Below are 65,209 nucleotides of genomic sequence, written 5' to 3'. Positions count from 1 at the left end.
TCGAAAAATCGAGAAAAAAGCATAGTACTTGGTTAAATTGGCGCAAGTCGAGGTAAGTGACTTGTCTAACCTTATGTGAAGGAAATTTCCCCTAGGATTGGTATTGATATAATTATTGAAATGTGTTGAAAGTCGTGTACATGAGGTGACGAGTGTGTACACGGGCTAAATGTGAAAGATTATTTTTTAAAATTGTGTAGATCACTGTTGCACATTTATTAAATTATTTTATCTTGTTATATTCTTCATCATTGATGTGAGATATATACTTTAAATTTTTTTGACCTTTTCCTGCTAATTGTTTTACCTGTTTAGTTTAAACATTGTTTCTTTTATTTTGTGCATTATTTGAAGGTAGATTTTTTTAAATTAAATATTATTAATATGAAGTATTTGACATTTTTAAACTTGATATTGAAGAATCGTATTAAAGATTTTGAAATATTATTTTCCTGAATTATTTATTCTTGAATACTTTTGTAAGATTTTCATACTCATTGTGATGTAGTCGTGAGCTCTTTATTATGGAAAAATATTATTGATGATTTATTTTGGCATGAGCCGTGAGCTCTTTATTGTGGAAAAATATTGTTGTTGAATTATTTTGGCAAGTTAAATTATTTGAGCACTTGAGGTGCAAATTGTGATATATTGTGATATTGATACGCATGCGGTGGTATAAGGTATGGGTATTGAAACGCATGCGGTGAGAAAAGGGTGTCTTGATATGCATGGCTAGTAGGGGGAACTAGTAGAAGTCATGCGGTATGATAAAGATGGCTAAAACGCGGGATGCTATTTCGGAAAAAATATTTTCTTTCAAATAAATTGTGAAGGCTCCCGCGGTGAGATAAGGAAATGAGATATTGTGAATTTATTTATGATTTGGGACTATGAGGCGGTACCTCGGGAGTGCCCTTGCTGATATTGATTTATGGACGCATTTGCCTTTGATTATTGTTGTGATTTTCTTAAAGTTGAAAAGAATTCTGTTTTGTTTCCGCGAGGTATTAATTGCCATTATTTGGTGTAATTAAATGGTGACATACTACTTGACTCATTTTCATTGTTATTTTATCTTATTATATTATTAAACATTTTACCATGCCATTATTTATTTTTCCAGTAGGGCCTGACCTGACCTCATCACTACTCTACCGAGGTTAGGCTTGGCACTTACTGGGTACCGCTGTGGTGTACTCATACTATGCTTCTGCGCATCTTTTTGTGCAGATCTAGGTACATCTTATCAGACCAAGCATCAGTAGACCAGCTGTAGGAGGAGACTTCGAGGTATATCTGCCAGCGTCCGCAGACTCCGGAGTCCCCTTCTATCTTACTATATTATCTTCCTTATTTGCTTTAGACTCTAATGTATAGAGACATAGAGAATAAATTCTTAGAAGCTTGTGACTTATTTCTACCGGGTTTTGGAAGTTTAAATTATTTGAATTGTAGTTTAATTATTTCAGATATTTATTATTATTCTGCATTGATAGGCTTACCTAGTCTCAGAGACTAGGTGCCATCACGGCATCCTACAGAGGGAATTTGGGGTCGTGACAAATTAATTCTAATTAAAGCAGGTAGAGGTGAAACTAGTAATTAAGAGATGTATTCATAACATAACAACTGCATAATCAGTGAATACAAGGACCTAAGAACCCTAAAAGGTCAATTTTCACAAATAAGTGCAAGCACGTACTCGTCACCTCGCGTACACGGACTACAAATAGCATAGAAAACTCAAATCCTAAGGGGTAGTTCCCCCACACGAAGTTAGGCAAGATACTTACCTCAAAGAAGACAAACTGATATTCTAAAATGAACTTCTCCGGTGAAATGACCTCTAGGCGGCTCAAATCTAACCAAAATAAAAATAAAACTCATAAGAAACTATTCCGGATCATAAAGCCTCAATTTTTATCAAAATCTAAAAATCGACCAAAAAGTCGACCCCCGGGCCCGCACCTCGGAACCCGACAAATTTTACAAACCCGAACACCCATTCCAATACGAGTTCAACCATACTAAATTTATCAAATTCCGATATCAATTCGTCCATCAAATCATGATTTTTCATTTTGAAACTTTTCTTCAAAAACCTCCATTTTCCTCAACTCAAAATACAAATTAAATGATAAAAATAAAGATAAAATCATTGAATATAATAAATTTTAGGTGAAGAACACTTACCCAATCGATTTGCTTGAGAAACCCACAAAGAATCGCTCAAAACCGAGCTCTAGAACTCCAAAAATATTTAAAATGGCTAACCCTCGGAATAGAGAACTTTATATTCTGCACAGGTATTAAAGCATCGTGAACGCGGAAGACGAATCGCGTTCGCGAAGAAGGAAAAATGAAGGCTGCCTAGATGTGCTTCGCTAACGCGACAGATGGCTCGTGAACGCGAAGAGGAAAATTTGATGGTCCAATGATTGGGCTACGCGAACGCGTGAAGTAGTACGCGAACGCGAAGAATGGGATGGCATACCTTCGCGAACACGGGAAGAAGGACGCGAACGCGAAGAGGCACTAGTCACCAGCATCCAGCTCCTAGTTTCTACTACGCGAACGTGAATGTGGAGTTGTGAACGCGAAGAAGGGAAGGACAGACTTACGCGATCGCGGATAAAAGCTCGCGAACGTGAAAAACAAATAATTCCTCCTCCAAAATAACAATACACGAACGCGGAGGTAGTGACGCGAACGCGATTAAGGAAACCAGATGACAGAAAACAACAGTCCAAAATAGAAGGAAATGGCCCGTAGTCCATCCGAAACACACCCAAGGCCCCCGAGACCCCATCTAAACATACCAACAAGTTCCATAACCTAACACTGACTTGCTCGTGGTCTCAAATCACATCAAACAACGTCGAAACTACGAATCACACCATGAATCAAACTTATGAACTTTCAAATCTTCCAACTTCTAAAACCCGTGTCGAAACCTATCAAATCAACCTGGAATGACGTCAAATTTTGCAGGCAAATCCCAAATAACATAACGGAGTTGTTCCAACTCTCGGAATCGCATTCCGATCCCGATATCAAAAAGTCCACTTTCGGTCAAAATCTCCGAAAATTCGACTTTCGCCATTTCAAGCCTAAATCAGCTACATACCTCAAATTCACCGTCCGAACACGATTCTAAGTCCAAAATTACCCAATGGAGCTAACGGAATCGCCAGAACTCCATTCCAGAGTCGTCTTCACACAGTTCCAACTATGGTAAAAATCCTAAGACTTAAGCTTCTGTTTTAGGTACTAAGTGTCCCGAATCATCCGGTAACTGAATTCAACCACACACGCAAGTCAATACATATAATACGAAGCTGTTCAGGGCCTTATGCTGTCGATCGGGACTTAAATTCTCAAAACGATCGGCCTGGTCGTTACAATCTTCCATATACACGACTTTCAACACATCAACATTTTCATATCAATACCAATCCTAAGGAAAATTTCCCCCACACAAGGTTAGACAAGTCACTTACCTCGACTTGTATAATTCTTTACTCTGCTATACCTTTGCCTCGCGAATTAGCCTCTGAAAGTCTCGTATCTAGTCATAATTAATTTGATTCAGTCAATACAATTTATTGGAATTTATTCTATATGAAAATATAAATTTTCCAATAAAATTAAAAATTTAACTCAAAAATCACTTGTGGGGCCCACGTCTCAGAATCTGACGAAACTCACAAAATTTCTCCAAAACTCACACTTAGAATCACTTACCCCGATGCTATTCCTTGAAAATATCTCAAACATCGCCTCTCCCCAAGCTATAATTTGTCAAAAACGGAAAATGGGACGAAGTCCCCTTTTTATAATTTGAAGTTTCTGTCCAGGCGTGCCCCCCGGTCGATGCCCCCGGTCGCTTCCCCCGATCATTGACCCTGATCGTTGCCCCCGATCGCTGCCCCCGGTCGTTGCCCCCGATACAGGCATTAGAAAAAATTCCAGTAGCTGTTTAAGTTCAAATTTTGATCCGTTAACCATCTGAAACTCACCCGAGGCCCTCGGGACCTCAACCAAATACAACAACAAGTCCTAAACATCATACAAACTTAGTCGAAACCTCAAATCATATCAAACAACGCTAAAACCATGAATCATACCCCAATTCAAGTTTAATGAAACTTAAGAATTTTCAACTTCTACATTCGATACCGAAACCAAACAAATCAATTCCGATTGACCTCAAATTTTGCACACAAGTCATAAATGACATAACGGAGCTATGAAAATTTTCAGAACTGGATTCCGGCCCTGATATCAAAAATTCAACACCCCGGTCAAACTTCCAAACTTAAATTCCTATTTTAGTCATTTCAAGCCTACTTTAACTACGGACTTCCAAATAAAATTCCGGACACGCTCCTAAGTCCAAAATCACCATACGGAGCTGTTGAAATCATCAAAATTTTATTTCGGGGTCGTTTACACATAAGTCAATATCTGGTCAACCTTTTCAATTTAAGTTTTCAATTTGGAGACTATGTGTCTCAATTCATTTCGAAATCACTCCGGACCTGAACCGACTACCCCGACAAGTCACATAACATCTATAAAGTACAAAATGAGCAGTAAATGGAGGAACGGGGCTACGACTCTCAAAACGACTGGCCGGGTTGTTACATCCTCCCCCTCTTAAATAAACGTTCATCCTCGAACGAGTTTAGAATTATACCTGGAGTTTTGAAAAGATGAGGATAACAGTTATGCATATCATACTCGGTCTCCCAAGTCGCCTCCTCAACCGGATGACCCCTCCATTGTACTTTTACTGAAGCAATGCTCTTTGATCTTAACTTTCTAACATGTCTGTCCAAAATGGCCACTAGCTCTTCAACATAAGATAGATCCTTATCCAACTGGACTGAGTTGAAGTCTAACACATGAGACGGATCGCCGTGACACTTTCGGAGCATGGAAACATGGAACACTGGATGAACTGCTGAGAGATTAGGTGGTAGTGCAAGTCTATAAGCCGCCTCTCCAATTCTTTCAAGAATCTCAAAAGGCCCAATATACCTATGGCTTAACTTGCCCTTCTTCCCAAATCTCATAACACATTTCATGGGTGAAACCCGGAGCAAGACTCGCTCACCTACAATGAATGTAACATCACGAACCTTCCGATCTGCATAACTCTTTTGTCTAAATTGGGCTGTACGAAGCCTATCCTGAATCAATTTAACCTTTTCCAAAGCATCTTGAACCAAGTCCGTACCCAATAGTCTAGCTTTACCCGGCTCAAACCAACCTACTAGAGACCGGCACCTCCTACCATATAAGACCTCATATGGCGCCATCTGAATGCTCGACTGATAACTATTATTGTAAGCAAACTCCGCAAGTGGCAAGAACTGATCCCAAGCACCCCTAAAATCTATCACACATGCACAAAGCATATCCTCCAGTATCTGAACAGTGCGCTCGGACTACCCGTCCGTCTGAGGGTGAAATATTGTACTCAACTCTACCCGAGTACCCAACGCTCGTTGTACAGCTCTCCAGAACCGTGATGTAAACTGCGTACCCTGGTCATAGATGATAGATATCGGTACGCCATGAAGCCTAACAATCTCGCGAATGTAAACCTGAGCCAGCTACTCCGAAGAGTAAGTAGTAACCACAAGAATGAAATGAGCTGACTTGGTCAATCTATCCACAATCACCCAAACAACATCGAACTTCCTCTGAGTCCGTGGGAGCCCAACAACGAAATCCATAGTGATTCGCTCCCATTTCCATTCTGGAATCTCTAACCTCTGAAGCAATCCACCCAGTCGTTGATGCTCATATTTCACCTGTTGATAATTTAGGCACCGGGAGACATACTCCACTATGTCTTTCTTCATCCGCCTCCACCAATAGTGCTGCCTCAAATCCTGATACATCTTCGCGGGGCCTGGATGAATGGAGTACCGCGAACTGTGTGCCTCCTGGAGAAACGACTCATGCAAATCATTTGCATTAGGCACACATAGCCTGCCCTGTATCTGTAATACACTGTCATCTCCAATAGTGACTTCTTTGACATCACCGTGCTGAACTGTGTCCTTAAGGACAAGCAGATGGGGGTCATCATACTGACGCTCCCTGATACGATCATACAGAGAAGACTGAGAAACCACACAAGACAAAACTCGGCTCGGCTCGGAAACATCCAATCTAACAAATTGGTTGGCCAAGGCCTGAACATCCAAGGCTAAAGGCCTCTCTGTTACCGGTAAATATGCTAAGCTGCCCAAACTATCCGCCTTACGACTCAAGGTATCGGCCACTACATTGGCCTTTCCGGGATGATAGAGAATGGTGATATCATAATCCTTAAGCAACTCCAACCATCTTCGCTGTCACAAATTAAGATCCTTCTGTTTAAACAGATGTTGTAGACTCCGGTGATCGGTGTAGACCTCACAATGGACACCGTACAAATAATGCCGCCAAATCTTCAAGGCATGAACAATAGCTGCTAACTCAAGGTCATAGACCGGATAATTCTTCTCATGTACCTTTAATTGTCTGGACGCAGAGGCAATCACCATACTATCTTGTATCAACATTGCACCGAGACCAATGCGTGACGCATCACAATACACAGTATAAGACCCTGAACCTGTAGGCAATACCAATACTGGGGTTGTGGTCAAAGTTGTCTTGAGCTTTTGAAAGCTCTCGTCACATTCCTCGGTCCACTTGAACGGAGCACCCTTCTGGGTCAATTTGGTCATAGGTGCAACAATAGAAGAGAAACCTTCTACAAATCGGCGATAATACCCTGCCAAGCCAAGAAAACTCCAGATCTCAGTAGCTGATGACAGTTTGGGCCAACTCTACACTGCTTTAATTTTCTTTGAATCTACCTGGATCCCCTTGTTCGTTACCACATGACCCAAAAATCCTACTGAATCAAGCCAGAATTCACACTTTGAAAATTTTGCGTATAACTTATTTCCTCTCAAAGTCTGAAGCACAGTCCTCAGGTGCTACTCATGATCATCCCGACTCTGGGAATACAGCAGAATGTCGTCAATAAACACAATGACGAAAGAATCAAGATAGGGCTGAAATACACTATTCATTAAGTGCATAAATATTGTCGGGGCGTTGGTCAGCCCAAATAATATTACAAGGAACTCATAATGACCATACCGAGTCCTAAAAGCAGTCTTCGGGATATCTGGCTCCCGAATCTTCAAGCGATGATAGCCTGAACGCAAGTCAATCTTAGAGAACACTTTGGCACCCTGAAGTTGATCAAATAGGTCATCAATACGTGGCAATGGATACATGTTCTTCACTGTAATCTTGTTCAATTGGCGGTAATCAATACACATCCGCATAGAACCATCCTTCTTCTTCACAAATAAGACAGGAGCAACCTAAGGCGATACAATGAGCCGAACAAAACCCTTATCAATCAGCTCCTGTAACTGCTCCTTTAATTCCTTCAATTCTGCTGGGGCCATACGATATGGTGGAATAGAAATGGGCTGAGTGCCTGGTAACAAATCAATACCAAAGTCAATATCCATGTCGGGTGGCATACCCGGAAGATCCGCTGGAAATACATCAGGAAAAAATCCCTTACTACAGGAACTGACTCCACAGTAGTAGTATCAACACTAACATCTCTCACATAGGCCAGATACGCATCGCACCCCTTCTCAACCATTCGTTGAGCCTTAATAAATGAAACAACCCTGCTAGGAACATGATCCAAGGTACCTCTCCACTCTAGCCAGGTAGACCTGGCATAGCCAACGTCATCGTCTTGGCATGACAATCAAGGATAGCGTGATAGGGCGACAACCAATCCATGCCCAAAATAATATAGAAATCCACCATACTTAGCAATAATAAATCAGCTCTGGTCTCAAAACCACTGATAACAATCAAGCACGACTGATAAATGCGGTCAACAATAATAGATTCACCCACGGGTGTAGATACATAAATAGAAGAACTCAAAGAATCACGGGATATGCCCAAATACGAGGCAAAATAAGATGACACATAAGAATAAGTGGAGCCTGGATCAAATAAGACTGATGCATCTTTATGACAGACCGGAACAATACCTGTGATAATAGAATTGGATGCAACTGCCTCCGTCCTAGCAGGAAGGGCATAATATCTGGCCTGGCCTCCCCCTCTAGGGCGAACCCTACCTGCCCGACCTACACCTCTAGCTGGCTGTGCAGGTGGAGTGGCAGCTGGTGTAGTAATCATGGCCTGAGAAGCCTAAGGGCCCTATAGATTGGGTGGGGCCTGAAAAATCTGTGGAGGTGCACCCCTCCTAAGTCTGGGGCAATCCCTCATGATATGATGAGTGTCACCACACTCAAAATAAGCCCTCGCAGGACGTGGCTTTTGGGACTGGCTCGGGCCTGATCAACTGGACTGGCCACCGAAAGCACCCCGTACAGGAGGTACAGTAGACATTGGCGGTGCATAATATAGAACCTGAGGTCTGGGAGTAGCCAGAATACTGCTGGAAGCTGAAAGTGCTGAATGAATAGGACGGCTCACATAGCCTCTACCATGACGGGCTGCAGGTGGGCACGAGAAATGTTATATGTGCCAGAATCCCGAGGTCTTTTAGCTTCCCTCTCTTCTCTCTCCCGAGTCCGCATACCCTCCAATCTCCTAGCAATTGACACTATCTATTGGAATATGATGTCCATCTCCAGTTCTCGGGTCATACTGAATCTATTACTAGGGTGGAGCCCCTCAATAAATCAACGAACCCGCTCTCGAATAGTAGAAACCAAGGCTGGTGCATGCCTAGCCAAATTACTAAATCGGACCGTATACTCTGACACGGTCATAGTACCCTGGCGCAGCTGCTCAAACTCTGCGCGCCATGCATCTCTAAGACTCTGAGGAACATACTCCCTCAAGAATATATCTAAAAATTGAGTCCAATTGAGTGAAGCTGCCTTAACCAGACTATCCAACTCGTATGCCTGCCACCACTGGTAGGCCGCTTCTCTAAGCTAGAATGTCGTGAAACCCCACTAGAATTCACAATACTCATAGTACGGAGGATACAGTGACATTCCTCATGAAAACCCTGAGCATCATCTGAAGCCAAACCGCTGAAAGTGGGAGGGTGGTACTTCTTGTACCTCTCGAGCCCGAGTTGCTCCCCCTCCTAAACTGATGTCATAGCCTCGGGCCGAACTGGGACAACTGGCTACACTGGTATAACCTCTGGGGCATGGTCAACCTGGGCCCGTGGCTCTAGGGTAAGGGCGGCGGGAGTCTGTGCTCCTCCCCCAGCCTGAGATGTGGCAGGAGCAAGTGGAATCAACCCTGCATGAGCTAGAGTGCCAAACATGCTCAAAAACTGGGCAAGGGTCTCCTGAAGTGGAGGGGTAGTAACAGGCATCTCAGGTGCATGCTCTCCAACTGGAGCTACTGGTGGCTCTGCAGCAGCTCGTGCAGGTGTTCTGGCTGCACCACGTGATCTTCCTCGGCCTCTGCCCCGACCTCGGCCTCCTGTGGCTCCAACAGGGGGCGCGAGTGTTTGATCATCGGATCCAGTTGTGCGTGTCCTCACCATCTGCGAGAGAATAGAAAGACAATGGTTTAGAACTTCGAAGTCAACAAATGTGCATGATAAGGAATCAAAGAAGTGAACATTTTCCTAACAGTTCCATAGCCTCCCGAAGATAAGTACACACATCTCTGTACCGATCCGCGAGACTCTACTAAACCTGCTTGTGACTCATAACACTTATGAACCTAAAGCTCTAATACCAACTTGTCACGACCCCAAATTTCCTCCGTAGGATGTCGTGATGGCACCTAGTCTCTAAGACTAGCTAAGCCTATCAACGCGGAATAACTGAATATAAACTAAAATTTAATCCTTAACAGTCGAATAATAAGAACTGCAACTTTAACAATTTAAACTCCTAGAACCCGGTAGGAATAAGTCACAAGCTTCTAAGAATTTATCCTCAGTGTCTCTATACATTAGAGTCTAAAGAAAATAAGGAAAACGACATAATAAGGATAGAAGGGGACTCCGGGGTCTGCGGACGCTGGCAGATGTACCTTGAAGTCTCGTGTACAGTCTAATTCACTGATGCCTGGTCTGATAGGAAGTACTTAGATCTCCACAAAAAGATGTGCATAAGCGTAGTATGAGTGCACCACAGCAGTACCCAGTAAGTGCCAAGCTTAACCTCGGTAGAGTAGTGACGAGGTCAGGTCAGGCCCTACTGGAATAATAAAGACAAGGTGGAAAGTTTAGCAATATAATAATAAAAATGACAATGAGAATAAATCAAGTAAGTAGTATGTCACAATTTAACTACACAGAATAAGGACAAACAATACCTCGCGAAAGGAAAAACATAAATTTACAACTTTAAGGAAATCGCCAAAACAACCAAAGGCAAATGCAGCCATAAAGAAATATCAACAAGGGCACTCCCGAGGTACCGCCTCGTAGTTCCAAATCATAATTAAATTCATAATATCTCATTTTCTTATATCACTGCGGGAGCCTTCACATTTATTTTTAAAGAAAATATTTTTCCCGAAATAGCATCCCGCGTTTTAGCCACCCTTATCACACCGCATGACTTCTAGTAGTTTCACTACTAGCCACGCATATCAAGCCACCCTTATCTCACCGCATGCATTTCAACATCCAGACCTTATACCACCGCATGCGTGTCAATATAATAATATATCATAATTTGCACCTCAAGTGTTCAAATATTTTGACTTGCCAAAATAAATCAATAACAACAATATTTTTCACAATAAGGAGCTCATAGTTCAATCACAATAAATATAAAAATCTCACAAAATATTCGAAAATGAATAACTCAGCAAAAATAATATTTCACAATTTTTAGCACGTTGCCTCAATACCAAATTTAAAAGTGTCAAATACTTCATATTAATAATAATTCAATTAAGAAATTCAACTTTCAAATATTGAGCACAGAATAAAATAAACACGGTTTCAATTAAACAGGTAAAGCAATTAGCAGAAAAAATGTTAGGCAAATTTAAAATATAAAAATAGATCAATGATGATGAATATAACCGAATAAATAATTTAATTAATATGCAATAGTGCTCTACACAATTTAAAGACATAATCTTCCACATTTAGCCCGTATACACACTCATCACCTCGTGTATACGACTTTCAACACATCAACATTTTCATATCAATATCAATCCTAAGGGGCATTCCCCCACACAAGGTTGGACAAGTCACTTACCTCGACTTGTGTAATTTTTTACTCTGTTATGCCTTTGACTCGTGAATTAGCCTCCGAAAGTCTCGTATCTAGTCATAATTAATTCGATTCAGTCAATACAATTTATTGGAATTTATTCCATATGAAAATACAAAATTTCCAACAAAATCCGAAATTTAACTCAAAAATCACGCGTCGGGCACACGTCTCGGAATCCGACGAAACTCACAAAATCCGATAACCCATTCAATTATGAGTCTAACCATACTAGTTTCACTCAAATCCGACTCCGAATCGACATTGAAATCTCAAAAATTCGTTTTATGAGATTTCTACAATTTTTCCCAAATTTCCGTCTCAAAACACTGATTAAATGGTGAAAATAATGATATATTCGTGTATATTGACCAAATCCGAGTTAGAATCACTTACCCCGATATTTTTCCTTGAAAATCTCTCAAAAATCGCCTCTCCCCAAGCTACAATTCATCAAAAATAGAAAATGGGACGAAATCCCCTTTTTATAACTTGAAGTTTCTATCCAGGCGTGCCCCCGGTCGCTGCCCCTAATTCCTGCCCCCGATACAGGCATCAGAAAAAATTTCAGTAGTTGTTTAAGTCCAAATTTTGATCCGTTAACCATCCGAAACTCACCCGAGGCCCTCGAGACCTCAACCAAATACACCAATAAGTCCTAAAATATCATACGAACTTAGTCGAAACCTCAAATCACATCAAACAACGCTAAAATCACGAATCATACCCCAATTCAAGCTTAATGAAACTTAAGAATTTCCAACTTCAACATTCGATGCCGAAACCAAACAAATCAATTCTGATTGACCTCAAATTTTGCACACAGGTCATAAATGACATAACGGAGCTATAAAAATTTTCAGAATTGGATTCCGACCCCGATTTCAAAAAGTCAACTCCCCAGTCAAACTTCCAAACGTAAATTCCTATTTTAGTCATTTCAAGCCTAATTTAACTACGGACTTCCAAATAAAATTTCGGACATACTCCTAAGTCCAAAATTACCATACGGAGCTGTTGAAATTATCAAAATTTTATTCCGGGGTCATTTACACATAAGTCAATATCCTGTCAACCTTTTCAACTTAAGTTTTCATTTTGGAGAATAAGTGTCTCAATTTATTTCGAAATCTCTCCGGACCTGAACCGACTACCCCGACAAGTCACATAACAGCTATAAAGTATAAAATGAGCACTAAATGGGGGAATGGGGCTACAACTCTCAAAACGACTGGTCGGATCGTTACATATTCCAAAAGGAGTTTCCTTCAAAAGTGCTTAAAGGCAGCTTTGTATTTGTATTTATTGGAATTCCATTAATTCAAACATCCTCACTTTATCAGTTTTTTAAATCAAGGCCTTCAATTCTTGGTTACCTTCCTAAATAAATCTTTGTGATAATTCAAGCTGTTGTACATTTTAGGATAGAAGCTCTCATACACCTTGCCAAGATTCAATCGTAACCCAAAAACTAATATGCGACACTCAAGGATGTGGAACGCATACCACCCTGACCGAACAATATAAGAAAAATTTAACACCATCGCACACAATTGACACGCCTTTTAATTTTGTGCTGTGGTATACCATGAACATTGTGCATTACAGGTGCTAAAGGCCATGCCAAAGACATGTGACATTCAATGTTTATATTACTTGACCATCAAAACCATTAAAGGAAATTTCACTAGAAAGTATTATCCGAATTTGGTCTATAATTTATTCCATGTGAGTGTACTAAACAATTATATAGGGAAACTTCTCTGGCTATACAATTTAAAACAGTTTCAATTGTGGTAAGTAGCCACCAACTTTTACCAAGAGTTTACCTCCCATCCAATTTTGTTTTGTTCATTTATTTCCTCTCGTCACTACTCCATCTAATAACTATATCCATGACCGACCAAATGCCACACAAGGCTGACGCGAAAATTTACGAACAACAACAAACTCAATGTAATCTTACCGCTGCAATTTAAGGAGGGTAGTGTGTACGCAAACTTTATCCTTACCTTATGAAAGAAAAGAGGTTGTTTTCGATAGACCTTCAACTAAAGGAACAAATAAAATAAAGTAACAAACAGTAGTAACAACAATATAATAGGAGCGAATGATACAACATGTAATAATAAAGAATAAGAAAAATGCAAAAATAGTACTAGTACTACTGATAAGACTAAGAGACTAACGACTACCTGTCAACCTTCTACCATGATTCTCGACCTCTACCCTTTCGTATCAAGGGTGTCCTCGGTAAGTTGGAGCAATGACATATCATGCCTAATCACCTTATCCCAATACTTCTTTGGCCTACCCCTACCCGTCCTTAGACCCGCCATGGTCAATCTCTCACACCTTCTGATCGGGGCATCTAAGGCTCTCCTTTGCACGTGCCCAAACCATCTCAGCCTCGATTCCCGCAGTTTGTCCTCCACCGAGGCCACACCCACCTTATCCATAATAACTTTGTTGCTAATCTTGTCTTTTCTGGTATCCCCACACATCCATTTCAACATCCTTATTTCAGCTACTTTATAAACTGACGTGAAAATTTACCAAACGAAATTTTTTTACTGAAATTGAGCTTTTCAATTTGACGAATTTCTTGTCCGTTGATTTTTTTTTTTTTATGGTATTTGAAATCCACTGGCTCATCTAGTTCAGATTCACATAGTGTACGACCCATTAAAGGAAAAAATGATGTCTTCAAAAGTTTCTACTACATCCCATTACTCGAACCCGAAACTTTTGATTAAAGAGGTTATAATATCAACGAGTTCATGATTTCAAAAGTCAAAATGCAAAGATTCAGCTACTATCTTAATCCATTTCTTAATCGAACCAGAGATTTTAAATGAGCAAATCAAATATAGAGGCCGACCTTTTCATTTCAAAGCCACTATGGATTTTAATCCCCGTACTACAATTATTAAGGATTGTTGATACCTTTTAATGTTGGGTAATTACTGACTTTGCTTATAGTTAGAAAGTTATATATTCAAATATTAATTATTTGCGAGCTTGTAAAAGATTTATTGGAAAGTTAGCCGAAAAGAATGAGTCCCGAAAATACAAATATAAGATAGTCTACAATCCAAGCTCTTCGATTGATTAATAAAAAGTCCTTAGGTTGTCAATGTGAAATTGGTAATTTAACTAATTTTTATCACAAAAAATACTTCGAATTGTATTTTTTATACTTCAAAAGGAAAAATGAGAAGACAACTCAAGTAATCTCCGAATACTCAAGTTGATTTTCTGAGGAGTCGTCTTCTATCTATCTCAATTTTTTTAATTTTTTTATTTACATTCTAACTGTTATGTAAACTGACTGAACAATCTTAGTTACACGTTCTTTTTCGGATGGTACATATATTACGTCTATTTTTTAACCAATACAAGAAGTTCATTACGACGAAGAACCGAAAATTTTTAAAATTGATAAAAGCCAAAATCTCTAACTAATTGTATAAAAATAAAAGAAAAGTGGATTAACACGTTTCATAAGTAGTAAAAACTAAAAACTGGAAATTTTGAGAACCGATAAAAGCCAAAATCTCTAACTAATTGTATAAAAATAAAATAGAAGTGGATTAACACGTTTCAGAAGTAATAAAATTACTGTACCTTTTATCCCCACATGTTCTTTTCCTACCAGCGCGTGTCAAAAAGCCCACAATTTCTTCTCACCTTTGTAACTGTTCGTCTGAATTCAACACAAAAAGCCATGGGTTTTCCCAAAATAAGAAAAAAGGAAAAAAACAAATAAAAGTCTGTCCAAAATTCCAACTTTGAATTCTTCACAACAAATCAAAATCCACCGTTCACCACTTCACCTACACAATCCGATGAACTCCTCACAACAAAGATTATCCTTCTAATTTTACATAAATGCAAGACACATCCATTTTGATTCTAAAATTACACTTTGTTCCATTTAATTTGATACTTTTATAACAACATTTCGTGAGTGGACATTCATTTACTTGAAAAAAATTAAAATTTTGTAACTGGAAGAAAAATTTTCACCAAAAAACTAGCCCAAACTAATTTTAAGAATTTTAAAAAAAAATTCTTCAATTTTTTTTCCGAAAACTGATCAAATTCCCTGAGCAAATACAATGTTTTATTATTTTTTGAAAAAGTAAAAAAAATCTTTGTCCAAACGGGAGCTAAGTTTAAGACATTAATTTGATTTGTGTATGTATAAGTGGTAAGACAATAAGATATTGAAACAACGGCTAAAAGGCTAATCATTATCAAACTCAATGAGTGTTATTTATAATGTCACATTTAACCTACAGATTGAACCAATTAAAAGATAGAAAAAATCAAATCAACTAGTGTTGTTGATGTATGCATCAACATCTTTGACATCTAAATTTAATTGGTTTGCATTATTAAAAAAATATTAGAATTTGAGATATCTTTCAAGAAATGTGTTTAACTTAAGTTCTATTATCAAACTTGATGAGTGTTATTTATCACATTTAGTTTATAGTCTGAATCAATTAAAAGATAGGAAAAGATCAAACTAACAGGGTTTGTTAATGTATCTATCAACTTCTCTGAAATATTAACTTAATCGTCTGCATTATAAAACTAAAAGAATATAAGATATCTTCCAAAAAATATATTTACTTTTGCAATTCGCTCTTTTTCTTTAGGTGAATAATAAAGATTTTTAACGGTAAAAAGCACATTAACCCTATAAACTAACACTATACTAATTTAGTATTGAATTGAAGCATAACCAACCCAAAAACCCCTATAAACCAACACAACACAATTATCAAATGCGAAGATGGAAAAGAAAGAAATGCCAACTTGGGAGCCAAAGTGTCGTAATTCTTAAACTCAGAGAGGGGACCATTTGAAATATGATAAAGTAATGGGGAAGTTAATACAATTGACTCAAACTTGTAACTTAAAGACGAAAATTCCAGGAATATTACGACTAAGCCCACCAAAATAAAAAGAAAAAACATCCCCATCCTTTTTCTCTCTCTTCTTTTTTCTTTTCTTCTCATTCGACAAGTACGAAGAAGAAGGAGAAGAAGAAAGAAATTTAGTGAGAGAAAGTTTAGAGAGAGAGTTGAACCCACAGTTTTCAGCTAAAACCACTGGGATGACGATTTCTAGGGTTTTGTGAATTTGATAAGAAATTTCAGAGGAAAGAGGAAAATTGAACTCTGAGATGGAAATGCCAGGTAGACGATCGAATTATACTTTATTGAGTCAAGTTCCCGACGATAATTTCCTTCCTCCGCCTTCGAAGTACGGAGGTGGCGGCGGAGGAGCTCAGTATTACGAGTCTCATTCTGGCGAGAAGAGTAATAAAGGCAAAGGAGCAGGTGATAATAGAGGATATGATTGGGATTTGATTGATCACCGTATGATGCAAGCGCCGACGACAAATCGGATCGGTGCGGCGGCACCGTTTCCAGGTTCGATTGGTTTACAAAGGCAATCGAGTGGGAGTAGCTTCGGTGAGAGTTCGATCTCCGGGGAGTATTACATGCCGTCGTCGCTTTCTAATGCTGAAGCATCGTTTGGATATCTCAATGACGGTGGCGGTGGCGGTGGCGGTGCTGAATTGAGGATGAAGCCGTTGGATGCTGCTAATTTGTGTGGCTCATCTTCTAAGAGTTGGGCACAGCAGACTGAGGAGAGTTACCAGCTGCAGTTAGCGTTGGCTTTAAGGCTCTCTTCAGAAGCTACGTGTGCCGATGATCCCAATTTCTTGGATCCTGTGCCTGATGAATCCGCTTCCCGTGCTTCTGCTTCAGCTGCTTCAGTCGAGACCGTTTCCCATCGATTCTGGGTATGGTTAAGGGTTATTCGTTTGTGTTGATTTTTTCCCCATGTCTATATTTATTTGTATGTGTGCCTCTTATGCTTTAGGAATGTGTTGAACAATTCGCATTGTACACAAAAAAAAACAAAGAATTGGTTTGGATACCAAATCTTTGAAATAGGCAATAGATTGGTGCTGAGGAGTGTTTGGTTTGGTATAAATGTAGGTGACGTAGATTAATAGTAAAAGGTGGAGGACGGGGTATTATGGTAGTGTTTAGGTGATAACAATAATGTCTAATGTTTAACTGTGGAGTAAGAGGACAATGACTTCTGTCCAAAAATAAGGAGGAAAAGCCAATTCCCTGTTGTCAGCGAAAAAATTTCCTGGGGAAAACATTTTCACGATGTAAGGTGATATTCTCCTGGAAAGCAATTTCCTTCATACCAACACACAAAATTCGTAATGAATGTGTTTCTTCAAATGTAAGTGCACTTAAACAGTTGTCATATATTAAAATTGTTGGATCCTTTTACAACCAGTGTTATCAAAGGCGAAAAGCGTAAAGCGCAAATAAAGCGTGGGCTTTAATGAAAAAAGGCGCAACTGGAGAAAAAGTAAAAACATGTATATGTAGTCTAAGACTTATAAAATAAGCATGAATAACAAATATATGGACAAAAAAATTGGAAAAAATTTACGATAAAGTGAAATATCAATTGTTTAATGATGCCTTTTCAGGATTACACTCATTGGCAAGTAAAAGTATGCCTAAGAGCCTTGATGCGATACTAAAGCGCCCACAAAGCGAGGCGAAACGCTCAACATGTTTTGAGCCTCGCTTCAGGGCTTAAGCGCGTTTTAAGCGCGCCTTTGACAACACTGTTTACAACTCCTATAAAGATGAGTAGCTTCTATAGTAGTACTGCATCCTGATATCTCTAGAATATGTCGAGACTAATGTGTCACGTAATGTGGAGTTCAAGAACGAAATTAATTGTTTTAGTCTCTCAGAGGTTGCCTAACATCTTAAGCTACTCCGGTAGTGTTGTAACGAGATATACAGTGGATATCCATCTTTTATTTTCCACAAATAATTGGAAGTTGTTCTTTTTCTGTGAATGACAGTTTCCTTTCTCATTGTATAATGCAACATCAATGTGGAATGGATTCTTTTCAAATCGGCAGTGTGTATTCTGGTATTCTTTTATCATTATATAAGTACAGGTTAATGTGTTAAGTGTTTCATTCAAAATCTGGTTGACCGGCTATCTAATTCTTGATTGAAAAGGAAAACAAAGGTTGTTATCCACTTTAAGGTATTGTATATCCCTTAGACCCTTTTTTTTTTATTTTGCACCGGGTGTCCGAGTCTCTTTGAGCCCCGACTAATCCCGGGGGTGCACAGGCCCTCGGCAAGGAGTTATGTTTACCTGATAGACCCTTATATGGTTGTCTGCGCTCTTGATGCACCTGCAGCTTAAGTATGATTCGTAAGGAGATATGTTTACCTGAACTGACATGAATTTTTTACCCGACACATAACCTTACTGGAAACGATGATGCCTGTTACTTTTAAATTTATACATAGGTCAGCTTGTATAGGCACATAGAAGGTAATAAAAGGTAAGGCCCTTTTACTGTTTTTGATACATTGTATGAATAATCGATGTGTGTGGTACAAACTACCGAGAAGATTCCCTTTATCAATCCATTATGGAGGAGAATTTGTAAACTCTTGTCTAGAATATTCAAGACAAATTATGAGACCCATACTCGTTCTACATATAGTATGTGCATGATTGATGAAGATAACTCTAAGATCCAGTGTATCCAACCAATACAACATAATATCCAAAAACAGTATTGCGATATAGGAATTACTTCATAATTTATGATCGCTCCATAAAATTAATTGAAAAGAGTGTTAAAGCAATAGTTGTAATTGTGTTTCAGTAAAAGGAGGTCCAAAATAGAATAAAATTGATTTCTTTTGAGTTTGAATTTTAATGTAGTATGAAGTAGATCACCCGATACCCACTAAAGAAGATAAAAGGACTTTTACATTACACATTTTTCATAAGGTGTTAATGAGAGTCTTTTGTTTATTCATTAAAAAGCATGTTTTTCATAATGTGTTTATGAAATCTTTTGCTTGCTGATTAAAACAAACACGCCGGTGGAAGTGGAGAAGAATTGTATCGCGTGGATAAAAGTTTCTCTTTTGGAGAAGTGGATGAAGTTCTGGATAAGCGAAAAAGAATCGGCTTTTGTTTCGGGATTAGAAGAGTAGAAGATATTTATAGAATATTACAGTGCCATGTGATTGTTATTGCATCTTACATAAATATTCATTTCTTTTTTGGGCGTCGACTCCCTAGGTTGCCCATTGGGGAATTATCTTGTACAGTGAATTAGTTTAAGTTTAATGACATACTTTCTAAGACTACCATTCTGATTACTTTTCTTATTCCTAAACTTAGAAGTGCACGCTTCAAATCTTATTTACATTGATAGGTTGGCCTGGAAACGATGTCTCTGAGAATTCAGGGTGAAATTAAGTATAATCTAGATAAAGTAAGAGTATAGAAGAAAACAGCTAGAAAGCAGCTCGGTGCCCTAGATAAATTTGCAAAGGATCTTGAAGGTTGCAATTTAAAACAATGTACTTTGTTTAGTATTAAAAAAAACTGGAAGAACATAGTAGAAATGGGACAGAACCCATGTTACAGATCACAAAATCCACTTCAAAAGTGTGATTTTTCATTCTATTCTTGGTTTTGTTTGTGCGCCGGGTTCTGAATGTCTATATCTGAAGATCCGCACATTGTTTCTGATGTTCTTCCTAGAATTTTTTGTATTAGAAGTAAAACGGTGTTCCCTTGGATGGAAGTAAAAAAATTATTCTCTTCTATTAATAAACTGGATAACATTTACCTAATATGTAAGATCGTTTCGATTCATGAAACTGGAATGAGAATCACCGTCCTACTTAAACACCGTCCTACTTAAACATGGGGTAGGCTTCGATAGATCATATATTGTATAAACTCAAAAATAACAAATACATTAGAATGTTACTTGAAAATTTAACATAATACAATATTTATAAGAAAACATTTTTAAGAATCTTTTAGATTAAGTCGAGTTGTTTTTAGATTAACATTGTTGCGGAATCTCTTGAGAGTTGAGACGAGGTTAATTATTTGGAATGGAAGATCGAGTGTTTGATTTTAGCATTCCAAAATGATACGTGCATCTTAATGATTACATCAATATGAAGTTAGTGGGTTTAACAACCCTACTGCCACTTTAATTGGTTGTGTTCCCAGCACTAGTTTAAAATTTGAATGTCTAGTTTTAATTTGGCATGGAGTAGAAATTGTGGATTAGCACATATCCAGTGACAGCATGTTGAGTTAGTAGCCGCCTTTTAATCGGGGAAATTAGGACGGAAGAAGAAGTGAAATTTAACAACTTGTTTAACTTACCTTTAAGGAGAGTGGAATGTCTAGTTTGGACAAAACATTGATGTGAGCGTAAAAATATGAATTATCTCATATCAAGTAACGTGTTCAGTTTGTAGCTCCCTTTGAAATGTAAGATGGATGAAAGTGAGATTTAACAAATCGTTTAACTTCCTTTTAGGATGCTATAAGTGCTTTACTAAAATTGAATGCTCAATTTGGCGGCTCTATCAAAAAGATTGGAACGTGATGCAATCTCTTTCCTCAATTCTACATCAGCAGAAGTCAAGACAAAATCCTGAAGAAAGAAAGAACCATTAACTAGCGAAAACCAAATGTTGTTTGCCATCCTACAGATGTCAAAATTCTACTACAATAGCTTAATATTTGACCGTGAATCTAGACAAAAATGTTGGTAACGTATGAATAAAATAGTTGATAGTATATTCACAGGTGTCGTTGTAGCAAACAAATGTAATAACGAGGTGGAAGCTGGCACATTGATGACTTCACATCTTAAATGATAGGTAGGGAGGAGCTTCTCTACTTTAGCAAAGCAAATATTTTCTGACGTGGGAGATGCTTGTAATGATAGAGAAAACATGTTAACTTCTAGTTCGGGGAATGGAGAAACTTCTAGTAAGGAGCGCTTCCCCTTTTAGTGGCCCCCTATACGACGCGATTGAGATTAGTTGGGCCAGTGAGTTTCGAATACCAGATGGTTATACGAAAGAAAAATGTAGACATACATGCCTTTTTTATAACGATGGCGTACAAGCCAATTTTGCGCTCTTCAACTATTCTGTCGAGTACTTGTTACCTCCAATCAACACAAGTATTGGGTACTTTTGCCGATCAAGGCTTAGGCAGATGAGAGAATTTCTATGTCTGCTAGGATTTGAACCCTGGTTGTTAGGATTTGAACCCTGGTCTCCCGTGATTTTCATCCTTCCTTATCTCGTACGACATTTCGATGGAGGAACTTTAGGACATCCTTGGTTTAATGTGCCAAAACGTTTGGAAATATTACCTCAATGGTATTTCTTTCCAGTATTTCAAATACTGTGTATATTGCCCAAGACAATTGTCGCTATTGGGCGGTGAAATGGATTTTGGAATATATTTAAAACTTTAGTGAGGGCTAGGTCTCAGTTAGAGAAGAACATGTCATTTTGAGTTAGAATCTAAAATCATCGAGCAATGGATGCAGATGCATTGATTACGCCTTGTTTGTTAAGTTCATTAATAAATCTCATTAGCCGATTCTCGTGCATATTCCTAATATAAAGATCTATTTGTCAATACTAGACTTTTTAGACGGGTGAAAGTGGAGAAACAAAGAGAGGAAAATGAGGTGGGTATTTATTCAGAAGCCTCACAAAGGCTCACAAAGAAGCTTTCGGTGAGTTTAACTGGTCAAAAATTACCCGATTGTCTCATTTGGATATTTTGGTTTTGATATAAATTTGGTTTTCTCTGGAGTGTCTGATCTTTCTTTTATTTTGGACCGAAGATATGAATTGAAGCATGTAAATTAGGGAAAAGAAAAGGATGAGGAGAGGAGCGTTCTCGTTTCATGTACCCTCGTTGATGAAGGTTCTCTACTTTTTAGTATATTGCTTGTATAGCGGAACTTTTTCCAACATTAATGAAATTATTTACCTTATTTTTTTGTTTCATCTACCCTTGTTCTTAGAAATATGATTGCTATGAGGCATATTAGGAAGATGAAGGGGGTAGAAGTTTTTTGTTCACACATGTTAATGTATTGTTTTCACAATGATATCTACGGAAAACTAGCGGTGACTGAATATTTTTCTTCTTTACTGTCTGTTGAAGTAACAAATATGCTTCCATAACTCATGCTGATAAAACAAGCACTAAAATAGTAGTGTGTATGACATCTTATATATTCGGTTGAAGGGTATCTTTGCTTGAGTTTCCGAGTAGTGGAGATATTGGGAGATTAGTTATCTCAAAAACTTCCCTTGAGCGGAGGGTCTATCGGAAACAACTTCCCTTGAGCGTGCTCATTACCTTCGCAGACGCCCCCACTTGTAGAGTTACACTGGGTTTTTTGTTGTTGTTAGCTATCTCAAAATGGGGCGTTTATGGTTTTTCTGACCTTCGCCTTTGTTTTTCTTGAGAATTGCCGAATCGGCTAAGATCTGCATGGATATTATGTTGCGTGACTTTAACGTTGGTACAATTTCAAGCTCGGTAGAACTCTTTTGGTTTTTACTTTTTTGATAAATATTCCTTAATACATATTTGGCCAGCCTCTCCATAAAAGTAGAATGTCAATCTGTTATGCAGTAGTGCTGAATGGAGCACTGTACTCATTTTGCAGTGATTTGGTTTTGATTTTCAAATTGAAACATTTAGCGCAAAAATTGATCTGTGCGTTGGCACTTTTAACAGACTCTCGATATAACTTGTCTTTAGAATTTTACAAATTAGGCTTTTAGTATATACTGGTCACATCTTAAAGTTCTTTTACAGAAGAGGGTATAGAAGCATAGTTCTTTAACTGAGACTTTCATTTTAGGATAGGCTTAGAATTGTAAGACATTGGAGTCCCAAATTATGTTGGTGAAAAGAAAAACACTCCCCTTCTTCTAGGCTGTGATTCATAGACATTGTTAAATAGTCCAGTCTTCTTTGCTGTGCTGAGTGACATTTGTGTAGTTGTGATGGTTATTGGATCAGAAATACTTGCTACTTCAAAATTGTCTATTACTTTCTTCAATGAGTCCTTCTTGGAGATATGCTTTCAGAATCAGCAGAAGATGCTGCCATATTAAAGATAGATAACTCCCCCAGAAATAGGAGTTTTTAGCAGAATATAGTACTGTGGTTTTTGTGGAAAAGACACTAAATTTTGAGGCTGAGCTGCTTAGGCTATCTTCAGAAGTTCTGTTTCGGAGAAGAGAGTTTTAGGTTTCTTGTATGTAAGATGTGAGCATTGGTAAACCCTCTCTTCCTGTACCAGTCCCTTTCTCTCCATGTGTTTCTTGTTACTGTGCCAATAGGAATGACTCAATAACTATCTTCATTCGTGATTTTGTATCTTGTCATTCTCACCAGTCAAGCAGAATTTACTCTGCTTATGGATTCTATTGTTTTTGTTATTTGTTTTATGTTCTTATGATCTCTTTCTCTGATTGACACAATCATGCTTTCCAGACTTCCCAGGTTTTTTTGCTGAAAGCAATCTGCTTTGAATCTTTGTTCTGTACCAGGTAAATGGATGCTTATCGTACTTTGACAAAGTGCCTGATGGATTTTACTTGATTCATGGGATGGATCCATATGTCTGGATTGTCTGCTCAAATCTGCAAGAAAGTGCCCGCATTCCATCTATTGAATCATTGAGGGCCGTTGATCCCTCTGTAGTACCATCACTTGAAGTGATTTTGATTGATCGGCGTAGCGATCCTAGCTTGAAGGAACTGCAGAATCGGATCCATAACCTCTCGGCTAGTTGCATCACAACAAAAGAGGTTGTTGATCAGCTCGCTAAGGTGGTCTGCAATCATATGGGGTGAGTGCCAGAAACTTCTTATTACAAACTCCGATGAAGTGACATTTCGTGTTTTTCCTTTTTGTAATTTAAGTTTTATTTGTTTTATAAGGGGCACAGCTTCTGCTGGAGAAGATGAGTTGGTTCCTATGTGGAAGGAGTGCAGTGATGACCTGAAGGATTGTCTAGGATCTGTCGTGCTTCCCATTGGTAGCCTGTCTATTGGCCTTTGTAGGCATCGAGCTTTGCTATTTAAAGTATGTTCTAAATGTGATACATTGATACTAAGTTTGCTGTTTTAGAGTTTCAAGATCTACTTATGCCGGAATTTAAGGATCAATATCTGACTACTGGTGTTCTTTTAATTAAGTAAAAATAAAGAAAAAAGCATGTTTTTGCAAATTATGTCTCTTCTGTTTCCTTAGAGTACATTCAATCAGGAGTATTTTGGTTTTGGTGGAACTGTGGAAGTTTGATGTTTTATCATGAATTTCACATGTTCGTTGCAGGTGCTAGCTGACATCATTGATTTACCATGTCGAATTGCGAAAGGATGTAAATATTGTAATAGAGCTGATGCTTCCTCATGTCTAGTTCGATTTGGACTTGACAGGTACAAATCCAAGTTATAAATGATCTCTATGGAATATATTTTTAGTTCATATTTGGCGAAAAGGGGAATGAGAAGTCCACTCTAATTTGAAAGCCATGTTTGTTTGAAAATTTAAATCAATGATAGATAGGAATTGATGTTGCAGTTTTCCTTTGTTTTGAAAACCATATGCCTCATGTGTTTTATTTGTGATAATCAAACTTTACTTCCCTGCTCTAGTATTCATCTGGATAGTATGTACAATTGATTTGAACTTTGATTGTGTTGGCTAAAATCTTTTACCTCGTATTCAGTGTGTAATATGGCCAACTTCTACATTTCTTGACCTTTCTGGTTTTTGCTTTCTTTGAAATGTGTAGAGCTGGTTTGTGTATAGTAACGAAACTTACAATACTAGGATTAGGAAAAATGACAATGATGATGTTTGTTATATTTTTGTGTGGTCTTTCGACAATCATACTGCAATATATGCCTGTAAGATCAATCATTGTATCCAGTTCTTGGCCTATGTTAGTACCAACTGAAGTTTCTCCTTGGACTTGTTAATACCTGCCTCTCCTAGTTTTGGCAAAACCATATTTAATTTGGGGTTAACAGTACATACTGCTACAACCTCGGTGCCAAAGTGAATGGTATTGTTTGGAGTATGTGGGTCACTGCATTTGATATGATTTCAGATATGGATTTCTTTATGTTTTTTAAAGAAAAAAATACGCATCTCGAGACTGCATAAGAGTACTATATATGAAATATAGCTAAAATTGTTTTGAATTTGATTACAAAGATAGTAGTCAAACAAAAAGTTGTTGGACTCCTATACGTAGTAATTGTACCAGTCTTTTTGGATGATAGGAGTATATTGGAGTGACAATGATGTGGTTGATTATTGGTATGATGAGATGGGAATCTTAATATTTGAAAAGACAGATCCTATTGTTAATGTGACTGGAATCGTTTTACCACATTCGTAATAATAATAGATTGTAAAGTTCGTGATTCGATTACAAAGAGGTCCTATCTTATGCTCAGCCCTTAAATGTGGAGAAGAGAAATCAAATGGAAAAAACTAGGAGCAAGTATTGTGTAGCGAACAGCAGGATGTTATTTTTTCTGTGCTTATTTTGACTGGGATTTAGCATGAAAAAATGGTAGTCTTTATCAAAATCTGAAAGTGTTAGTTTTTCTGTACACAGCCAGATATATGCTATTGCTAGTAAGGTTAAGGAGGACATAGACATAGTCTTGATTGACATCTAGCTCTTCACCATACAGGGAGTACCTGGTTGATTTGATTGGGAACCCTGGATGTTTATGTGAACCAGATTCCTCGCTCAATGGCCCATCTTCTATCTCAATTTCTTCACCATTGCGATTTCCGAGATTCAGAGAAGTTGAACCAACAACTGATTTCAGGTCACTTGCCAAACAGTATTTCTCAGATTGTCAATCGCTTAATCTTGTGTTCGAGGATCCTTCAGCAGGTGATCCTATAAATCTTACCTGCTTGCATGAACAGATACATCTTCGATGCTTATTTTGGTTGTTTCCCCGATGTTAAGCTTGGCCTTTGCAATGACATGATGTGAGATGTTCAGTTTAACACAATTTATAATGGTTTTCTAGCATTAGATGTTCATGTCCCTTAGACCAGTCTTAAGTCTTAACCCAATATTCAATAATTTAGGTTTTCTAACACTAAAAATTCTCTACATCTTTTACTGGCAAACAAATCTACGTCCAAGGTATTCTGTATTTTGAGGATTCATTGTAAAATGAGTATTTTAATACTGGCTGCCAACTTACTACAACCCTCATCATTTATCGGGCTTGAGACCGGCAATGTGAAGGAGCTCAAATAGGCGGCGTTGTTTTAGAAGCTTATGAAGGGGAAAAAAGAGAAGTGTCTTTGCTTTTAGAAAGCCAAGCTGACCTCTTGTATGGTCACTAAGGCCTCCAGACTAGACCAGACCCACACTTCTGAACATTTGATGACCCACGATCTTCTTGGCACCTAATTGGTTTCATAAATTCTTCCGTTGACTAGTTCTCTGGCTTAGTGGATGTGATGACCAAAAGGCTCGACTCACATTGATGAAATTAAGATGTTGAGAGAGAAATCCGGAGTTTGTGGAAAGAATTGACCGAAAAAAAAGAAAACAGAATATTTCTGCGTTTTTTAAAAATATTATGGTATTTTCTCTTCTTTCACAAAACCAGACTTAATTTACTTAGAGAAGTTGATTATCAGTAGTGAGTAGTCTCCCTGCCCTGAAGATGGGAGCTTTTCTGATCTTAGTCACTTTTAGCATGTCTATATCTAGAGTCTTTCAGTTTCCTATGCAAATGAAGTACTATTTTCTTGACAAGCTAATTCCCTTGATTTGTACTTGAATTTTATACCCAACATGTTCTTCTTTAAGGTTTTTAATTAATATTATTTGTCACAGGAGCTGCTGTTGATGGAGAATCAGGACAAACTGACCGAAATAATATGGAGAGAAACAGTGTAGTCCCTAGTTCAAGTAACCGTGATGAAATTTCTCGGTTACCTGTGCCTCCAATTAATGCATGGAAATTGGACAGGGACATGGTTCCTGTGAAGCATGTCCCTCCAGTTGGGCATGGAGATACTCAACCGCTGATGGCATTATCAGACCCAAGAGAAAGAGGGAATGATATGAGGTTTCTCGAGGGAGGAAGTCAACTTGTTCCTGCTAAACAAAGTAGAGACCTTGCCCTTGAAGTAGAAGAATTCGATATTCCCTGGGAAGATCTTGTTCTGAAGGAGAGGATTGGGGCAGGTAATCCCTGCCTGCTGTTTTTTATCTTCCTTTTTAGTGTCGTGCTATGATCGTCTCATCACATTTTAGTAATAGTGGGATGCTATAGTATCATAACAGCCTCTTTTGATGTAACTAACACGGTTTTTTGTATTTCAGGGTCTTTTGGTACCGTTCACCGTGCTGATTGGAATGGATCTGTAAGATATTTTCCTTTTAGTTCTGTGCTCTTGATACTCATCTTGGTTATATCTCTTTAACTTATTGAGCACTTCGGGGAGGTATTTATTCAGTGTAATTTTATAAATTATTTGGGCATTTGTTTATTTCTATTTTGCTTTTGGCCTGATCCGCCTCTTGAATAAATGTTGTTGTTTTATCTGCTTCTCTCTCTTCTTCTTCTTCTTCTTCTTTTTGGGTAGTAATTGCCATGTCAAATTTGAGATATACCTTTCTGAATTACTCTGTTTGCCTTGCTTTTATTCCTTCATAATTGCATGCTGATGGAAGCTTGCACTTATTAGGATGTTGCTGTGAAGATTCTCATGGAACAAGATTTTCATGCGGAGCGATTCAAGGAATTTTTGCGGGAGGTAATCTAGGGATCTCCCAATCTCCTCAACAAATGACAAGAAAACTGGATGAAAGAGAAAAAAGGGTGTATGAAGATGAGAATGAGCGGATGTCAGTTTTATCGTGTGTTTCCCCTAGACCAACTCCACTAACTTGGCTTACCTTTCATTTTTTTTAGGTTGCAATTATGAAGCGATTGCGACATCCAAATATTGTGCTTTTTATGGGTGCTGTCACTCAGCGACCAAACTTGTCCATAGTTACAGAATATTTATCAAGGTTTTCCTGGTAACTCCTCCAAATAATCAGACTTTTTATTTTTCAGTTTAGCTGACGGTGCCAATGTTGCAATTGTATTACAGAGGTAGCTTATACAGACTTCTTCATAAACCTGGTGCGAGGGAGGTTTTGGATGAAAGGCGTCGGTTGTCTATGGCTTACGATGTGGTATGAATGCTTCCCTACTCTGCCACATTTTATTTATCATCGGGGGCTAATTTCGTAATATCATCTTGTGCAGGCAAAGGGGATGAATTATCTACATAAGCGCAATCCTCCCATTGTTCATAGAGATTTAAAATCTCCAAATCTTTTAGTGGACAAAAAATATACAGTGAAGGTGAAAAGTGCAATTTATCTTCTCAAAAAAAAAAAAGATTTATCTTTTTCTACTGATACAGTTCTAGACTTACGCTACCAGAGTAGTGCTCTGGGGTGGGGGGGGGGGGATGGGGATGGAGGGAGACAGACAGAAAGGGAGGATGTCTAGTTTCAGAAACTTTTATAAGCATAAGCTATTGAAGAACAAAAAGCAAGTTTTAAAGGGGTAAAGCTTATGTCAGATTTCTCAGCTATTGGAGAATTAACATTGTACTGATGCTGCGGAGAGGATTAAATTCCATAATATATTTTATATATATATTATTGAAGATTGTACATTACACTTTTGGTTTTGTAGGCACGTTTAGGTCCAGAAGTTTCTCTGTCATCCAAATGGACATTGACCATCTGGAACTATGGTTGTTCAATCGCCATGTAACTAGGATGTTGGTATTTGATCATCTGGCACAATGCTAATGTGCTGGATGAGCATGTTTCAAGACATTAAGACTCTACGAGGAGGAAGGCATTTTAGTGTATTTTAGTTTACTATGGAGATAAGTGTGAGAATATAGGGAACTTCTAGTCTTAGAGAACCCATATGTGTGTCAACGAACAAATTATTGCGTATTGGAATGAGACATGTCAAAATGGAGCAGAATGAATGTAGAGGATTCTTACTGCTGATCCCCACTAGTGTGGGATTGAGGGATAATAGTACTAGTTGTTGTTCTATTGTATTTTGGTTTATTATTCATTACGTCTCATATTTGTGCATTACATTTGCTTGCCACATGTCTAATCATTTGCTTCTTCTCTTCTCCAGAATCTCTTATTCAACCAGTTTCTTTAGTTCACTAATGATTTGTAATAGATGTCTTTCCTCTTAGGAGCATGTATTTGGGCTGTTCTTTGTGACAAGTTGAACCCATCATGAACAAAATCTAAGATCTTGATTATCTTATTTCTTTACAGCATGCACACAGGAAATCGTACTGAGATCTGATTGATAGTGTTATTCTGATGTCAAGCAACAAAATAGAAAGGAGATGCATTTTTAATACATCTCATTGCTTAATGTCAGTGATATGTTAGAAGCATCTGTTTTTCATAGCTTAGCAGCATGCATAGTGTAGTGTGATTGTCTCTTAGTTGTGTCTATTTGTTGTGTCTATAATGCTTTATGATGACAACTCTTACTCAAAGTTGTTTATGATAAATAATTGTGTTTTGTTATGGTGTTTATTTTTGTATATTCTGTAAATCTTTTATTTATTGAAGCTACCTTTTATTACTAGCAAAGATGCTGCATGTCCCTCACCTGTTTTATGTTTTCGTCAGGTCTGTGATTTTGGTCTTTCTCGTTTAATAGAGAACACATTTCTCTCATCAAAGTCGGCTGCTGGGACTGTAAGTTCTTCATTCAACATATGATTTGTTTGTCTTTTGTTCATCTTTGGCACTTTGTTTCACCAATGAGATAAAGGAGTAAATATTGTCTGGTTCTTCTTGTGATAGCCGGAATGGATGGCACCTGAAGTTCTTCGCGATGAACCATCAAATGAGAAATCTGATGTATATAGCTTTGGTGTCATTTTGTGGGAGCTCGCGACGTTGCAACAACCCTGGAGTAATTTGAACCCGGCACAGGTTTGCATTTCTAATTTTTAAGTCCTTTTGTCCACACGGGTATTTAAGGTAAATACGAAAAAAGTTGGGAAAAAAAGATGTGGATAAAACAGTATCCGGCACAGCAGAGTGCTTGATTTTTTGTCTCGGTAGCTAGGTGGGAACAACTTTCTGGTACCTCTTTTGCAAGCATTGATTTTATGTTAGAAAGAGAACTTGGATCTGTTGATTATTTGCAACATTACTTGGCACTTGTATTGCATCTTAGTTTTATTTTAAAGTGGAACATATGCATTGCTGTTTTTATTGGTATGTTCATCTTTAAGAAGTTGCTGGTAAAGTTGCTGCCATGTGACCAGGAGGTCACGGGTTCGAGCCGTGGAAACAGTCTCTTGCAGAAATGCTGGGTAAGGCTGCATAGAATAGACCCTTGTGGTCCGGCCCTTCCTTGGACCCCGCCCATAGCTGGAGCTTAGTGCACCAGGCTGCCCTTTTTTGTTCATCCTTAAGAAATCAGGCAAGAGGCAGCGTCTATCCATTCTTGTGATTGCTGTATTGGTGTAATGCATCTGAACCTGTAGGTTGTAGCAGCTGTCGGCTTTAAGGGGAAAAGACTTGAAGTTCCACGTGACTTGAATCCTCAAGTAGCAAGCATTATTGAGGCTTGCTGGGCCAAGTATGTTGCTTATATTCTTCCATAGTTTCACATTGACTTTTCGTTTGCTTTGATGTGCTCTTGAAGTTACTTCTGATAATATTGCAGAGAACCATGGAAACGTCCCTCCTTTTCTGCAATCATGGATATGCTGAGACCACTAATTAAACCTCCTGTGACACCTCCTCAACCAGGTCGTACGGACATGCAGTTGCTTACATGAATGCGTGTATTAAATGTATGATTTCTGCACATATTTGGCATTCTTTGTTAATCACCTTTCTGGGAGGAACAAGGCTTCAGTTACTTCAGGTTCGGTTCCTAAAACTCTCTTTTTCTTTTCACGAAATCTATCTCTTCATTCTGCTAAATTTTGCATTTCCCTTGGTGTGTTGCTCCAATTTTAAGTCAGCGCAAAACTCTGCAATTAGTTTCCACAATAGCATTAGAATATTTCGTTGGAATGTAACCTTCTTGCGGTGAGGTTTCTTGGGTTAATGGGATACTCTGAAGTCTGGTGGTGCATTTGAGGTTCTATTTAGTAGATAGAAGTGGGCATATAGTTAGACTGGACATGGCATCAATAGCAACAAATTATTCTGAGGCCCAGTCTTAGCAAGTATCGGTGATTGTAGCAAATATCCGCCTTCACTTATCTTTCTTTGCTGTTTCTTTTGATGGTAGATGACTGTGAGTTTGCAACCATTGCTAGGATGAAGTACATTAATAACTTTCTGCTGTATAGAATGCTGAAGCTTGATATCTACGATCAATGTGCTTTTTGCAGGCGTCTGTTCTGTACATATTCGTTCAGAATGTTTTTGTAGAGCCCGTAATTTTTTTCACAAATTCAAGCAGCCATTTCTCTGAGAATACCATTTGCAATTGGCTTGTACACTTCCTCCTGGAATATTTGTTTAGCCATGTGATTTTGTTAAAGCCAGCTACAACAGTTCTTCAATTTTCTGCCCAAAAATGATTTTGTATGTATAAGAATTATAACGAGAAGTTGTATTATAGGAAAGCACACTTTGATTTACTTATTTTTGAGTTAGCTTACATGCAATCTCTGTCTCATGTTTTTACTGGAGTAATAAACAGATAGTGTCTACAGTTTCTAAATCGGTTATTGCTGAAACTTAGGGTTTGTGTTGTTTCGGTGAGAGCTAGCCGCTTAACAATGTGAATTCCTGATGATTACTCAGACTTCGTTTTGGATATTATTGAAAACAAAACCCTCATTTTATCACTTGAGTGACAAACTCACTTTTCTCCAGAGAGTTTGACCAACCTACAACGCTATTCTGAAACCTTTAAACACCTGAAATATATCTAGTGAAGATATTCTTTAGCTTCCTAACAACCTGAGCATGAAGAAAACAGAACGTATCTCCTTTATCTTTTTTCCATATACAAGCTTCCGAGTCCCCCCTCCCCCCCCCCCCCTCCAAACACACACACACACTCCCCCCAAAAAAAAATTGAGATATTGTTATATAGTAACTAATAGCATGTTTGACCAAGTATCTCCAAAGTCAAAAGCAATTTTTTTTAAGGGAAAAGGGCCAAATATACCCATCTGTTTTAGTATATTATTCATATCTACCCTCTGTTATACTATCAGGGTCGCATTTACCCTTACCGTTAGCCAAACTTTTTAAAAATACCCTCCACCTAACGAAAAATCATCAAATTTAAAAAATATTTTTTTTAAAACTCATTAATAACCCGTTAAATCTTTTTTATTTACTGCACTTCTTCCTTGTAGATTAGTCATCTTCTTCGTAGTCATTTGTTGAACTTAAGACGTGAAAGACAAAAATATCGACAATCATATATTTATTTATATATTGAGTCACTATTCTTTTAATATCCTTTGTATGTTTATTATATTCTACCTTTTCAAAAAAAAAAATCGAGCTTTTCTCTTTGTTTTTTCCCACATGCAGAATTATGCCGAGTATTCACCATGATTTTTCCCACCATGACGTGAATGTTTATAGTATCTTATTAGGTTGACAATTATGAAGTCTTAAGGTAGTTACCGAGGTATTTCTTCCTCCAACAACGAGCCTTTGTTGACGAGTATTCACGCATCATATTTTTTTATTCTGCTTTAAGCATTTGAGCAATGAGTAATTATCGCCAAATCACACCTTAAGAATCAAAGTTAGATTTCAAGCTATGGAATGGGATACTCATAATTCTTAGTAACAACTGAACTTATAAAGGAACAAAAATTAGAAAATAATCAGAGGAGATTCAATTTAATATCAAGCTAGAGTCAGCGAAAATCATCAATAATGAAAGAAAGTACACCAACTTGGAAAGTAACTTAACAACCTAAGTACACTAATTTCATGCATTAACCAAATACAAATATTGATAAAGTATATATCAGTTGTTACCGACATACAAACTAACTATCAAGTGTGCATTGCATTTACGGATGGCAGTGGGGCGGGGTAGGGCGGGTTTGGCAAAACCCACAAAAATTTCAACCTGCCCCGCCCCGCATAGTTATTTTTTCAGTTTTCAACCCGTCCCGCTTAATTTTTTTTTCTCCTAAAACAAACTAGTTTGACATACTCCAATCATACAAATATATGAGGACGAGTATTTTTATTATGTGATGCCAGATTAGATATAGGAGGATACACAACACTGAAATACCATATTGGATGTAGTATAGGTGTCAGTACACATATATTTTTATAGTTAAGTTCTGTTTTACTTTCTTTATCCATACACTGAAAATACAAACAAACATAGAAGTGAAAGAAGACTGTACTGGACAGTGAATTGGGAAACTACGTAGAGAGCTTAGCTGAAGCTATGAACGGATCTTCCTGCCAAAAAGAATTAAAATTTCAAAATCAAAAAGAAAAAACCCACATGGAGGAAAAATTAAAAAATTACACCCATGGATTCTATTATATTATATATTCAGCTTTCACGCATGTCGCAAAATTTTCGGTAATATTATAATCTAGGAGCATGACATTAAAAAAAAAAAAAATAATAATAATAAAATTCGCTCGCTCCACCTCATATGAAAATTGTATCACATAAAATTTGACAAATTTAAGTAATATCATTTTGTTGAGACATATGCAAATTGGTTAATTATAATTCAAAATAACATTCGTGCTAGTAAAAAAGAATGTAAAATTGTAGTTGAAGTTATTGCTTTGTTTCAGAAAAGATGAAATTCAAAGCTGCCCCGCACTGAACCCGCATTAAACCCGTAACCCGCCCCGCTTTAAAATTTTAAAAAACTGTTTTAACCCGCCTCGCCCCCGCATAAGAGTAAACCAGCCTTGTCCCGCACCCGCCCCATTGCCATCTCTAATTGCATTAGACAAGGGATGCCATATTATAACCACAAAAAATACAACCAAAAGTGATAACATGACATCCTAACACTACCATGAACAATTAAGAACCAAAAATATAAATTCTTACTAATCCTACTTCCACCACTATTCTCGGTCTCTCTCTAAATGAATAAAATATGTTAAGACATCTCAGAAATCTAGGTTTCATATTTTTATATGATGGGTTTAACGGGCTATGGGTTAATGATTTTTTTTAAAATGATTAATTTATTAATCTGGCGGATTCCGTTAAATGGGAGTATTTTAAAAAAAAACTGTTAACGGTAAGGGTAAATATGTCCCGATAGTATAACGGAGGGTAGATGTGAACAATATACCAAAGTAGAGGGGTATATTTGGCCTTTTTCCCTTTTTTTAAATTTGAAGTGTTTGGCCAAACTTTTAGAAGAAGAAAAATATGCTTTTGAGTAGAAGCATTTTTGGAAAAGCAGAAAAAGTAGCTTCTCCCTAAAAAAGAAAAGCACTTTAGAAAAAAAATACATTTAGAAGTACTTTAAAGCTTGATCAAACACTAATTGCTGCTCAAAAGTGCTTTTTAAATTAATTAGCCAAACATAAATTGATTCTTACCAAAAATACTTTCGAGAAAAAGCTGATTTTAAAAGCTTGGTTAAACAGGTTATAAGTTAGTTCCTTCATGTAAGAAAATTGGGTTTGGTTACTTAAAAGGAAACTTTATATAACTGCCACAATTTAAAAGAAATACAACAAATTCGTAGCATGAAATCCAATATTACAATTGTGGCAAGAAAATATTTATATTTATAGCACACAGTTCTATTAAAATAGGAATATTAATTATTAACCTCTAAACATAAGCAATTTGAATGGAAAGTCAATAATTCTTTGTACAAAAATCATGCCTTTTTCTCTATATCTATTAGCTTTCCTTCTTTTTCTTTATCTTAATTTTATTTTCTGCCGAAACCAATATATTTTCTAAATTTGTTCCATTCGTTTTCTTTTTAATTATCTTTCTTAAGTTTTTCTCTTCGTTCTTTCTTCCTTTCTTAACATAAAGATCTTACTTCGATAATAATATACGTTAATATATACAAAACGTATATAAAAAAAATATTGAATTAACTCATATAAAATATACAAAAAATACATCTTCAATTAAGATGACACTTAGACATGTGAAATATACATAAAAATTATATCTTAAATTTAATTAAGATGGCATATAAATATACAAAAAAACATATATATAAAAAATACATCCTGAATTAAAATGGCACTTAGACATATAAAATATATTTGAAATATACATTAAAAATACATCTTAAAATAAGACGGCACTTCACAAATAAATAAAAATTATATACATAAAAATACATTTTGAATTAAAGTGATACCTGATATACAAAGTATAAAAGACGTATAAATCAATACATCTTGAATTTAGGTGGCATTCACATATGCATCAGATTTTAAAAAATAGAGTGAAGAAGATGAATGTTGGGCTTAATTTTTATAATATGCTAATAATAAAAAAAAAATACTCTTTATAGAATAAACAATAAATGATGCTATTTTTTTAAATAATAGTTAAAAAAGGATCAAGTGTATAAAAAACTCTACTTAAAACAACAAAGTTTGGTCGCTTTGTCTAAGAAAAATTAGTTTGGTTACTCAAAACGTTATATTCTGGAAGGTTCCTATAATATCTATTGCCCAAAAGTGGCAATGTATCATCGAGATGAACTTTATTAGAGCTCAAAACTATTAACAAGAAAAATGAAATTTGGCAATTCTAAGTGGCAACTTTTTATAAAATATAATTGGAAAACAAAATAAAATAAACTGTTAGATACTTAGAAATGACCCTCTACTCCACTTCATTTACTCTTTCATAATTTTTTAATCCTAACCACATCTTATAAAATGTCCAAAAAAGTTAGAAAGATACAAATAAGAATCATTTAGCAGGATTTATTAGCTGTTTTTTGATGAAGAATGTGATATCTCAGCCTCTCTTTATCTTGATCAATTGTTTGGTTATATTACCTAGGACAGTATGAGCATAGTCCCTAAAGTGTTTTTCAGTAGGTTCTGGTTGGAAAATGTGGAGCAAGTCTGAGGGATAGAAGGAGATATCCAATTTCTCATTCCACTTGGAGTAAGAGAAACTTCAGAACAGCCGGGCTTGGTGAGCCAAAATACAGAAAAAGCTAATACTCCACTAATGCAAGTAACAATCAAGAATTGTACACCATGTATGTTTATTATCAGCTTCATGTCAAAGAATCCTGGTAAAATAACACTATTCATCAAGCAATCATAATCATAAAAGTCACCACACCTGGAATGAGAATCTTGAGCGAGCAATGTCATTCCAGTCCAGGACTCTCAAAAGAAGCCCCAGTGCCGCAAACCTGCACATTGCACAACTTAAAAGAGTATATATTAGCAGGATATATCTGCAAATTATGCCTTCAAATCTTCATAGTGTAGCAAATTAGCAGTGAACGAGAGGGGGATAGAAGAAAAGAATCAGTGGAAAGTAATTATGCACTAAAAATGTTATAATCAAATCATTCAATATTACGTCCCATCAACTAAACTATGGCTAGTATCGCAAACGCACACTGAAGGAAGGGTACTCTTTCCTAAAAACTATCATTCTTCGGCTGGCCAAAAGGAGACTCATCATTTGGCCACTTATCGACACCAGAACTTCCAGCTTCCTGCAAGGGATCTATATCCCACAACACATCTGACAAACCGGCGCTAACTCCAAAGTCCGGGACATCATAGTTGCTAAGACTACCCCATAACTCAATGCCAGTACTTGACATACCAGCACTGGCTTCAAAACCCATGCTCCATACTTCCTCTTCTTTCACCATACTTTCTATACCTGGTGAGGAAAATCCTAAGATGTTCTTCTCCTTTGCCAACTCCTCCGGGAAAGAGACAAAGCACTCAGGCATGACTTCTAATTGAGGGCTAGCTACATTCCTCCCCTCAAAATGAGAGTCTTCGGGGTTAAAGTTCAAAGCTCCTTCTATAACCCGTTCTTGATTTTTAAAAAGCATTGCTTCTGCACCAAAACCAGTTTCAGGAAGTTGTTGATCCACAACCAGATTGATGTCGGGGTTCTCAAAGGATGTAACCAGGTCTTGAAAATCAGGCATGAACTTGACTATCTGCCCTTCAATGGAAGACTCCACTCTATCCTGATCGTGTGGCTGATGTTTAACGAATTTCCTCATTGTTCTTGGAGAAGTAATTTTTCCTTGTTCCTTCATCTGCCGAAGACGAGCCAAGAATGTGGGATTCTGAAACACCTTGGCCAAGAATGAAACCATCTGTTTCTGTCTCAGTTCTGCAGCCTGAAGCTTTTCATTAACAACTTCCATTTGTTGGACCGTCCCACGCTGCTGCTGCTGCAATTCAATGACTTCCTGCATCATCGAGCTCTTCTCCTTCCTCAGTTTCTCTATCTCATCCATTGCACCTTTCCCTGCTTCAGCAGATGAACTTCCCGCCTGATGCGACTGAGGTGATCTTCGCCTCTGTATGTTCTTCAACAAATGCTTCTTTCCTCTCAAGAACCCTTCGTTCGCAAACTCCCACCTGTCAGCATCAACTTTGCGAAATCCCTGGACAAAATCGCCCAAAAAAATGATTTAAAAAATGAAGCCAGCATGCCTACAACATGAGAATACATTCATTATTCATATAACACAATGAAATCTTTACACAAAACCAGATGGTAGCTGTCAAATTTTCATGAGTTCCAGAAGCTGCATTACACTAGAAATACACAATCAGTACATATTTTGCAATAAAAACCGTATATATATAAAAACTATAGAAAGCTTAAACAATCTGTTTAATCAAAACCTCAGAATTCTACCTGCAGAATTTGATGAACCTCCCAAATTCAGCAGATTAATGCAGGGAGATGCTCTCAGCATTTTAGCTTTATCTACAAGCCCAAATCACGAACAGCGCAATCTCTTTATCATTTTCCTTAAGATCCAACACTTTAAAATCCACCAACAATCTCAAAAAACATCCATTTACACAAGGTACCAAAAATCCGATAAACTATTAAGAAAAATCGTTTCTCTAATGTTATTTACAACTGCAGCCACTACGAATTACAACAAGAGAAAACTATTTACATTTACATTTCTAAAAACATCATCACCGTTCCAAATTATTACAACAACTACTACTACTTCGCCTCAATCCCGAGCAAGTTGGGTCGCCTACATGAATCTTCACTGAGCGTGTTATTACAACATAAAATTTACAAAAAGTGAGGGGAAAAAAAACAAAGATACATGAAAATCTCCAACAACAATTACATACAAGGTAAAAGAATTAACAAAAAAAGGGAGGCAAGAGTTAGAGAACTAGAGTACTAACACATGAGCCAAATATTCTTGGCTTTGTGCTAAGGTGATACCCACATAAGTATTAAGCTGTCTCACAAAGCTGGAGAAATTGTTGTGCTTGAAATTCTTTGGAAGAATCATTCTTGAAAACTCCACTGGGTCCCACACTACAAAGCTTTCTCCTTTACTACCCCAAGAAATGATAAAATCCAATGAAGAGTCATCAACTAAATCAAAAGTCTTTGACAAAAATGGTGGAATTTGTGTCCCATGTAAACACTCCATAGGCTGCACCACACCTAATCCTTCCTCCCCAGCTGAAAAAGCTTCAAGATTGATAAAAGGAGAAGATGGGGGCTCAGAAAACACAGCAAATTCAGGGTCCATAGTAATACTGTGTGGTGGCAATGTATCAGATTCTGACCCAGGAGGGCGAAAATTTGGGTTTTTATCAAAAGGGTTCATATGATTTTTTTTCAGAACAATATAAAGATTGGATTTTTATGGATCAAAAAGAGAGAATTTCCAAAAGGGTGTTTGATAAAATGAAGGACGGTGAAAACAAAGGGGGTTAAGAGAGGTTTATATAGGTAACGCCGACATAGAAACAAAGAAATATCTGAAAGCAGCAACTGTGTTAAGTCGGTGGAGTTATTCATTTGGAGTGACATTTTCTTGTATTGTATGGTTGTCTGAAAATGAAAAAGATTTTTGAGGAACCGACCCAGGTTATTTCTTGTTGTGGGGGAGGAAGATGAGCAGGTGGGGTCCAGTTTAAGCAAAGAAAATAACTAAAGATGCAGATATTTTTGTGAAAAAGTTTGAACTTTTTTGGAATAATTTGAAGAGTAGTAATATTGAATTCAAGAAGAATGGTGAGTTGGTCAAATGAGTTTTTGAAAATGGGATAGAAAAATAAATTTTGAAAGTTGAAATTGTATTTGGACATTTATTTTATCTGAAAAGAATTTAAAGTTTTGTGGGGAGAAAACTTTAAAAATTTCTTAAAGTACTCGAGTTATTTTTAAGATTTGAAGATTTAAATTTTAAAATCTACAAAAAAAATTGTTAAAATCTATAAATAAATAAATATTTGGAAATAAAATTTGAAAAAAGAACTTCCAATTTTTATGGCCAAAACAGGAGCTTAGTCAAGGCTTTAATGTGATAAAAACAACAAAAAAAGAATAGTGAGTTGCAAATGGAGATATTGAAAAGAAGAGTTTTTTATAGTATTAAATTAAAGGAGTTCTGTGTTTGTGGGGTGCCACTATTTGTCTTCTGTATTAAGCAAACATTTGTTGAGTATCTTTACAACTGTGTGAAAATAGGGAGGAGTCCATTAATTTCAATGCACGTGCACTTGCTGTAGCCTCATTTCATTGGCTGAAACTTGATTCTTTTTCATTTTGTCTGCTTCTAGATGGAAATTATCATTTGACGTCTTTCTATGTTTTTCTTTCTTTTTTCCTTGGCATAATACACATTTTGCCCTGACCACTCAATCTTTTCAAGCCGTATCTAATATCACACTCTCCAATCAAAGGATGACGCGTGTCATAACACAAGAGAAAGTGGTGTCTTAGATATATTTTAAAAAGATTAGAGGTATAAAAGGTTGTTCGTGGTCAATAAGTGTGTCAAATATATTTGATCTTAAGTTCGGGGTAAACTATGTATTCTACCTTTTTTCTTGGATACATATTTTGCCCCGCTCTAAACTTTTCCCAACAATTCCCAAAATAATTGTAGTAAAATTTTCTTATACACCTAATTTTGTGACGTTTTACCTCTTATTCATGTTTGAAGTGAATCTAACTTTAGTGAAATGACATGATAAATATAATGTTATTCACCTAGAAAAGAAGGTTAAGAAGAAAAGAATTTATTTTATTTTATTTTTACCTTTCTTATCTAAGTGTAACCTTCTATTTTTTTTCTTCTAATTAATAAACCACCAACCTAAAAGTACTTTTTTCTTCTCTCCCCTTAACAACCGAACAAAAAATGGAAAATGAATCAGACAGAGAGGTAGACTAGAAATTTATTCAGACAAAAACACTACTCTTTCTATTAAAGAAACTCTTCACCCTCGTCTCCAAACTCCATTTTTTATTTTCTGTAGTCTCTTCCCACTCGCCCTTTCTTACCTCTCTGGTGGAAAAAAAAGGGAGAAACGGAGGAAAAGTATCAAAACAAGATTATTAGGTAAATTTGCGTATAAGGCGCGTGAACAATATCATTCAATATCAATTTGGAGGGTATTTGTTCCACTTCGAACACATATAAGAGTATGGGATTCTCACACAAATTTAGATGAAGAGACTACTAGGATAAGTCTAGGAGGCAATATATAGATATATTTTTCAATTTTTCTTGAGCATGGTAATATTGATGTATGGCTTAATTACTCTTCATCATATGTTGGTTAAGGCAAAGGGACTTGTGTAACGACCCGACCGGTCGTTTTGAGTTCTAGAGCGTCGCTCGGCGGTTTGAGGCCTTGAGTAGCTTCACTTCATGTTTTATGACTTGTATGCATAGTCGAAATCGAATTTCGGGAAGATCAGACTTGATTCGGATGGAAAATTCTAATTTTGGAAGCTTTAAGTTGGAAGAATTGATTAAGGTTTGACTTTTGAGTAAACGATCTCGGAATCAGGATTTGAAGGCTATAATAGGTTCGTATGATGATTTCGGACTCGGGCGTGTGTTAAGGTTGAGTATCGGGCGGTCCGGGAGCATTTCAGCGGCTTATTATGGAAAGTTAGCATTTTGAAGGTTTTAGAATTTTATAAGTTTGGTTTGAAGTGGATTATGATGTTATCGATATTCGTTTGAGGTTTCAAACCTTGGAATAGGTTTGTATTGTGACTCATGACCTGTACGCAAAGTTTGGCGTCATTCTGGAGTGTTTTGTTATGATTCGGATGCGTTCGTCAAAGTTTAAATGTTTGAAAGTTTAAAGAAGGTTTCGATCGTCGATTCATAGTTTTGATGTTGCTTGGTGTGATTTGAGGCCTCGAGCAGGTTCATGTCATATTTTGGGACTGGTTGGTGTGATTGAACGGGGTCCCAGAGGCTCCGGGTGTGTTTCAGGATGGTTTCGGGCCATTTCTCCCAGTTTGTTGTTGTTGTTGTTGTTAGTTCTGGTTTTGTTATTCGCGAACGCGAAGGGATTCACGCATTCGCAAAGAAGGAAGAGCGGAAAGGCAGGGGGGATCCCACCATATGTGAACGCAACAAGGCAGTCGCGAACGCGGTGAGTTGGGCTGGCAGTGTTCCCTTCACGAACGCGGAAGGACAACCGCGAACGCGATGAGTTGGGCTGGCAGTGCTCCCTTCACGAACGCGGAAAGACAATCGCGAACGTGAAGGAGGGGTTTCAGGTTGGGGGCAATGGGCCATCGCGAACGCGATGCTGTGTTTTTGTCAGGCCTTCGCGAACGCAGCCTTGGGCTCGCGAACGCGATGAAGGACGGGGCTTAGGCAGATTGTTTTAACTTGGGATTTTGCTCATTTCACTCATTTTCTCTCTTGGTTTGGGCGATTTTAGAGGGCTTCAAGGGGAGATTTTCATCATCTATTGCAAGGTAAGTAATTCTTGCATATTGTTAGCTTACTACATTGATTCTACAAGGATTTACACATAGAAAAATTAGTAGAAATTTGGAATTTTGGTAAAAAACCTAGAATTTGGTATTTTGAATTTTTACCACTAAATTGGACATGGAATTTAGGATAAATTATGTATTTGAGTTTGTGGCGTTATGAGTAAAGTTTATCTTTAAAAATTTTCGGAATCCGTACACGTGGGCCCGAGGGTTAACTTTATTGACTTTTCGAGCGGAGTTGGGAATTGTTATTAATTCATTAATTATAAGCATTGGAGTATATTTTGATTGATTTGCACATTGTTTGACTAGTTTCGAAGCGTTTGGCTTTGAGTTGAGGTGTTAAAGAGGCATTGGAGACGGTTATGAAACTTCGGAGCGAGGTAAGTTTCACGACCCAAATCGATGGGCCGTGACGAGTGCCCGAGTTCTATCTGTCGAACACCCCCAAGCATATGTCTAAGATATAAATTTAAAATAAGTGTAGGTCATGAATAACTCTAGCAATAAACTACTGATTCATGTGAATAACATACGCGGGAAAACATGCCCAAAAGACATATATACATATATATACGGAATACGGTTGGGCGAGCTGACAAGGCCACACACTATCCAACTATACATGACTGTCTACAGACCTCTAATGGAGTGTACAACTGTATAAAGAATAGGACTGGGTCCCGTCATACCCATATATGTATACAATAATATCGTACCAAAACACAATAGCAGCTCCGGATCAAATGAAGTACACCAATTCTCGTTGAGCAAGGATCCTAAGAAGGGGGCTGTCAGCCTGTCTACCTGCACCTGCGAGCATGAAACGTAGGCCCCCATAAAATAGGGGTGTCAGTACGAATAATGTACCGAGTATGTAAGGCATAAAAATCAGTATATAAATGACATGAAAGAAACATGGAGTAAAGGACTCAACCTGTAAGTCTGAATAGCTCTGTGAATCATGAAACATTTATAATGTCATGCATATGCATATAAATGTCATATCATGCATAGGTATATTCGTACATAATATCATCAAGCCTCTGAGGGTAATCCATCATATCATCTCGACCTCAGTGGGCGAAATCATCAACGCATGCTAGCTGATCAATTGGTGGTGCGTATATAATGCCATAACATTTCCCCATACCCATATGCATATACTATACGCGCATATAACGTCATCTGGTCATGGGTCAATATACATGTATAAATAAATGCAATGCATAATGAAGTAAGTCAATAAGATCTCTCAAAATGTCATGAGACCCATGAACATGCGATATGATAGTAGGACATATAGGGAATCAAGAACATAGGCAACCCTAGTACTTCTAAGAATAGAATCATTTGTGAAAGTTGCGTGCTTGCTCGTTTCGTTATATCATATGGATCATGCCAAAAGGAAAGAAAGGATAGCCTTAACATACCTCAAGTCATCATTGCAACTCAACAACAAGCCTATGACAACTAGTGCGCCAACCCTATAACGAAGAAATACATGTATAACTTAGATGGCGCTAGTAGATCACGTATCTCAAACGATAACTCGATTCTAAAATAAAACGGGCAACATTTTTCCTGATTTTACTGCTCCCTCAAATCTACTATAGGCGAGATACAAACACAAAAAAATCAGCAACTCAAACACAACCTAACTACAATTCGGGACCTTCAATACAACAAAAACCCCAAATATACCATAACATACCCAATCAACAAGTTATCAATTAGCCTGAAATTGCAACGACGAGCGACCAACCTACTACCCTAGCACATGTGGCGTTTCTCCACGCCTTTCATCCTTCCAAACTCCATAAATTAGTAGCACAATAGGCCAACACGAGTGGACTATAAAATGGTCCACTAAAAGTGAAATAAATCGAACTCACGGCTTCCGATCACCGTCCCGTGAGTTCTAACTATTAGAAAACGAATTTATCAACCTTCCTTGATATTTAAAAGCTTAATTACAGAAATTTGATATTTTATTAACTATGAAGTACCTTCCAAAACTCAAACTACAAAGAAAAAGAGAGGCGATATAACGATACTTACGTCGTAAGGATCGTTCTAATGTTATCGCTTCCTGATTTCGTACCCGAGATGTTAATCTTCCTTGAAATGTCACGACCCAAAATTCAACTAGTCGTGATGGCACCTAACCCAACCCGTTAGGTAAGCCAGTTATCAACTATCCAATTCCAATGAAATTTAACAAGACAATTAAGTAAAAGAAATATCTAAATCTTATACATTCCCCAAGGACTTGTAGTACAAATCATGAGCTTCTAAAATTAGAATTTGCAAAGCTGGTATGAAATAAATACATCATCTGTTCGAAATGTACATAAACAGATTTTTATGAATCAAAGGCTACCATGGACAGAAGGCAGCTACCACCGGAACGCATGTACATCTTCAATTCCAACTCCCATCGATCACAGCAACATCAACAACCAACATCTGCACGCAATAAGTAGTGACGAGTTAGAACAAAGGTCGGGTCCAACACCAATAGCCAATAACAGTTCATAACAACGTAAAGCAAGGAATAAAAGAAGTAACTCAGAGATAGAATGCTCAGCTTAATCATGCTTTCTGAAAAATAGTTCTGCCTTTTAAGTATATCAGTGAAAATCCAAATCATTTACCGAGGTTGCCAAAAATATGAGTAAGTTTGAAAACAGTAATTCTTTCCAAAAAAATCCTTTCAACCATAGATAAGATGTTCCATTTTTCTTTCCAGATAGAAAGCGTAAAATACATCTATATGCCCATATGTCAACACATGTGAGAAGTCATGAATGACGTGATATCGTACCGCATGAGAAAAATACATCTATATACTTGTATGTCATGTGTACATGTCAATGCAATGTATCCCAGAGACAAACTCATGTACTTACACTCTCATAGTACTCATGCTCCCATAGTACTCAATCTCACTGTCTCGCACTTTCCACTCATCATGCTCAATCACTCGGTACTATATATGGCCAATCCGGCCCAAGAAAGATCTATCCTGGAATATATACATCAACTGACCATCAGTCACTTAGTACCGAGTAGTGCCAATCCAGCACGTGGGGAAGATCCATCCCCAGGTATAAATGCTTCGGACAAGATCCATTTTCAGGGAAGACCCATCCCTCAATATAAATCAACCGCGCTCACTGGGTGTGTGTGCAGACTCCGGAGGGGCTCCTTCAGCCCAAACGCTAAAATCTGCATGGACAACTAACGTGCTCTAGTATCAATATCTCAAAATCAGGCCCTCGGCCTCACTCAGTCATCAACCTCTCCAGTCTTTCGGGTTCATAATGACATGACTAGCCCAAAATGATGATATGATATATCAATAAATAGTAACAGAGACTGATATATGATATGCAATGAATATGACTGAGTATGACATTGCAATGTAATCAAATAACTTAACAGTAGTAATTACCCTAGTGGGTCCCAACAAAATAATCATGTAGCCTAGACATGGTTTCTAACATGAATCACAACTCGATAACTCTAGTACGTAGAGATTTCATGATCAAAGATAAGTCCAGGTAACTACACAATACTACAGAAATAACGGAGTCACAGTTCACACGGTGTACGCCCATACGCCCGTCACCTAGCATGTGCATCACCTCAACACCAAACACATAACACGTACAGTCAGGGCTCATACCCTCAGCTCCAAGATTAGAAGAGTTACTTACCTCGAATAAGCCGAATCCAATGTCGAACAAGCCAAACAATGCTCCAGAAATTCCATTATGCGCGTATCGACTTCTAAACAGCTCAAATCTAGGCACAATTAATTTGATTCAGTCCACACAACTTATAGGAATTTAATTCCATATTAAAATACTAATTGTTTCCCACAAAAATCTGAAATTACACTAAAAATTTACCAGTGGGACCCACGTCTTGGAATCCCACAAAAATTATAAAATATGAACTCCCATTCAACCACGAGTCCAACCATACCAAATTTACCAATTTCCGACAACAACTCGACCTTAAAATCCCTAAATCTCATTTTCAATTCCCTAGGCCCAAATCCTCTAATTTCACCTCAAAAATACGTAATCTAGTCAAAATACTCAATGATATTCCAATATTATTGACTAACAATGGTCACAAGTGACTTACCTCAAGTTTTTCCGTGAATTCTCTCTGAAAAATCGCCTCAACTCGTGTTGGAAATGTCCAAAAATGCCAAAATCCCGCAACCCCTCTGATTTTATTCTGTCCATGGGTTTTCGCATATGCGGCTCACTAAGTCTCTTCTGTGGTCAACTCGTCGCAGGTGCGAGTCCGCTTTTGCGGTCTTGCATGCGCACCTGCGACCCCTGCCCTTGCTAAGCCAACTCCATTTCTGCGCAACCATGCTCGCTTCTGCGAGCTCGCACATGCGGTCCCTCATGCGCAGGTGCGAAGTCACCATCAACAGAAAAATTCCAGCATTTCCTTAAGTTCGAATTTGATCCGTTAATCATCTTTAACTCACCCGAGGCCCCCGGGACCTCAACCAAATATACCAACAACTCCTAAAACATTATACGAACTTAGTCGAGGCCTCAAATCACATCAAACAACGCTAAAACCATGAATCATACTCCAATTCAAGCTTAATAAAACTAAGCATTTTTAACTTCTACATTCGATGTCGAAACCTAACCAATCAAGTCCGATTGATCTCAAATTTTGCACACACGTCATAAAAGACATAATGGACCTACTCAAATTTTCAGAATCGGATTCTGACCCCGATATCAAAAGGTAAACTCCCAGGTCAAACTTCCAAGCTTAAATTTCTATTTTAGCTATTTCAAGCCTAATTTAATTACGGACTTCCAAATAATTTTTCGGACACGCTCCTAAGTACAATATCACCATACAGAGCTATTAGAATCATCAAAATTCTATTCCGAGGTTATTTACACATAAGTCAATATCCGATCAATCTTTTAAACTTAAGTTTCATCTTGAAGACTAAGTGTCTCAATTCATTTCAAAACCTCACCGGACTCGAACCAATTACCCCAACAAGTCATACAACAACTGTAAAGCATAAATTGAGCAGTAAATAGTGGAACATGGATGTAATACTCAAAACGACCGGCCGGGTCGTTATATGAAATCCTAGAAGAGAGCTTAAGGATATGTTTATGGGTGTTCTCTAGTCGTGTTCTATTGAAAAATGAAGAGAAATACGATTACAAACCTATATATATCAACTTTTGAAAAGTCAAAGAGGTGCTAACTTGGCACCCTATCATTGGCCTTTTTTCTGACGCTTATATCTTTTTATCCGAATGTCGTATGAACGAACGGTTAAGAGTGTTGGAAACTAAATTCCAAGACCTTCAATTTGGTATATAATTATTCCCAAGAAGACCTCATATAACACACGAAATATATTGCTAAAATATCTTCGTTACAAGATAAATCCTTAGTCAGTTTTTCCGAAACTTAAATATGATTTTTTCCAAACTTTATATTGTATATCCAAACATCATATATAGTCATATTATGACTTTAAACGCATTTAAATCATGATTAACAAGTCTCATATTTATTATATATCACCTTGGGACACACATGGTGTAACAGTAAATCTCATGTCTAACCTTGTGAGTAGAAAACTACCCCCTAGGTGATGTAATTATTATGTGCTACTAGTTGTGGGTGCTACGTACGCACGAGGTGATGGGAGTCCGTACGTAGCTAAAGCATATTTATGTCCGGGTAGACTTAGGACTTTATCATGTAATATTGAATTATTTGAACTCATTTTGGTGGCTTAATTAATGGAATTTATAATTGAACTATATATATATATATATATGGCCAAGCCTTACCCTCCTTGAGTTGTTGACAGGTTATTTGAGAAACGGTAAAGGTTATATTCACTTTGTGCTCATGTACTGTATTGTAATTCGATAATTTCCTTCTTTTCTTGTGGAGCAGGCTGAACACCTCGGCAATATAATAGATGCATCTATGGTTCATACCGCTCGACCCTCAATAGTGTACATATTATTCGGGATCGGACTGTACGACCTCAGCATAATCGTGCATTATATCGCTAGCAGTCCGAACATTTACGAGATTATATTTCCATTGATGTCTGGCATTTTATGTGGTATTCCTCATTCCTTTGATATTGGCACTTGATATTTTTTCGAGTTGTTGAGATAGGATACGAGATTGAGAAGTTTATATCGCTAAAAGAATTTTGAAAGAACATGTCGTATTATTATTATACTCCTTAGTAAATGATCATGCACTTGTGACATCGGGTTTTGGAGATATTCTAGTTGATGCTTACGGATTCGCATATTATTATCACCTTTTATTTTTATGCAACGCTAATTATGTATGTACCCGTGATTTTAAGGGCGTAAATTTCCTTATTTAATAAAATTTATGATTTCGAAAGTAATAAAATGGACAATTAACGTGATAACTCACTGTTGGCTTGCCTAACTGCGACGTTGGATGCCATCACGACCTGTAGTGAGTTTTGGATCGTGACAACTTGCTTAGTTCTTCAATCGACACATTAATAAGATATTATGTATTCTTTCTTCTCTAAGTATTCTTGTTTCAATTTTGAACTATGAGTTTGTAGTTATTTAAAGATGGTGACAGTTTATAGTTAGCGTACACACGCTAAGTATACTATATAATAAGTTTATACTTAGTATAGTCTAAACTCATCGATTATACACTTAATATACATTATACACTTGGCATATAAAAATTATACATATACACAATGTCGTCTTCTCCATTACCAGAGTGTACAGTGTATAAAAGTGTATATTAATTATATAGACTATGAGCATTTGAGAATAAATTATTATACATGATACAATCACTACACACTTATAATACACTGATTATGTATTGTTTACGTTTGTAGGCCTTTCAGACGAAGGTGTGATATGAATCTGAACGCAGAAGATAAGAAATTAAAGATAAAGGATAAAATTTGAGAATAAACCCAACAAAGTAGTAGTTGCAAAACAATTGAAATAATCAATCACCCAATAATTACATAACAAAGTAAACCTAAACTATACTTGTTTACCGTACAGGCTGTGTAATGCCCCGTTAAAAATTTTCTAATGATTTAAGATTTTAAAGTGATCCAACGGTATTCGGGAATAACGTATTCGAATATTAAAGTAGACCCATGGGATAGAACCACATCATTTTGAAATGAAAATATATGTTTAAGGTGTGTTGGAACATACTAAGGAGTTTTGTGAATGGCAAGAATTTGTGGGGAACAAGTTGAGAAAACATTAAAAGGAAAGGATGTCTCAATTCGCACAAGATCATACTTCAAACACATGATTCTACCAAACTATAAAGACCTAGGAGGTGATATACCAATAAAATTAAAGCCCTTCGAGTCTAGTTTCTAACACTTAAACTTGTTTGTCATTTGGACATTTATACAAGAAGTTATGACCAAATTCGCAAAGGCTGGCAGAGAAGTAAACTACGGATGCGAAGCATCCGGGGCCGCGTCCGAAAGAAGAGCTGGCAGTGAAGTGCTGCCATAGCATCCGGGGTAGCATCCAAAACCCAGAAATATGGTTCTATAGATACAATTTCGGGGTTCATTTTTCCCCATTCCTCTTGGCCGAATTTTGGTGTTTTCCTCCACTCTCTCAAGAGCTCCAACTCCCCCCATCTTCAAGGTGAGTAATCCCTACTAATTTGGTGTTTCATTCCATCAATTATACCCTAAAACTAACTCAATCCTCCATAAAATACATAGATCTTTAAAAAATTTCTTCAAGAACTCAAAGGAGAGTTTTGCAAGATTTTTTCCAAAAGGTAATCCTACACCCTTAGACTTACATGTATGGATATATTATGGGAATATGCGTATGAATTAAGTATTGGAACTTATGGTATGGTGATTGGAAGCCATAAGTTTTCAATTTAAATACATAACCATTGTAGAGATTGAAAGATGATTATTTGATGGAATTTTGTTGGTTGGGTGTGGATGGATGGTCATGTATGTGATGTTGGAAGTTATGAATTGTTTAAGAATGGTTGTGAAATAAATTATTGGTAAATGGTAGTAGTTTGATGAACTAATTTTATAGTTAAGAGATGTAGAGATTAATGTCTACTAGGTGTTTGATAAAGTACCTAAATGGCCTAAATTATGGAATTTGTTACTAATATTGGTCCCATTGGATGTTGTTATTATAGATTGAAGTTGCTTAGTGTAGTGGATCATTGTAGTATCATTAAAGGACGAATTTGAGGTATGTTGGTTAGACTACTCTTTTAGAAATGAATTTCATGATGTTCCCGTAAGTTTCAAGTATGGTTGGCTCAAGTTCCTTATTCCCGTGTTCCGAGTTGTTCCCAATAAACTCGATTGTCCTGAGTAAGCAAGTGTCGAGAATTATGTATTCAAAATATATTTCGAATGTTCCTATCACATTATGTTATCCTTCTAGAATGTGTTCAAAAATGATATGTGTATTAAAATATTATGGCTTTGAGTCGTGTTTCAAATGAAAGTCCATTATGGTTAACTTGGAAAGAATACTCCATAGGTCTAAAACTCCAATTGATTATATGTGTACCTAAAGTCTTGATTTGAAATGCCTTGTTGTTGATAATCTATAAGGATGCTTGAAAGTGAAAGAAGTGGGTTGAAGATGTAATGTGTGGCCACCGTGCCGACAATGAAAATTATACTTGGGGCCAATGATGCCAATGAAATGAAGTGATATGAGAAAGGTCAAGAAATGAGCCTTGATTCAATTGTTCCAAATTGACTTCGAAAATAGATTTGCTTCAAAGTTTTTGTACTCAAGTCGTGGCCAAATGTGGTTGTTTCAACTAATGTTATGCTTTGTAAGTATTTCCAACGTGTTTTCATCTCTTATGTATTCATGATTATGTATTACCCTTTCGAAAAAAAGTGTTTCAAGAATAAATGATGTGTTACTCATTTATGATTTTAACTTGTGCTTCGATTGCCAATCATTTTACTCCATTTCTTGGAAAGAAATCCATTGTGTTTAAAGTCTTCATTACCAATGAACCTAAAGTTTTGATTCCCAGAATATTCTATTTGTTGATATTTATGATGACGATCCATGAAAGGAAAGAAATGAAAGTGTGAAATATGAAATACAGCCATTGTGCCATGAATGAATAATCATATGTATGGCCAAGAGAGCCAATGAAATAATGATGTTGTAAGTGTTGAAAGTGCCAATGATGTTATATATGGTATGAAGAGTTATGAGGTAAATGCATTTGTATTGTTGTTTCCTTTGTATGCAAATCAAAAATATTTTTGGGAGTATCGTTAGTCACCGAGAAATGGTAGGTTGAAATAACCTAACCCTGAAACTACACGTGCCGGTGTAGGATGGATTGTGATTATTCCCCTTATTTGGGATAAGATTGATGTGATGAAAATATTTCTCCTCAATTGGGATGAGATAATTAATAGAAAAGGATGATGTCGATCCACACGGCATTGTGGTGATATGGCCTAGTCGACCGGGTCGTGACCGGACACCATGCCGCACATATGATGGTGATTGTGCTGGAAATTATAATTGAAATTGTGATTGTGGTTGATGTCTTTGTAACAACCCGTCCGGTCGTTTTGAGTATCACAACCTCGTTCCCCCATTTACTGTGCAATTTATGCCTTACAATTGTTTTATTGCTTGCCAGGGTAGTTGGTTCGGGTCCAGAAGGAATTCAGAATGAAATGAGATACGTAGTCTCATAATTGAAAAATTAAGTTAGAAAAGTTAACTGGATGTAGACCTATGTTTAAAAGACCTCGGATTCGAATTCTGATAATTCCAATAGCTCTGTATGGTGATTTTGGACTTAGTAGCGTGTCCGAAAAATATTTCGAGGTTCGTAGAGGAATTAGGCTTGAAATGCCGAAAGTTGAATTTTTGGGAAATTTGACCGGGAGGTTGACTTTTTGATATCGGAGTCGGAATCCGATTCTGAAAATTAGAATACCTCCATTATGTCATTTATGACTTCTGCGTAAAATTTGAGGTAAATCGGACGTGATTTGATAGGTTCCGGAGTCGTTTGTAGAAATTAGAAATTTCAAAGTTCATTAGGCTTGAATTGGGGTGTAATTCATGGTTTTAGCGTTGTTTGAGGTGATTTGAGGGTTTGACTAAGTCTGTATGATATTTTAGGACTTGTTGGTATATTTGGTTGACATCCCGAGGGGCTCGGGTGAGTTTTGGATGGTTAACGGATCATATTTGGCCTTGATGAGATTGCTGATATTTGTTGCTGCATTTTTTTGATTTTCTCTTTCGCGTTCGCGAGTGGGCCCTCGCGTTCGCGGAAAGTGTTTTATGAGTGTGAGGTTTTATTCTTCGCGTCCGCGAAGGGGAAGACGCGAACGTGAAGGTATGGTCTGTGTGTGCATCGCGAACGCGTGAGTGGTGTCGCGTTCGCGAAGAGGAGTGAGGTTATTGGGGACCCCCGGTTCCTTGTTCTACGCGTTCACGAGGTGGTGGTCGCGTTCATGAAGGTCTGAGCTGCTAAAGCTTCACGCTCGTGAAGTCGTGGTCGCGTTTGCGAAGCCGTGGTCGTGTTCGCGAAGGGTAATATTTGCAAAGCTTCATGTTCGCGAAAGTTTAAATTCGTAGGCAGTCGAGTTGTGCTTCGCGAACGCGAGGGACCTGTCGGATTCGCGAAGAAAAGAGGTCTGGACAGAGAGTTTAAGTTCTGGAAATGGGATTTTTGACGGATTTGAGCTCGGGAAGAGGCGATTTTTGAGAGTTTTTCAAGGAAAACAATGGGGTAAGTGTTCTTAACTCAATATTGGTTAAATTACTCGAATCCATGGTTGTTTTTATCATTTTATTGGTGAATTAAGTTGAACAAGTTTGAACCCCTCTTAGTTTAAATTGAAGATTTGAGGGTCGAGTTGGGGTCGAATTTTGGTAAAATTTGTATGGTTAGACTCGTGGTTGGATGGGCTTTCGGATTTTATAACTTTTGTCAAGTTCCGAGACGTGGGCCCCACGGGCAATTTTTGAGCTAAAATTCGAATTTTTATGAGAAATTAGAATTTTCTTATGGAATTAAGTCCAATGAATTTTATTAACTGAAACGAATTATTTATGGCTAGATTCGAGGTGTTTGGAGGCCAATTCACAAGGAAAGGACATTGCAGAATAAGAATTTCACGGCTTGAGGTATGTAACTCTTCTAATCTTGGAGTTGAGAGTATGAACCCTGAATATATGTATTTCGTGAATTGTTGGGAGGTGACGCACATGTTAGGTGACCGGCGTGTGGGCGTACAGTATAGAAATTGTGACATAATTGTTTCTGTGGAATTTTGAAGTTAAATGATCTTGGTATTTTCCATGCGATTTTATGAGTTAAAGAAATTGAGCTGAAAAACATATTAAAAATTATGTTGAGGCTATGTACCAGTATTATTGGGACCCACAGAGGTCATATTGCTGTGAATTATTTGTTTTAAATTAAAAATTCATACTTAGTCATATTCATTTCATTGCATATCATATCTCAGTCTCTGTTGTTATTTATTGATACATCATATCATCATTTTGGGCTATTTTCATGACATTGTGCGCCCGAGAGACTGGAGAGATTGATGATCGAGTGAGGTCGATGGCCTGATTGTGAGGATTATTATGTGGATCGGGGGTGCCCGCCTGCAGCATGCTTTATATGCTTTATTATTACAGCACGTGAGTTGTTCGTGCAGATTATAGTGCTTGGGCTGAAGGAGCCCCTCCGGAGTATGTACACACCCCCAGTGAGCGCAGGTACCTACTGAGTGCAAGTGCCGAGTGCTGAGTGACTGGGAGGCATGAGTGATTGTGAGGTATGCCCGAGTGGCATGAGTGATGGTGAGGTATGCCCGAGAGGCATGAGTGACTGTGAGGTTTTTCCGATGGGCTGTATATGAGTGATGTTCTGCCTGAGGGGCTTTTTATAATTTTATCACTGAGTTGCATCGCATTGGCATGCACACATGACATATATGCATAGAGATATATTTTTCTCATGTTGTACAACATCACATCATTCATGATTTCTCACACATTTTTACTGATGGGCTTAGTGATGCATTTGTTTTACACGGGTTATCCGGAAGGAAAATGAAACATCTTATTTATTATTGAAAATATTTTGGGAGAAATTATTGTTTTCAAACTATTTATATTTTTGGCAACTTCGGCAAACGATTTGGGTTTTCACTAATGTATTTGAAAGGAAGAACTATTATTTTTGAAATCATGTTTTGGCTGAGCATTTTATCTCTGAGTTACTTCTGGTATTATTTACTTTATGTTGTTATGGACTATTGTGGACTATTGGTTATGGACCCGACCTTGGTAGAAGCTCGTCACTACTTTCAACATACGGCTAGGTTTGTTACTTACTCAGTACATGGGGTCGGTTATACTGATACTACACTTCTGCACATTGGTTGCAGGACTTGAAGATGTACTTGCGTCCCTGTTGTAGCTGCCTCTTGTTCAGGGTAGCCTTAGATTTATAAAAGCTCTGTTTATGTATTATTCAAACAGACTATGTATTTATTTCATTTCCGCTTTGTATACTCTATTCTTAGAAGCTCATGATTTGTACTATCAGTTCTTGGGGATTGTATAAGATTAAGATCTTTATTGACTTAAATTGCTTTAATAATTATTATTGGAATTGGATAATTGATAGTTGGCTTACCTAGCGGGTTGGGTTAGGTGCCATCACGACTAGTTGGATTTTAGGTCGTGACAAGTTGGTATCAAAGCTTTAGGTTACATAGGTCTTACGAGTCATGAGCAGGTTTAGTAGAGTCTTGCGGATAGTACGGAGACGTCTGTACTTATCTTTGAGAGGCTGCCAAACCCTTAGGAAAATTTCACTTTCTTGTATTCTATTGTGCGGAATTGATTCAGCTTGAAACATAACTCTTTGAATTCCTTTCACGCATTCGTATGCGCACATGAGCGCTCGGTATCAGTGGTGCATCGCCAGCTTGTGATTCTACGAACGAGGTTCAAGATGTGTATTCTGTGTTTTGGTGATGGGCTAGTCTGGAGGACTTAAGGCCAGGTTTAGACCACAGCTTAGGCTCGGTAGCTTCAGTTGTAACCTGTACATTTGGACTCATATGTCCGGTAATATCCCTACGAGTGGAATTTGTGGCTCGATGAGCGGTGGAATGGCTTTGTGATGATTACGATGTAACTGCGGGATGTGTTAAGACGATTTGAATGTAATGAGAAGTGTTTCCTTAAAATGTAAAGGAAGGCCATTGGGAGCTTTATTATCGTTTTGATGTGATATATAATCTCGAGTGTGAATGTTTTGAAAAATCTTTCACGTTGTTAAATTTTGGGGAAAATTAAATTCTCGTGTCTGGTTAATGAGTTTGGACTCAGAAAGATTAAGTGATTTCATAGTAATTGTGGCTGCAAAAGGGTAAAACAAGATGCCAATTTGAGACTAAGCAGGTGGGTTATCTCCTGCGCAGTAATCTATGTAGGTGTGTTCCTTATGATGTGAATAGAGAGTTTTCTTTCTACCAATGGGGCGTAAGTGTTGAGATTTGAATTTGAATCGGGTTGAGAAAATTTGACTTGATTGTCGCGAGAATGAATGCTAACTTAGCGTATGATTGAGGTATTTTATGGTGGGTGTTTCATAAGCTTGAGAAGCATTTTCATTGAACTAACTGCAGTATTATGGCAGTGATGAAGTATGGGTATTACGAGTTATCGAGTGTTTTGTTCTATGGCTTTGAGCTAAGTGGGGGAGTCTGCCATTGACAATTCAATTTCATGGATATATGTTAAATTTTAGTTTTGGTTTGAGGCATACTTGTGGGTTAGTTATGACTTACAGAGGTGAAAATTAAGGATGACTCGGGTAAGTAAATTCCTGGATACGGGTTACATTGAACTTTATGAAAATATGAAAATTATGGAATGATTAAGGCTTTAACTTGAAGGATGTAGTGCGCACGAAGTATAAATTCGATTGGTCATGTTAAGGCAGGGTTACTTCTTTAAGTGTTGATCATGCTAAAGGAGCACATATCTTTTGGCCCTTTTGGGGTGGAGTAAATTAGATTTGAGCAGAGTGGATGACTCTCGAGAGGGTTTTAATGGATTCAAAATGTATATGTGGAAATTGAAAAAATTTCGAATTTGTATATCACTAGAATCGGTTACTTACATTGGATGGTATCGGGACGTGTGGTAATTCTGTTTGACTATGGATTCTATATTTCAGTATAAGAAAGGAAAGAGGAACAATTTTAAATTCGCATAAGGTATTTTCAGAGTGAGTGTTACAGTTGTGGCATTTATGGAGGTGCTTAAGAAGAATACAATGGTTTATAGGCCTTAGGGCAATGTAGTTTTATGTTATGATGTCTTGTAGTGAGCTTTGGGTAAGGATAGTAGTGTTTTGACAAGGAGAAATGTCAACTTGAGGGTGATTCAGAAAAAACTCGGAAAAAATAGGACAAATGGGTAACATGCTGGATCAATATGGTAATGGTATGCTCGGTTCTTTTGGTTCTTATGATGATGTGGGACTTTACGGGTATTTTGTGGCAATACACTCGGATTTGGAAACTTGTGTGGCTTGGTGGAGTTGGAGGAATTCAGCTATGATAGTTTGGTTATGTGCAAATGGATTTCAAAGTGTTCATGATTGTTTCTACCATGGTTTGAACTGGATATTTTCTACCGGTGTATGGAACATGTTGTGTATTGTGATTTCCTCCTATAAAAGAGCAAGAGAGAGGTTTCTAACTAATAAGGTATGTAATTTGCTGGTGACTCAGAGTTGATAATGGGATTCTTGTGCTTGTCACATGATGGTATAATAGATGTGGTGTGTTGTGCGGGATTAGAATTTACATGTACAAAATGACATTTCAGTCTTGAAGAGAAGGTAACGAATGTTGGACAACATGGTCAGTTTCAGATATTTTGATTAATGTTATAACTGCTAGGTAATTCTTGAGAAGGGTGTGCATTTCAGAAGGCGCGTTGTGTTTTGACTTACGAATGTTCATCAATATTGCAGTACTCACATGGTTGATAGACTGCTGATATTCAAATTATTTCTATGTGACACAAAGAATTATGAAAGTATTCCTCATGGGAAGATCGTGAATGGAAGACGTGTTAGTCATTCTAGTGCTGGAGTTGAGATCAGTAATGGTGATTCATGAGTTCGATAAATTTGGAGACTGAGAGTTCTCAGAAGCATATTGTTTCAGGGTTGCGGCCTGTTTGAGGTGAGTATTTTATTTAAACTAAGTGGAGGAACTAGTTATGTTAATTATTTATGATAGTTATGCGCTATGAGTGCGCATATATGTGAGGTTTGAGCCCATGTGCGGGCATTAGAGCAAGTATTCATACTCGGAGGAATGCTTAGGCTATAATATGCCTAGAGTTGACTGTTAAGTGTAAAGTTATAATGTTTCCCGTATTCGTACCTTTGTTGAGAACTATCTGGGCTATACTTGAGGTTACAAAGAAGATAATTCCCTAAATAAACGGGGTAGTTACTAATTCTGCGTAAAATTGTCGATTTGAAGTGTGATAGCAGACTTTACACATGCTTGCACTATGGCGTGATATTTATACCAGTCCAGGAGCATAAGAATATTATTTCATTATCATATACAAGTGTACTTGTTTAATTACTCTCGTATGATATGTTGGGACTGGAGGCCTGTGACCATGCCATGCGGTTCATATTATTGGCACGTGAGTTATCCGTGTCGTGTGGGGGAATTTTATTTCTTTGATAATTTATCAGATTTCATTGCTTTCCTTCTTCTACGATAAAAATTACATGAGCAGCGTATTTGAGGAATTGTGTGCATGCGCCTACGGTTATCCTCTTCACGAAATTTGAGGAGTTGGTTGTAACATTGTGGTTGTGGTGGTGCTTGTTGAACTTGCAATATGATTCTCTTCCTTGAGACATCTCCCATATTTGGGTACACAAATTGCACAGTGGTGGCTGGAGTTATATTGATGTGGCATGTTTGTGGGATAGTTGTGTTTAATAATATAAGGTCATCAGACCTAGAATGGGTACTATCATGTTTGATTACAATATATTCAAAGGATAACATTGAAAGTCGGCTTAGAAATTTGCTATGGTTCTTGTCAAATGAGAGGGAGCTCCACAACTGGTGGATCTGATGAATGATTACGAGTTTTTGAGTGTTTCTTTTATTATCAATAGTGTACGAAGGTGTTGGGATAAGTTTTTATTCGATATGGGGGTTTAATGCTAGTACTTGGTTGGTTTGGATTAGTTACTGTGATCAGGAATGGTGCTACGAGCGGGCGAGTTCTGTAATATGCTGGGTGATTATATCTGTGATTATAGTTATATCTCGATGCAGATTGTTCAGACTCATGCAGTGTGTAAATGTAAGATTCGTGTCTTGAAAAGAAATTCTAAAGGTTGGGAATTAAATTCCAAGGTTTTTGGGCTAAGGCTAAATTAAGGATTTCCAGTTGTATTGTGTTATCGGGCCTATGTGGAATAGGGTGACATGGGATCACCCCCGGGTACGCGCGTGGTAAGATGGAATAATGATTTGGTGTCTTGGAACCACTCTTGGTACGTTTGAGTATTACAACCACATTCCCCCATTTACTGTACAATTTATGCCTCATAATTATTTTATTGCTTGCCAGGGTAGTTGGTTCGGGTCCGGAAGGAATTCAGAATGAAATGAGACACTTAGTCTCATAATTGAAAAATTAAGTTAGAAAAGTTGACCGGATGTGGACCTATGTGTAAAAGACCTCGGATTCAAATTCAGATAATTCCAATAGCTCCGTATGGTAATTTTGGACTTAGAAGCGTGTCCGAAAAATTATTTGGAGGTCCGTAGAGAAATTAGGCTTGAAATACCGAAAGTTAAATTTTTAGGAAGTTTGATCGGGGGGGAGGAGGGGGGGAGGGGTGACTTTTTGATATCGGAGCCGGAATCCGATTCTGAAAATTGGAATACCTCCATTATGTCATTTATGACTTGTGCGCAAAATTTTAGGTAAATCGGACGTAATTTGATAGGTTCTGAAGTCGTTTGTAGAAATTAGAAATTTCAAAGTTCATTAGGCTTGAATTGGTGTGTAATTCATGGTTTTAGCATTTTTTGAGGTCATTTGAGGGTTCGACTAAGTCCGTATGATGTTTTAGGACTTGTTGGTATCTTTGGTTGAGGTCCCGAGGGGCTCGGGTGAGCTTTGGATGATTAACGGAGGCCTTGGTGAGATTGCTGATATCTGTTGCTGCATTTTTCTAATTTTCTCTTTCGTGTTCGCGAATGGGCCCTCGCATTCGTGAAGAGTGTTTTCTGAGTGTGAGGTTTTGTTCTTTGCATTCGCGAAGGGGAGGATGTGAACACGAAGGTATGGTCTGTGTGTGCATCGCGAACGCGTGAGTGGTGTCGCGTTCGCGAAGAGAAGTGAGGCTATTGGGGACCCCCGGGTCCTTGTTCTACGCGTTCGCAAAGGTCTGAGCTGGTAATGGTTCGCGTTCGCGAAGCCATGGTCGCGTTCGTGAAGGGTAAGATTTGCAAAGCTTCGCGTTCGCGAAGCCATGGTCGCATTCGCGAAGGGTTAAATTCGTGGGCAGTCGAGTTGTGCTTCGCGAACGTGAGGGACCTGTCGCGTTCGAGAAGAAAAGAGGTCTGGACAGAGAGTTTAAGTTATGAAAATTAGTTTTTGACGGATTTGAGCTCGGGAAGAGGCGATTTTCGAGAGTTTTTCAAGGAAAACAACAGGGTAAGTGTTCTTTACTCAATATTGGTTAAATTACTCGAATCCATGGTTGTTTTTATCATTTTATTGGTGAATTAAGTTGGAAAAGTTTGAAACCCTCTTAGTTTAAATTGAAGATTTCAGGGTTGAGTTGGGGTCGGATTTTGGTAAAATATATATGGTTAGACTCGTGGTTGGATGGGCTTTCGGATTTTGTAAGTTTTGACGAGTTCCGAGACGTGGGCCCCATGGGCGATTTTTGAGCTAAAATTCGGATTTTTATGGAAAATTAACATTTCCTTATGGAATTAAGTCCAATGAATTTTATTGACTAAAACGAATTATTTATGGCTAGATTCGAGATGTTTGGAGGCCAATTCACAAGGAAAGGACATTGCAGAATAAGAATTTCACGGCTTGAGGTAAGTAACTCTTCTAATCTTGGAGTTGAGAGTATGAACCCTGAATATATGTATTTCGTGAATTGTTGGGAGGTGATGCACATGCTAGGTGACGGGCGTGTGGGTGTGCACTATAGAAATTATGACATAATTATTTCTATGAAATTTTGTAGTTAAATGATCTTGGCATTTTCCATGCGGTTTTATGAGTTAAAGAAATTGAGCTGGAAAGCATATTAAAAATTATGTTGAGGCTATGTGCCAGTATTATTGGGACCCACAAAGGTCATATTGCTATGAATTATTTCTTTTAAATTAAAAATTCATACTCAGTCATATTCATTTCATTGCATATCATATCTCGATCTCTTTTGTTATTTATTGATACATCATATCATCATTTTTGGGCTATTTTCATGACATTGTGAGCCCGAGAGACTGGAGAGATTGATGACCGAGTGAGGCCGAGGGCCTGATTGTGAGGATTATTATGTGGATCGGGGTTGCCCGCCTGCAACATACTTTATATGTTTTATTATTATAGCACGTGAGTTATCCGTACAGCATGTGAGTTGTCCGTGCAGATTATAGCGCTTGGGGTGAAGGAGCCCCTCCGGAGTATGTACACACCACCAGTGGGCGCATGTACCTACTGAGTGCGAGTGCCGAGTGTTGAGTGACTGGGAGGCATGAGTGATTGTGAGGTATGCCCGAGTGGCATGAGTGATGGTGAGGTATGCCCGAGAGGCATGAGTGACTGTGAGGTTTGCCCGAGGGGCTGTATATGAGTGATATTCTACCCGAGGGTTTGTTTATGATTTTATCAATGAGTTGCATCGCATTGGCATGCACACATGACATACATGCATAGAGATGTATTTTTCTCATGCTGTACAACATCACATCATTCATGATTTCTCACACATTTTTACAGATATGCATAGTGATGCATTTGTTTTACACGGGTTATTCGGAAGGAAAATGAAACATCTTATTTATTATTGAAAAGATTTTGGGAGAAATTATTGTTTTCAAACTATTCATATTTTTGGCAACTTCGGCAAACGATTTGGATTTTCACTGATGTATTTGAAAGGAAGAACTATTATTTTTGAAATCATGATTTGGCTGAGCATTTTATCTCTGAGTTACTTCTGGTATTATTTGCTTTATATTGTTATGGACTATTGGTTATGGACCCGACCTTGGTAGAAGCTCGTCACTACTTTCAACATACGGCTAGGTTTGTTACTTACTCGGTACATGGGGTCGGTTATACTGATACTACACTCCTGCATATTGCGTGCAGATGTTGGTTGTTGTTGTTGCTGTGCTCGATGGTTGCGTGACTTGAAGATGTACCTGCGTTCCTATTATAGCTGCCTCTTGTTTGGGGTAGCCTTAGATTTATAAAAGCTCTGTTTATGTATTATTCAAACAGACTATGTATTTATTTCATTTTCGCTTTGTATACTCTATTCTTAGAATCTCAAAATTTGTACTAGCAGTTCTTGGGGATTGTATAAGATTAAGATCTTTATTCACTTAAATTTCTTTAATAATTATTATTGGAATTGGATAATTGAAAGTTGGCTTACCTAGCGGGTTGGGTTAGGAGTCATCACGACTAGTTGGATTTTGGGTCGTCATAGTCTCGGATGAGACGGCCAAGCCGATCGGGTCGTAATCGGACTCCGTACTAAAAGTACGGTATTGGTATTGTGAACATTGGTATTGTGAATATTGGAATTGTGAACAGTGATATTATGAACAGTGGTATATCGGTGCTAAAGATCTCCCAACCAAAATGTAATGACCCGACCGGCCGTTTTGAGCATTTACGCTCCTTTCAACTATTTAAAGTCTTGAATAACTTTCTATGAGGTATTATGACTTGTGTGAATTGTCGGTTTTGGTTTTAAGGTATTTCGGAGTTAGCTTGGAAGGATGAATTTTCATGTTAGAAGCTTAAGTTAAAATAGTTGACCGGATATTGACTTATGAGTAAACGACCTCAAAATTTAATTTTGATGATTCCAATAGCTCCGTATGGTGATTTAGGACTTAGGAGCATGTCCGGAAAATTATTTGGAGGTTCGTAGTGGAATTAGGCTTGAAATGCCGAAAATTTAATTTTGTAAAGTTTGACCGGGGAGTTGACTTTTTGTTATCGGGCACGAAATCTGATTCTGGAAATTTGAATAGCTTCATTATGTCATTTATGACTTGTATGCAAAATTTGAGGCCAATCGGATGTGATTTGACAAGTTCTGGAGTCGTTTGTAGAAATTAGAAATTTCAAAGTTCATTAGGTTTGAATTGGGGTGTAATTCATGGTTTTAGCGTTGTTTTAGGTGATTTGAGGGTTCGACTAAGTTCGTATGATGTTTTAGGACTTGTGGGTATATTTGGTTGAGGTCCCGAAGGGCTCGGGTGAGTTTCGGATGGTTAACGGGTTGGATTTTGGACTTGGAACTCTGCTGGAATTTTTCTGAAGCACCATCTGGTTTCCTTCATCGCGTTCTCGAAGAGGAATTAAGAGGCTGGCAATATTTTCTTCGCGTTCGCGAAGAGAAGAATGCATTCGCGAAGGGTGGACTGGGTGTGCATCATGAACGCGAGAGGTGTTACGCGTTCGCGAAGAAGAGAGGAAGCAGCTGAGGACCCCAGGCAATTGGTCTACGCGTTCGCGTAGGGGGTGTTGCGTTCGGGTAGTGAGGGGGAACGAAGCATCGCGTTCGCGATGGGTGGAACGCGTTCGCATAGAAGGCATTGAGGCCAAAATGGCTTTATACATTATTATTGTTCTGGATCGGGGCTGCCCGCCTACAGCAGGCCTTATTGGCTTTACTATTTCATGGATCGGGGCTGCCCGCCTGCAGCGGGCCTTATTGGCTTTACTATTTTATGGATCGGGGCTGCCCGCCTGTAGCAGGCCTTATAGGCTTTGTTATTATACAGATCGGGACTGCCTGCATGCAGTAGGCTATATTGGCTTTGTATTACGCTTGGGCTAAAGGAGCCCCTCCGGAGTCTGTACACACCCCTAGTGAGCGTAGATGATCATCGATATTCGGGATGGATTTCCCAGGGCATGGACTTTCCTTACTTACTGCTTATATATATATATATATGGGATGGATTTTCCCAGGGCATGGACTTGCCTTACTTATTTGTATTGTAATGAGTTATGTGGACATGGATCTTGTCGGTATTATTTATATTTAGGGATAAATTATCCCAGGGCTGGATTGGCCTTATACGGTACTAGGTGACTGATTGTCAGTCGATGTGTATATATATACGGGTTGGAATACCTCTGGGCTGGATTGGCCATAAACAGTACCAAGTGAACGGATAATTTGTGACCAGTATTTACTTGAGATCTTTCTACTGAGATGTCATATGCCTCAAATCATGTAGTATTGATCTATTTCACTTGTACTGAGTTTACTGTTGAACTTGAAAGCATGCCTATATTTCTGTACCATTATTTTTACTGGACTGTACCTGCGGAGCTTATCATTTCTTTAAACCTAGAGGTTAGTGTTATTACTTATTGAGTTAGTTGTACTCATACTACACTCTACACCTCGTGTGCAGATCCAGGTGCTTTCGGACACGGAGATTGTTAGATTTCAGAGTACTATTAGTTGGAGACTATCAAGGTAGTTGTTTGGCGTCCGCTGACCTTGTCTCTCTTTCCTTCAGTTATTGTACTGTTCTATACTTTCAGACAGTGGCTTTTTATCAGTCAGATATTATATTCATATTAGATGCTCATGTACTTAGTGACACCGGGTTTTGGGAGTGATATATTTGAAATTTTGAGATTTCTTCCGCTGAATTAATTATTTCGTTTTCAAATTTAAAAGAAATGGTGGTTTATTGAGATTTTTGGCTTGCCTAGTATTGAGATAGGCGCCATCACGACAGGTGAGATTTTGGGTCGTGACAAGTTGGTATCAGAGCTCTAGGTAACATAGGTCTCACGAGTCATGAGCAGGTTTTGTAGAGTCTTGCGGATCGGTATAGAAACGTCTGTACATATCTTCGAGAGGCTGCCGAAACCTTAGGAAATTTCACTTTCTTGTATTCTATCGTGCGGAATTGATTCGGCTTAAAACATAACTCTTTGAATTCCTTCCACGCATTTCGTATGCGCATATGAGCGCTCGGTATAAGTTGTGCATCATCGGCTTGTGATTTTATGAACGAGGTTCAAGATGTGTATTATGTGTTTTGGTGATGGGCCAGTCTGGAGGACTTGAGGCCAGGTTTAGACCACATCTTAGGCTCGGTAACTTCAGTTGTAACATGTACATTTGGAATCATATGTCCAGAAATATCCCTACGAGTGGAATTTGTGGCTCGATGAGCGGTGGAATGGCTTTGTGATGAGTATGATATAATTGCGGGATGTGTTAAGACAATTTGAATGTGACGAGAAGTGTTTCCTTGAAATGTAAATGAAGGCCATTAGGTGCTTTATTTTCATTTTGATGTGACGTACAATCTCGAGTGTGAATGTTTTGAAAGATTCTTCACGTTGTTAAATTTTTATTTTTTTTAGGGAAAATTAAATTCTCGTGTCTGGTTAATGAGTTTGGACTCAGAAAGATTAAGTGATTTCATAGTAGTTGTGGCTGCGAAAAGGTATAACAAGATGTCAA

General features: G+C 37.8%; 2 protein-coding genes across 2 annotated transcripts; one reads left to right on the top strand and one right to left on the bottom strand.

Moving 5' to 3' along the window:
* Window positions 1-16,254: 16,254 nt before the first annotated feature.
* On the top strand, window positions 16,255-31,964 carry LOC104112719 (serine/threonine-protein kinase CTR1). The gene is made up of 16 exons (XM_009622728.4): window positions 16,255-17,112; window positions 23,795-24,096; window positions 24,188-24,332; window positions 24,585-24,688; window positions 25,961-26,169; window positions 27,136-27,489; window positions 27,628-27,668; window positions 27,993-28,061; window positions 28,220-28,320; window positions 28,404-28,488; window positions 28,562-28,660; window positions 29,983-30,051; window positions 30,160-30,291; window positions 30,852-30,946; window positions 31,034-31,237; window positions 31,713-31,964. The coding sequence occupies exons 1-15, from the start codon at window positions 16,486-16,488 to the stop codon at window positions 31,146-31,148; spliced, it is 2,547 nt and encodes an 848-aa protein (XP_009621023.1). The 5' UTR covers window positions 16,255-16,485; the 3' UTR covers window positions 31,149-31,237; window positions 31,713-31,964.
* Window positions 31,965-36,819: 4,855 nt separating this feature from the next.
* On the bottom strand, window positions 36,820-39,453 carry LOC104112731 (heat stress transcription factor A-3). Its single transcript, XM_009622738.4, has 2 exons — window positions 38,751-39,453; window positions 36,820-37,931 (listed from the first exon to the last, which is right to left on the bottom strand). Exons 1-2 carry the CDS (start codon window positions 39,138-39,140, stop codon window positions 36,936-36,938), a joined length of 1,386 nt encoding a protein of 461 aa, XP_009621033.1. The 5' UTR covers window positions 39,141-39,453; the 3' UTR covers window positions 36,820-36,935.
* Window positions 39,454-65,209: the final 25,756 nt, after the last annotated feature.

This window comes from Nicotiana tomentosiformis, chromosome 7 (genome assembly GCF_000390325.3).
Source record: "Nicotiana tomentosiformis chromosome 7, ASM39032v3, whole genome shotgun sequence".
Taxonomy (NCBI): Eukaryota; Viridiplantae; Streptophyta; class Magnoliopsida; order Solanales; family Solanaceae; genus Nicotiana; species Nicotiana tomentosiformis.
This window is presented reverse-complemented; position numbering and strand designations above follow the sequence as displayed.

What these genes read in the sequence shown, in the direction of transcription:
- LOC104112719 (XM_009622728.4), top strand. Translation starts at nt 16,486, where the DNA reads ATGGAAATGCCAGGTAGACGATCGAATTATACTTTATTGAGTCAAGTT. An exon ending in GTTCGAGGATCCTTCAGCAG is followed by an intron (nt 26,170 to 27,135) that starts GTGATCCTATAA and finishes TATTTGTCACAG; the next exon opens with GAGCTGCTGTTGATGGAGAA. An exon ending in ACAAAAAATATACAGTGAAG is followed by an intron (nt 28,661 to 29,982) that starts GTGAAAAGTGCA and finishes TGTTTTCGTCAG; the next exon opens with GTCTGTGATTTTGGTCTTTC.
- LOC104112731 (XM_009622738.4), bottom strand. Translation starts at nt 39,140, where the DNA reads ATGAACCCTTTTGATAAAAACCCAAATTTTCGCCCTCCTGGGTCAGAA. An exon ending in TGAGACAGCTTAATACTTAT is followed by an intron (nt 37,932 to 38,750) that starts GTGGGTATCACC and finishes GATTTTGTCCAG; the next exon opens with GGATTTCGCAAAGTTGATGC.